General features: G+C 53.5%; 1 protein-coding gene across 1 annotated transcript; it reads right to left on the reverse strand.

Moving 5' to 3' along the window:
• Positions 1-899: 899 nt before the first annotated feature.
• PADI1 (peptidyl arginine deiminase 1) lies at positions 900-37,293 on the reverse strand. Its single transcript, XM_066270311.1, has 16 exons — positions 37,115-37,293; positions 21,738-21,918; positions 20,526-20,598; positions 19,843-19,904; positions 18,909-19,026; positions 18,656-18,781; positions 17,325-17,497; positions 17,056-17,159; positions 16,018-16,141; positions 15,503-15,610; positions 14,242-14,393; positions 8,457-8,601; positions 7,558-7,651; positions 6,370-6,449; positions 5,522-5,647; positions 900-2,813 (listed from the first exon to the last, which is right to left on the reverse strand). Exons 1-16 carry the CDS (start codon positions 37,204-37,206, stop codon positions 2,580-2,582), a joined length of 1,992 nt encoding a protein of 663 aa, XP_066126408.1. The 5' UTR covers positions 37,207-37,293; the 3' UTR covers positions 900-2,579.
• Between the last annotated feature and the right edge of the window lie 13,785 nt (positions 37,294-51,078).

Here is a 51,078-nt window from a genome sequence, read left to right on the forward strand (position 1 = left end):
GGCTTGGCTGACTCAGTTCCGGATAAGAGTTAGAGCTCAGGAGGAGTCCTAGACAGTCTCCTCAGCCCACTCATGAGCACAGTTGGAAAGTAGATACATAAAGTTGGGGGCTACCCCGGGCACTGGCCCACTGCGCCGGGAACAGGACCAGCCTCTCACTCGGAGCCCTGAATCTCCCTTTGGCAGCAGAACCATGGCCTTTACTTCTTCTCAATTAATACCAGCTTTTAGAAACAGACCTGTTGTTCAGTCAGACTAAAGTGTCAATGACTGATGGAAAAACCATTTTGCCTCCTAGTCCACAATGAAAGCTAAAATACAGTGAATATGTGTGCGCGAGAGAGTGAGTGAGTGCACGTCAAAGGGTGCAGCAAGTATGTAGGATGCGAGGGGAGATATTTTCAGACCCCTGAAATCAGACAACCAAGTAACTTAGTGGCTTTGGAGGTAGAAATGAAAGGAAATCATAGTGACATGTGGCCCTGGGCACCAGTCCTGCTGGGGACTCTTCCACCTCTGCCAATAGGGCCCAGTTGACCTGCCCTCTGGGAGATGGAAGAGATAGCCTAGGACAGGAGAAGAAATGAAGAGGGAGGGAGGGAGAGAGGGGAGGGGAGAGAAAGAGAAAGAGGGGAGGGGAGAGAGGGGAAAGAGGGGAGGAAAGAGGCTTCCCTGATAGCCATCTCTCAGCAGGGCAGCAGCTCCAGGGCAATAGGCATGTGCCGGCCATGCTGATGAACCAGCCTGCCTACCTGGCACTGCTTCTGTGGGCTCTCCCCCTTCGAGTAGGAGCTGCTCATGGCTAGCGGAAGTTGAGCCAAGGACCCAGCAGTTTGGTGGGTGGACCTTTCTTCCCTCCTCCTCACAGCCCAGCAAACAGAAGCTAAGGAGGCGACCACTTGAAGAAATGCATGCTGACATTTTTATTAATCAGAAAGGAGGTGACCAGTCACCCGGGACATTTTCAGAGGGGACATCCTCATCCCCCAACAGCCCCAGCAGCCATTCCGGCACCCCCACCCAACTCAGCGCCACTCAGGAAGACTCGCTCCCCACCCTCCCGTCTCTCTGCAGCGCTCCCTCCCCGCTCCGACCTTTCCCTGGGGAGACCCAGGGAGACCCAACCCGGCCCCACATCTCAGCCCCTGAAGACCTCCCTTCTCTTCTGGGCTCAATCTGGGTTTCCTCATGATTATGATCAGAGAGTGAGCAGGTTAGACCAGGGGCTTGCAAATGGGGTTGTACAGAGAGCCTTCTAGAAAGGGAGGATTTGGGTACACTGCCCTTGCCACCTTAAACCAGGGCAGTTCCGTTTTATCAGTTTCATACGTTGGGTTTCCATGGAAGCATCTGATTACTAACTGTGCCAAGGATAACAGAGTTTAACTCAATTGAGGTCTCCCTGGGGGCCACTGAAAACCCAGAAGGTGAAGGCCCAGGGGCTGAGGGTCCCTGAGATGGTCCCACAGGCACTGGGAGAAAGAACAAGTCTGCTCCCTGTTGCCCGTGCCCATCTGGGGCAAGGGCTGCCTCTCGCCCGACACTGGCAAAGCCTGTTGGCCTGTGTATATCCTGGTGACCTCACCTGGGGCTAGACTATTAACCTCTGTGGCAGCTCCGTCTTCCCTTCTATGGGAGGGGACACAGGGCTGTCACGGAGGTTTACTCACAGGTGAAACCCAAGCTGCGCTCCAGGTCTCAGGGTTGCTGAGACCGGGCGGGCCTTCCCTCCCACTGCCTGCAGAAGGAAGGGGAATAATTAGAGACTATTAAAGGAAATTAAACCCCACCTTCAGAGATAACCTAATGGCCCCTGCCCTCTTCTAACATCTGGGCCTCCTCTCCCTGCTACATCTGGAACAGCCAACTGCCTTTACATCTGGAGTCCAGAACCCAAGGCCCAGAAGCCCCAGGACACAGAAGCCAGGCCCCAGGTTTGGTCCTTGTGCCTCAGCCTTCTCTGCCTTCCTGGCATCCCTCCTCCTGCCAGCCCCCCCGCCTTTGGTGCCCTCCCAGGCCTTGCTCTGGCCTCACAGCATTTTTGAGCCAGAAGCAGCCAGCACTCATAATTAAAGGCTCTCCAAACAGATAACAAGCACCCTTCTGAGGACACAGTCAGGGGTTAAAGGGTTTCTGATGCCCTCCGAAGCTGGGTTTTCCTGCCCTTATTTGCCCCTGTGCACGTGGCTGAGGAAGCTGGGAGATCACAGCCTGGGAGTCCCCTGCAGGAAAAGAAAGCCCATGGAGGAAAGGTGTCTCAGGTCCCCCTTCCTGGTCTTACAGGAAGCACAGGTGGCCAAGACCCAGGCCTTCACCCCGGAACCCAGGGGGTTGTGGATGGAGAGGAGGGGAAAGAAGGAGGGTGGTCCTTCCTGCGCTGGGTAGGCCACGCCGGAGGTGAGGATGTGTGGTGCCCGTCCCTGGGTCCTGGTGCCCAAGGTGGCCAGCACGTCGGCAGGCACTTGGGGGGATGTGCCCAAGACTCCCCCAAGAGGATGGAGGCCAGGCGAGCGGCGGTTCCTCTCTCCCTCTGGCGTGGTTCCCGACAGATGGCAGAGAGGACGGTGGGTGGCGCAGGCTCAGGGCACCATGTGCCACCACTTGAAGGAGAAGGGCTGTCTGCGCACGTTGGTCCCGCAGTGGATCTCCCCGAGCAGCTTGTGGTAGGACAAGTAGTCATTGATGAAGACACAGTGGAGGCCCAGCGGCTCCAGCAGGGACCGCACCTTCTCCTCCAGGCAGCAGCGACCATTGATGACGGGCCCGAAGGGCTTGGGGATGCCCAGGTATTTGCCTAAGACCACCATGTTGACCTGCAGAAGAGAGAAGGCAAGAAGGAGGCCCAGCTGGCGGGGGATATTCTACACACAGGGACCCCCTTCTGGCTTGTGGCTCTGGCAGACCCATTCCCACGGCCTGTCTCATCCCGGCCAGCATCCCTGGGCCCGCAGGGCTGGGGCTCACTCATGATCAAAGGTCTATGGAAGCAGAGAAGAAACAGATCCATGGTTGGAAGAGAGGGTTAACAAAGGGCAGGCTGTCAGTCACGTACATGGGAAACGGATACAAATGAAAGACGGCCCTTCCTCTAACACAGGGGTCCCCAAACTTTTTACACAGGGGGCCAGTTCACTGTCCCTCAGACCGTTGGAGGGCTGGACTATAAAAAAAACTATGAACAAATCCCTATGCACACTGCACATATCTTATTTTAAAATAAAAAAACAAAACGGGAACAAATACAATATTTAAAATAAAGAACAAGTAAATTTAAATCAACAAACTGACCAGTATTTCAATGGGAACTATGCTCCTCTCACTGACCACCAATGAAAGAGGTGCCCCTTCCAGAAGTGCAGCGGGGGCCGGATAAATGGCCTCAGGAGGCCGCGTGCGGCCTGCGGGCCGTAGTTTGGGGACCCCTGCTCTAACACTTTCTTCCATATATCAGAACATTGTCGCAACAACTCGGCTAGAACAAGATTTTATCACCGTCTGTCAGAAACTTGTAGGATAAATATGCACATCTGCAAGGTCTACGGTGTGAATGTCCTTGTAGGGGTGGCGCACTTGGTCCGTACATAGCTGGCTCAACTGTCCTCAGAAGCCTCGCAGATTGTTACCATTTACACGTAGAGCATCCTCTACGTGCCGGGTATATCCTCGCTAAGCCCCCCAGCCTTCTCTGAGGCTGTGATTTGGGCAGGTTAAGTAACATGATCAAGGTTACACGTCAGAGACGGGGGAGACTAAAATTTGGTTTGGGTCTGACTCATGCCAAAACCCGTGCGTTTTATCCCCTGCAGAAGGTCGCACTTTGGCAGCCTGGGGGCTGAGGAGTTGGGGCAAGAAGCTGGGAGCCCTTGGGGGCACCTGGGTTTATCTCTGGTGGCATCTCTGCTTCCCTATTTGGGGGCCTTAAAGCTGGGAAAGGGAAGTCTCCCCAGTGCAGGGTGTGGAGGCTTCTTAGAGGAAATCTCAGGCCCAGATTGACGGCCAGAGGAGCTGCCCTTGGAACATTCTGGATTCGCTGTCTGGAGGATAGTGCTGGGTCATCTCAGTGCTGGGTGGGCCACCCTGGACTCTGACCTCACATTCTCCAAGCCCTAGCTCCTCACTGTCAGTTCAGCCCTGTAGCCATCGAGGCCGGGACCATCATTAAGCTGGAGGGTCTCAGGGGTCAGTCCCACGCCCTTGGCCTTGAGCTACCTAGTTGCTTACTAATGTGGCCAGATCGTGCTGTGGGAGGAGCGGGGCGACAGAAGGACCAAGGGTAAGGAGAAGAGCCCAGAGCTGGATGCAGGACCTGAGCCAGCCCAGGTGGACTTCCTCATGGACGAGGACTCAGGAGATTGGAGGCTGGCCCAGTCACTCACTGGGGACCTCAGGCAAGCCAACCACTGTCCTCTGAGGCCTCAGTTCCCCCCTCTGACAAATGAAGGGGTTCACTGGGCATTCCCTAAGGCCCCCTCCAGTGAAGACAGGCAGATCTGTTAGCAGGGCCTGGGCTGAAATGGGGAGGGTCCCATAGCGGGGGGGGGGGGGGGTTGTTGGGCAGCGGGCTTCCAGCACGTGTGGGCAAGGCCACAGCCAAAGTAGGGCTGACCAAGGCCATGGGCCTCACCAGCAACCCTCAGCCAGAACCAGAGCTGCTCACCCCTGAGAATTTCTCTGTCCTGTATGATAGCCACTAGCCACATGTGGCTGTTAAAATTAAAATTAAATAAAAGTAAAAATTCAGTTGCTCAGCCTCAGCAGCCACATCTCAAGTGTTCAGTAGCCATATACGGCTCAGTGTCTCCCATGTCATATTGTGCAAATACAAACCTTTGCTATCATCCCAGAGAATTCTAACAGCACTGCCTCAAATGGCAGTTCTCAACCAGAGCTGATTTTGCCTGCCAGGGCATTTTTGTTTGTCACAACAACGGGAGGGGGGTGCCACTGGCAGTTAGTGGGTAGGAGACAGGGATCTTTACATCCTTTCTCAAAGGAATAATAGGCACTTTGGCCAGGACTGTGCTGATAGCATCACTCGGGCCCCTCCCAGGGGCCATGCCAGTGAGCTCACAATCTGCTCATCTGCTTGTTAGCTGCCCGAGTTAATGACAGCCAGGGAGGTGGCCACCGCCAGCCCCACCTGTCCCACTCAGAGCCCCACTGGGGAGCAGAGCAGACAGCTGAGGCCCAGAAACAGAAGCCTGGGACATCTAGAATCCAACCACACATCCTTTTTGCATTTGGGGGAAAAGAACGTCCTCAGTTGTGGGACTGCCTTGTGTGCTGTGGGATATTTATAGCATCCTGCCCTCCACCCACTGGATGCCCACCCGCTCGTGCAACAATCCCAATGCCCTGGGGGCAAAATGGCCTGGGGTTAGGACCCACTGATGAAGACATTTGCACAGAAAGCGCACATAAGCGCTGGAGTGGTGCATGGGCTGCCCTGGCCTCGGTGTCATCTGTCCTTGGACGGGAAGAGCTTCTTCTTGGGGACTGGGAAGAGCCCCTGCGCTCTCACCATGTCGGGGAAGAAGGCCTCCGCGTGCTGGCCCCTCAGGTAGAAGAGCTGGGGGATGTCCACGATGTCCCGCTCTGTCAGGCCCAGCTCCCGCTTCAGCACCTCCCGGTTCCAGTCGATGCATTTCTAGGGGAGTGAGGGAGGACCCAAGGCGTGCTGAGTGCCTACCTTGTACAGCCTCTGCACCCTGTAACTCCTTTACCGTTGTGCCATTGCAACCCCCAGATGGGGAAACTGAGGCTCAAGTGCACTGAGCCAGGAAGTGGTGGAGCTGGGGTTCGGACCCAGGTAATTTCTGGTTCCGAAAGTCCTTGCCACCACATGACATAGCCCCAGCCACAGAGTGGCTCGTGTTCCAGCCCGTCTCAGAAGTTTGCGAGAAAGTGGGGAGATGCAAGGGGCTTCCTCCATTTTACTGAGCAGGGAGCCAGCTGGCATCGGGCATGTGACAGGCAGTAGCCCTGCCCCTTCCTGAGACCCTAGTCCACCCAGTGTCTTACCAGACCTCCTTCCTTCTCAACCGCTCAGCCCCCCTCCCTTTCCACCCCTCGGGGCCTTGTTTCTTCACCACCTCTCCCTTATTGCTCCAAGCTTTTCCAGTAAGACTTCAGTTTTTCTTCCAAGGAAAACTACCCTTTCCCCAGAGCAGAGCCAGGTCGCCCTCATCAGACTGGCATGGCTGTGTATCCTCCATCAGACCGTGGGTCCCCAAGGGCCCTACCCCACCTACAGGTCTCAGCAGCCCCCAGGACAATCAGAGGCTCAGGGTTAAACCTAAACCCCCAGCCCAGCTGCTCTCCATGAAGGGTGGGGCACCCCTAAGAGCAGGCAGCAGGTCTGTCCCTCACCTGGACATAGAGACTGTCGCTCTGGAGGTTTTTGTCTGCCAGCAGTTCATTGATGCTTCTCTTTACCTGGTGCTCTAACCCTGCAAGAGAAAGAGATAGCACACGGGCTCAGGGAGTACTGCTTGAGGGCCACCTCAGGCCTGGGGCTTCATAATCCGGGCCAGGATTTCACTCCCACCTCAGCACAGGGGTCGGGGTCTGAAGAAAGGATGGTGAAACCAGAGACTGGAAACCCTCCCTAATAGGACAAGGCTCTGGCTGTAGGTAAATCCTGGGGATGGATCATGGATGCCATGGGAAGGAACTCCTAGATTCAGGGTTGAATAATGTCAATACAGCTACCATTAAACACCCACTAAGCTCCAGGACCCCTCTGAATTTATTATTAACCTTTCAAATAATGCTAGGTAGGGTTAATTATCACCCCCAATTCAAAGAAGAGGAAACTGAAGCACCTAGAGGTTCAGAACACACCCATGATGTCACAGCCAGCAAGTGGCAAGACCAGGATTTGAACCCGTCTATCCAGGCCACAGGCTATTCCACATGCCTTCCAATGCTCCATTCCTCAGGTGAGAGTACTGAGGTCTGTGTTGAAGAAGAGGAAGGCACTCAAGGGGGCCAATCAGGCCCTTGGAGGGTCTGTCAGTTCCCAAAGGAGAGCCCACAGAGGGGCCCTGACTACCCACCTGCTTCTGGCTCCTCTCCCCTGGAGGCCCTAGTCCTGCTGCCCCTGTGGCATAGCCCTGGGAAACCCACTGCTCTTGGAGCCTCAATTTCCTCCTATGTGCAAAAGTATAAAAGGAGGGGTGGGGGAGACCCAAAGGGGTGAGAACAGGAAAGTGCCCGGCATGAACTGGCACATGGGGGTGCTCATTGCTTCCTGTACTTTTCCTCTCCTGGGGTGCGGCCAGGAACTACCCACTACATGAAGGTCACCCCCTGCGTGTACCTGGGGGCAGATCACCAGCCTCTTGGCTTCCCTCCCCTGGTCCAAGAAAGGGACAGCCCTCCTCCTTGGCTCCCACATGGGGAGTCAGGAGAGTTCTCGACTTGGGGTCCTGAGCTCAGAGATCTGCAGACAATGGGCCTGTGACCAGGGCACAGTCAGGAAAGGCATTAGCAGTGCCTGGGGCTGGCGATGAGAGGGCAGCAACCCCGCAGGCTGTCCGGGTCCCTGGCACTCACCATCAAACTGGGCCGCCTCCCCGTGTCCCTCCTCCTTCTTCTCTTGGAACAGTTTCAGGCAAGCGCTGGGGCTCGCCAGCAGCAGCCGGAAGCCCTGGCACAGAGGGAGGGAGGATGGCTCAGTACACGGGTTCTCCCTAGCTACAGAACACCCTAAACTCAGGAGGGGCCTGTGTCCAGAGGCCAGGCTATGCACAGGACTCTCCTGTCCACCTCAACTTCACCCACCAGCCACAAAGAACTATCGACAATCCTCCAGTCCCCCAAGCTGGCTCCCGCCTCCAGGCCTTTGTCCATGATATTCTCCCTGCCTGGAGGCCCCTCCCTACTTTGTCCACCTGGGAACTCAGCCCCCAGCCTAGGCTGCTTGCACCCTGAGGACTGTGCCCTCTCTGGCCATCTCCACAGGCGGTGAAGCTGAGTGTTTAATATATTGACCCAGAGTCCCGTGTCTGGGTATGAATCTTACCCCACTAGTTAATTGCCCTTCTGAGCCTCAGTTTCCTCATCTGTGAAATGGGTCATTGATAATAGTACCCACCTCATGGGGATTAAATGGATAAGAAGATGTACACACAGTAGGTGCTCAAGAAATATTACCAATTATTATCAGTGTCATTTCACCAGAGTCTGGGCCAAGAGGTGTGGATCAGAGGAAACACCCAGTAAGTGTAAGAATGAATGTATGAGTAGTGAGCAAATGACTGCCCTCCTGGCCTGAGCTCTGACCTCCTCCAGGAAGCCCTCTAAGACAAATACTTCTAGGCCCCAAGGGTGCCCTGACTCTGAGTTCACTATGAATTCAAGTGTTGAGTTGGTTCCAAGTAGCTTTGCCCTGTTCCATCCCGTCAGATCAGACAAGGGCAGAGGTGGCTCAGGCAGGAGGAGAGGGGACACACCTTTTGGTCGGAGGTGGGCACAAAACTCAGGAATTCATCCACATGGCCCACGGAGAGCCAGTCTGAGTAGAGCTCCACAGGCGCCTGCACCTGCTGGGCCTTCAGGAAGTCACGTACTACCTTGGTCATTCGTCGCCCACCTGACCTGTTGGGGGAGGGAGAGAGTGGCTGACACTTCATGGCAGCCTGTGAGTATGGGGATCAGGTTCAGGGCTTGATGTCTTCCATGTCTCAGAGTTTTGAGCACAACTGAGGATGTAGAAACTGCATTTTGACAAGCAGCTTAGCTGAGTCATGTACAAGAGAACCCCCCCCATTCATTCTGTGGTTCTTGAAATGAAGTCCGAACATTTTCAAATCACCCTTTATTAGCAGAGGGAGGAACCAAGGTGGCTTAAAACAGGGAACAGGGCAGCAGGAGCCGGAGTCCCAGAGCTGTGGGAAGAGACATTCCCCAAAGCTGCCTGTGTGTGCAGGGCTGCCTGCTGCCCCAGGCAAGGGCCATATTCCTATTTCACAGATGAGGCAGCTGAGGCCTAGAAAGTTCAAGGGGGTGACTTGTCCAAAGTCAGAACAATATGTTATACTTTGGGCACTTTCCACCTTTCTTTGGCACACATAACCATGGGCAAACACATGGATAGAGATTTTTTTCAATATGTTTACAGAAAAGGATCACCTTTCTTGCCCTTGTTTGTTGGTTTCAGGACATACGGATGTACACTCCCAGACCACATCCAATCTGGCAGTTCTCCCTTAAACAGAACACAATCCAGTCTTTCCCAGGCTCCTCCTCTGCCACCACCTGGCCAGTGACACCTCCCTTACTTAAACAATCCCAGTGGCTTTTCCCTTTCCCCATTCTCTCTGCTCTCACCATTGCTCCTCTGCAGTCTCACCAGAGGGAGGCTTTTAAGTATATCAGACCATGTCCTTCCAGACAAAACCCTCCCATCACTCCCAGCTCACCAACTGTAAATGCAAAGTCTTCACAACAACCTGCATGACCCCACCAATCCTGATGGGGCCCCTCCTGCCACTCTCTTTTTTATCCACTCAGTCCCAGCCATACTGGCCTCCTGCTGTCCCTCAAACATACCAGGTACATTCCTGCCTCAGGCCCTTTGCACACGCTATTCTTTCTACTAAGAATTGTTGCTCACTCCTCATATCCGCATGGCTCATTTCCTCACTTTCTTTCAAATTTTAACTCAAATGTCATCTTCTTTCACTTCTTTCTTCTCAACATCAAATGTTGAGGCCTTTGAAATTGCAACAATCCTTCAACTCCCTTACCAGCTCTCTTTTCCCCTACACCATATGGTACTATTTGGCACACTTGAGATGCCATTTATTGTCTGGCATCCCACTAGGATGCAAGCTCTAGGAGGGGTGGGAATGTTGTCTGCACCCACTCAGTACCTCATAAATAATAGATGCTCAAAAATATTTGTGAATGACATAAATTCTTTTGAACACCTGTGTTCAAAAGATTGACTGTGGTCTACATAACTCGAATATGTCATAGACCAAGACTAGAAGAAGGACCCAATGAGCAGTGACACATGACAACACCGCTTTGATTTGGGAGATGGGATCTTGGAAAATATTTTTCTTGTAGTTCTGCTAACAATTTTAAAAGACTACTTAAAAAGCAGATGAGTAGAGAAAAGCAGATGAGATGGTGGAGAAAAGTTAAACGTTAGAAATTGTTTAGGAGCAGAAAGTGGCAGGCATCAGAAACATGAGGCAGAGGAAGGACAAAGTCCCTCCTAGGGATGCTCTGCAGCTTGTTGCCTGGAGACAAGGTCATGGACCAGATGACATCATCCCTGGGTGGCACCAGACTTGGTCTCCAAGTTACAGCAAAGCCACCACCAGGAGGCAGAATTGCACAAAGATTGTTTTAAATGTGAGAGCAGAGCACGGAGAAACCAGAGTAGAGAATGGACAGGGGATTTGTTGAGCACTGTGTGCCTGACTAAGGTCCCTCGCACTAACGATCCATTTAATTCTCATGATAACCCTATGATATACATACAAAAACATGTTCCAGTCATGATCTAAACTCTGTCCTGCCAACCTCCTGGACCTCATCCCCCAGTATGCTTCCTTGCTCATTTTGCTCCAGCCCACAGGTCTCCTTGCTGTTCCTCTAATGCAGGGGTCTCAAACTCAGCTCAGCATGTGGGCCGCAGAGCAAGATCACAGCCGTTTGGCGGGCCGCACTAGGTCTACAAAAGGCAACTGTTACGCAACACTTTTCTCACTGCAGTTGAAAACAAAAAAAAAATCAGTACAACAAGCACAATCGTACATGCAGTTTACTCAGTGTCACAAAATGACCAGAAACTGTAGTTCGCATCACAGCTGCTGTTAATTAAGCTAATATCTAGCTAGGATGCTAGAGAAATGAAAAATACAAGTAGGCCCCTAGGCTTACTTAATTTTATCCAAAATATTTTGAACTTCGTGGATTAGTCTGCGGGCCGCACAAAATTGTTCGGCGGGCCACGAGTTTGAGACCCCTGCTCTAATGTCTCTGACATACTCCTGCCTCAGGGCCTTTGCACTGGCTGTTTCCACTCTGTTGCACATTCTCCTCCCAAATAGCCACATTGGTAACCCCTTCATTTCTTTTAGGGCTTTTTTTAGTTTATTGGGGTAACATTGACATTGGTTAACAAACCCATACAGGTTTCAAGTACACAACTCAACAAAACATCACCTGCACACTGCATCATGCACCCATCACCCAAAGTAAATTCTCTTTCCATCCCCGTTTATCCCCCCTTTGCCCTCTTCCACGTCCCTTCACCCACTTTCCCTCTGGCTATCACTACACTGTTGTCTGTGTGTGTATACACACACACACACACACAGTGTGTCCATAAAGTCATGGTGCACTTTTGACCAGTCACAGGAAAGCAACAAAAGATGAAAAACTATAGAAATGTGAAATCTTCACCAAATAAAAGGAAAACTCTCCCAGTTTCATATCTATCTATTCAGTGCAGTTCGATGTGGGCTCACGCACAGATTTTTTAGGGCTCCTTAGGTAGCTATCCCGTATAGCCTCTACAGACTCGTCACTGACTGATGGCCTACCAGAACGGGGTTTCTCCACCAAACTGCCGGTTTCCTTCAACTGCTTATCCCACCGAGTAATGTTATTCCTCTGTGGTGGCGCTTTGTTATAAACGCGCCAATATTCACATTGCACTTTGGTCACGGATTCGAATTTAGTGAGCTACAGAACACACTGAACTTCCTCTGTACCGTCCACATCTTGACTGGCATGGCCGTGGGCTGCTCCGTTGTATATATGGTGTTACGTCATCATCTGCGCATGCGCACATGCTGCCACATCATCCTACAGAAACTGGGAGGGTTTTCCTTTTATTTGGTGCAGATTTCACATTTCTATTGTCTTTTGTTGTTTTCCAGTCAAAAGTGCACCATGACTTTATGGACACACCATATATATATATATATATATGGTGTGTGTGCGTGTGTGTGCGTGTATGTATGTATGTGTGTGTGTGTTCTTCACGGCTTTGTCTGAATGTTAACTTCTCACCAAGGCTTCCTTTATCTAACATGCTAGGTTATTTACTTATGTATTATGTTTGCTTATCGTCTGTTCCTTTTTACTAGAATGTGTATACATTGTCTGTTTTGTTCACTGCCGAGGCCAGAAGCTGAGTCAGAAACACAGGACAGCGGACTGGGTGTTAAAGTTTAGTCTGGGGCCCGCAGAGGAGATCTGGAATCTGACTATACCACTAACAGCGGTGTGGTCTCAGGCAGTCCTGGTCCGTCTCTGAGCCTCAGGGCCCCATCTGTCCACCAAGGACTTTGTTCTTGGTTTTCAATACAATGGCCAATGGAGTGGGGTCACAGCTGCACTGGAGATCCCACACCTTCCTATCAAGGGTCCTCACGCTGAGTCTGAGAGCTTCCAGAACATTTCTTTTCTCCCCAGCTCTGGGTCCCAGACCTGGCATGTGGGAAGTCTCAGTAACTATTTATCAAAGTGGTAAATGAATGCATGACTGAGTACATTCACTTCACTTTTCTGAGCCTCAACTTCCTCATCTGTAAAATGGGGATAATAATCCTCCGAACCTCGTGGGGGTGTTGTAAGAATTAAATGAGGAAACCTGGGTGAAATATTATGTTCGTGGCAGGTAGGTGATCAATAACTTTTGTCCAGTGAGTTCTAACCTTTTTCAAAGCAGACCCTCTGCTAAGGGGCCAGCTAAACAATTTCTAAGTATTCAGAAATGGTTAACGGGAAAACTTTATCCCTAGTAATGCCAGTTATATACACTGCTCACAAAAATTAGGGGATCAGGGAACATGCAGATACTCCAGTACTTTCAGCCTTTTGTATCGTGCATTTTCACCCATGAAATAAAAGTTGGTTTTGCATCTCATTTGCATAATCAAACATTCTTTGACTTGTCGTTTGCTTTTCAAATGTTCTTATTTAATAGAAAAAGTCAAATGCTTCTTTGTTTTTGTTGCTTCATATTCATTTTGAAATATCCCCAAAGGGATTTTTTTTTTTTTTTTTTTTGCATTTTTCTGAAGCTGGAAACAGGGAGAGACAGTCAGACAGACTCCCACATGCGCCCGACCGGGATCCACCCGGCACACCCACCATGGGGCGACGCTCTGTCCACCAGGGGGCGATGCTCTGCCCATCCTGGTTGTCGCCATGTTGCGACCAGAGCCACTCTAGCGCTTGAGGCAGAGGCCACAGAGCCATCCCCAGCGTCCGGGCCATCTTTGCTCCAATGGAGCCTTGGCTGCGGGAGGGGAAGAGAGAGACAGAGAGGAAGGCGCGGCGGAGGGGTGGAGAAGCAAATGGGCGCTTCTCCTGTGTGCCCTGGCCGAGAATCGAACCCGGGTCCTCCGCACGCTAGGCCGACGCTCTACCGCTGAGCCAACCGGCCAGGGCCCCCAAAGGGATTTTTAATAGTTTTACAGATGAGGAAACTGAAGTATGGGGTTTAAAATAATTTGTTCATTTAATCATCTATTTGTTTTGTGCACTGATATATCCCAGATACTTTCGACAGTGCCTGACACAGAGTAGGCATGCATTAAATAGTTTCAAATGAATTAATTAAGCACCTACTATATGCTAGGCATTATGGTAAACACTGGTTAGGCAATGTACCCAAAATCACATTGTTAGTAAGTGGCAGAGTCCAGACTCGAACTTGAGTCCATCTGATTCCAAAGCCTGTGCTCCCTCTTTCCAAGTCCCCCCCCCCAAATCAGCATGACTGCCTGGAGGCCCTGAGGCCTTTCTGCCTTGGTATTCTAACCAGCCTCCCACTCACCTGCAGCCCATGCTGACCTCTAGGCCCTTTCAAGCTTTGCTAGGACACTGCTGTCCTAGCAGTGAGGACACTGCTCTCCTAGTAGTGTTGCCTAGGAGAGAGGGCAACAGATCTATCTCCTACCTTCGTACTAGATTGCATATCTCTATGTGAGGCCTCCTGAGATAGATAGATAGATATATACATAATTAAGCTCATAAACTACTAGAGAGGTCAATGGGACATGAACCCTAGTTTGTGAGTTTTCTCTTTAAGATCGTCGTCTAATTCAAAGATTCTAGGATTCTGAGTCTTTGATTCTGGGATTCTGTGCAGGAAGTTAAGGCCACTTCTCAGACAGGAGAGCTGTGTTCGTGGTGAGGGAGTTGGAGGCTAGACGCTGCAGTTGGTGTCCCGTGCCCTCCGCCACCCTCCCGCCCCTGGCTTCTCACTTGGGGAAGCTGCTGCCAATGAGGATCCGGCCCAGGGGGTACTCCTTTCCGCCCACGGTCACTGCTGGGCTGACGTCCAGGTTGCCGAAGGAGTCGAGGCCAGAGGCACCAGCCCACGGGATATCCCGAGTTACATATCCAAAGTCAGGACCCTAGGGGGAGGACCAGCAAGAACCCCCACCCCCCCACCCCGTAGAAGGAGAGGTCAGAGCAGAAAGAAATGGAAAAACAACCTCTATCCACTTTTCACAGATTGCCCGCATTCTCTGAGCACGGTGCCATTAAAGTCCAAGCCGATAACAGGGCAATAACTAGAACACCCCAAGTGTTTGGAAATTAGGCAACACACTTCTGGAGCACCCGTGGGTCACCGACTATATCTAAGTGGAAAGGGGACAATATTTTGAGCTGAAAGCTAATAAAAATACAGCACATTAACATTTGTGTGGGGCTAGGGAGCCTCACTAGAGGGGCAGTAGGCGTGCCCCGTGGGTTAAAGGAGTAACCCTGTACAGCAGGGGTCCCCAAACTTTTTACACAGGGGGCCAATTCACTGTCCCTCAGACCATTGGAGGGCCAGACTATAAAAAAAACTATGAACAAATCCCTATGCACACTGCACATATCTTATTTTAAAGTAAAAAAAAAAAACAAAACAGGAACAAATACAATATTTAAAATAAAGAACAAGTAAATTTAAATCAACAAACTGACCAGTATTTCAATGGGATCTATGCTCCTCTCACTGACCACCTATGAAAGAGGTGCCCCTTCCGGAAGTGCGGCGGGGGCCGGATAAATGGCCTCAGGGGGCCGCATGTGGCCTGCCTGGCGTAGTTTGGGGACCCCTGCTGTACAGCGGGGCGAGCGCCTGGGACTCGGGACACGCTTGCTAGAGCTGCCCTGTGCGTAGGAAACAGCACATGCCTGGCACACATGTTTGGAAAGCATTTTGTTACCTGGAGACCCCGGCTCACAAAGGCAAGAGCCTTGAGGACTCACTAAGGGTGCATTCCCCGTAAAAGGCAGTTTGGTCTTCCCAAGGCTGACCCCCAAGGAGGGCTGTACTAACCAGCCCGTCCCAGAACATGGAACAATTTGCACTCATTTGTATATTTGCCCAAACCTCCCACTGAACCCATTGGCCATAGCCCAGCACCTATGTCCTTTTGCCCCCAAACGGGTCAGGACCAGGCAAAACTGATCGGCGTCCTACAGGAGGATCCACCCAAGGGTTTCCCACTCTGCCCTTTGCACATACCAGGATCCTCTTATAGGCGAAATCCTTCAGGCCTCTGTCTCGGGGGGAGTCGAAGACCACTGGGAAGGATTTGTGGGGTGCCTCCACATAGCCAAATTCCATCTCGTCCTGAGAAGGGAGACAGAAAGACCACAGTGACCTCCTTGGCATGGATTTTCAGAACGGGGTGATCTCCCCAGGCCTGGGGCAGGGTGGATCAGCAGGTCCTCTCCAGGGTCTGGGGGATGTGGGAGACGGAGGAGGAGGCAAGGAGCTTTGGGACCCCGGCTAGGGGAGTACCCTGCCCGGGACCCGGGCACGTGGAGGGAAGCCAGAGGGACTGGGTGATGCGGGCAGTGGGGAAGCATTACCCTAACCTGCATACCCCTGCCTTAAGTCCTGGGGCCCAGCTGGTCTGGCTTCTCCGGAGGCAGTTAAGAACCTGTGTGGGCCTCCTTTCCCAAAGCCGGGTGAAGGGTGGGGCTCGGGCCTCCTGGGCCACCCCACTCCCTCCCAGGGTCTGCTCCTGCACCCACCTGGATCCAGCGGTCATTGCGATTTTCAATCCAAGGGCAGATGATCAGCTTGCAGTTGGCTTTCAATGCCAGGTCCGACATATCCTCCAGAAATTTCTCATTTGAGCCATGAGAGTCGAGAACGCTACAAAACAGAGGGAGAGGGAAGGGTAGCAATAGCCTCTGACTGTGGAGCCGGGAGATGGGAGGGTGGATGGAATGAAATTGATCTAATCTGTGCTGGGCCTCTGTGGCCACTGGATGCAGGGGGTCGAGTACAGTCCCTGCCTTAGAGAGGCTCCCAGGCTAATGACAGAAATGGATAATGCCCCCAGATCACATCAGGAGCACGGTGAGGGGCAAGTCCAGAGCTGTGGAGCCCAGAGGCGGGGCACCGAAGCCAGTAGGGGCAGCCATGGACTGCCTCTCACTGGTTAAAGTGGCAGTGAGGGGGCAGGTATTCCATCTCCTCCTGTTCCACGTATATGACCTAAACGAAGGAGTCAGGGTGGGGTTAGTGAGCAAAGGGAATTCTCTCCAAACACCTGCATGCACCTGGTCCCAGGTAAGCAAAGCGGACCTGTTTGGCCATACCCTTCCCTGCCTTTTGACTTATGTTCTAAGTCAACTAGGGCCCTTTCCTGTAGTCCAACTTCTGATTCAGGGGCCTGGAGTGGCCTTGACAATCAAGGCTCACCTCGCCGTCAAGGGGCCTGACGAGGATTCTGAAAGATGGCAGAAAGACCAGGGACCTGGGACGGGCCAGGGGACTCTGGCTAGACTGAACGCAGAATGCTCCGGGACTGCGGCAGGCAGGACAGGGTAGGGGCAGGAGCACTGGAGGTTGAGCCCGTGACCTCAGCCAGGGTCTCAGCTGCTCAGGGCAGGTGGGGCTGACAGGTCCAGTCTTTCCCTCTACTGTCCCATCCCCGGCCTGTACCTATGGGAGCCCTCACTGAATCCATCCAGTCTGAGTGAGGGAAGACCCGGAACAGCATTGTGTTTCTGTCTGCAGGGTTGCAGAGAAGGCAGGAGAGCTGCAGGGGGGGACGGTCTTACCTGCACACATACAGGTCCAGGGGGGGCTGGGTATTGGGGGTCATGATCCAGGGGGCCATGCGGAAGGCCACAGTGTCTGTGAAGACAGGCACCTCGAGCAGGATCTAGGGTAGACGTGAGAACTCAGTGGGCCCTGCAGGGACTCCCGCTGGTCCTCAAGATCCCCCGGCCCCCATCCTGCCTGCCCAGTCCCGGAGCCTCCAGACTGGTCTCCCAAGACCTTCAGCCCCTATCCCAATCCCTATGCCAGCCCCTAATTCCATAAGTACCGTCGTGTCCACCAGGCTGACGCTGAGGGAGACCAGCCCCAGGAAATCGGCGTCAGGGAAGGTGAGCCCTTCCACGTAGAATCTGATCTTCTGCTCCCCCGGCTGCCGCTCAACGTTGTAGGATAGATGCAGGGGCCCCAGCACCTGCTTGTAGTTCGAGAGGGAATTTCCACCTAGGAGGACCAGAGTCAGCACTGGGGGGCCAGCGCTGGGACAAGGGCATGGGGCTGTGAGGACAGGCTGTGAGGACAGCTCCTGTCACACACAGGAGCTGTGTGACCTGGGCTCAATGACTCAGACTCTCTGAGCCTCCGTTTCTCATCTGTAAAATGGGCTAACAACATATTTCTCATGGGGTGAATTTTTTTTTTTTTTAATGTGGTAGTTCTGCACACCTCCTTCTGTCTCCCCCTGATGGTTGGCTGGGAATGATCACCCTGGTCCAGCCAGGTCTCTGCCTAAACGTCCACCACGGATGCACTCGAAGGAACATCCTGCTTCCTGCCAGGTTCATTCAGCCAGAACAAATCCTAGGTCCGTTTGAACAGAAATGGGTGAAGAAGGAGAAGGAGGAGGAGGAAAGGACAGGAGAGGCCTCTTGCTGTTTATAAAAACGAGTAAGGGCAGCTCAGGGGTAAGGACTGGCATTTTATTTAAGCCACAGACTTTGATTAACTTAATCTCTGGTAGAACCGAGTTCCTAGGGTGGGCTTGGGCCTCGGCTCTGCTTGTTCTGTCCCCACCTCAGCCTGCCCGGACAGTGCTTGTCTGGACATCGAGGGGAAATTCCACATTGAGTGACCAGGGGAAGGAAGAGGGGAGAAGATGAGGACAGAGGAAGGAAAGGGACTTAAGGTCTTAGGAGACCTGGGTTGGAATGCCTGCTCCACCCCTAGATGGTTGTGTGACCTTTATAAAAAATTTTATTTATTGATTGATTTTAGAGAGAGAGGAAGAAAGAGATCGATCAATTTATTGCGCCACTTATTTATGCATTCATTGATTGATTCTTGTGTGTGACCTGACCGGGGATCGAACCTACAACCTTGGCATATCAGGATGATGCTCTAACCAGCTGAGCTATCCATCCAGGGCCAGTTGTGTGACCTTAAGACAGTGAATTCACACATCTGAGCCTCAGTTTATCCCTCTGTAAAATGGGACTAGTTATCAAACCTCCTCCTTGGGTAATCTGTTGTGTCTGGATGGAGTGGCTGTTTATAAGCTGTCATGAGATTTACAACAGGTGATGGAAGGAAGGGAGAGATGTGGACAAGAGAAGAAAGAAAGAGTTTGGGGAACAGGAGATGAAGCAGGGCGAGAACACTTACCTCGAGCACAGAAGACCCCCACTCTTTGCGCATCAGAAAACGGCACATTCAAAACCAGCTTGTGATTGTCGAAGACTTTGTCAGGGCCATCACAGGTCAGCACCATCGGGGACATGTCCTTCAGGTCTAAAGAGAGTGGCACTCTTGAGACAACTGTCCCTCCACCCCACCAACAGGTCCCCCCATCTGCCCGACTGTTTACCACCCCAAACCATCACCCTGGACAACACCATATGTCCCCTCTGTCACTCACCGTCCAGTGACACCAGCTGGTGGTTGGCGAGGTCACGCCCCCTGGACCGTAGACTATCCCGGTCACAGTTCACCAGCAGGACAGCCCCATAACCCTCAGGGCCCCAGCGCCAGGTTTTCTGTGGTAAGACAAGGGACTTGGGAGTCAGTGAGACCCAGGGGGCTCTGGGAAGGGATACTGGATACTGCTAATGCTGACTCTTTTGTTAACCTGGAGACTTTGTGTCCTGGGTTTGCTTAAAGATTTAGGGACAGCTCATTGATTTGGAGACTGCGCTCCAGGTTGCTAAACCCAGAGGCACCCCACCCTTGTGCAGTGAGCAACCTGCACAGCCCTGCCTGGTAGCCCTGCTGCATCTGGTCCACAAAGCCTTGTGATCCAACCTCCCTTTCTGGGGTCTTTCTCTGCAAACCATCTTCTACCCTCCAGGTTGGCTTCCAGGTCCTTTTGGGTGGGGGGGTTAACGCCTTGCACCCACGCCACCCTCCTTCTCACTCTTTAGGGTCTAACTGATGCTGTCTACCCAGTCTGCTCTCCTGGAAGTCGTGTCTCCCCCTTGCCTTCATTCAGTCACTCAGCAACCTTTTATGAAGCATCTACAATGTTTGGGGTTCCAAGTACAACCTGGGAAATAGAAAATGCATCAAGCAAAAGAGCTAGTCCCAATTCTAAGGTGGTAGAAGAGAGACTGAGAGAGGGGAAGCTGTCTTCCAGGAGTCACACACCATGTTCATCGCCCAGTGTAAGTTAACTCCCGGTGGTGTGAATTTGACAGTCCTCGTGTGGGTTCCCTACACTGTTGGATACCACAGACCCTAAGAATCCATCACTCATCTGGAAGGAGAGGAGGAGAGGCAGAGGGTCCACCCCACCCAGGACCATCCCCAGGTTTGCCTATCCACCTGCTGCCTTGGGGTCTCCGGGAAAGTCTCACCTTGCTGCCTTTGCTCCTCTTAGCCTTGCCCTTGCGCTCCGTGTCAACATCGAGGGAGATGTCTAGAAAGGGAAGGAGAGGAGTTGCCAAGGATTCACCCGGTCCCATCCTCACACCTACACCATCCAGGTCAAGGCAAGCTTTGCCCCCTCTCCAAGCCCAGGAGAACTAGGAAACTCAGTTCTGGGAGGTCCTTGTGGAAGCTCCTGTAGTTCTGGGTGTTGGAGGGACCCGTGTCTTTGGGTCTTGAATTTCTTGCTCATCTACGCTTGCTGAATAGCTAGGTCTTGGTGGTCCTGACTCTGGCTTTTGGGGACTAGGCCTGAGGCTCTGGGTGCTGGTCTCGTAGTTCTCAGAGCCAGCTGCCCAGGACTCAGGTTGAAGGGACTCGTGGCCGTCTATGGTTTCGTGCTGGATCTTGGCGTTCCGGTGGGTGTGACAGGTGGGACTCCAGATGAAGGAGGCCTGTCGTGTGTCCAGCTAGGATACAAGGGCAGTGCAGTTTCTCGATTCCTGTGGCCCTAAGTATTTCTGGCTCTCTACCTCTGAGGTTCTAGGGAGCCACTTTAGTCCATGGTGGAGGGAACGGGCCATGGGCTTGCCCTCGGGGCTCCCCTAAGACCCTCAACAGCCAACACGGAGGAGTACAGAGATTTCCGGAGTGCCAGGGAGGGGGTACCTACCAATGCCAGTGAGGTAGAGCACACTGTGGCCCAGGGCACTGTCTTCTGGTTGCCCGAAGTAGGAGACTTTCACCTGTGGGGACATGGTCAGCACTAAGCCAGCACGACCACCCATTCAGAGATGGCACTGACTGTGGCCGTGGGGATGGCCCACACCTCCCAACAGCCCTGCTTAGAGGCAGGGCAGGCGTGAGAGCCCCCAGGTCCTCCCTGCTGCTGAAGGCCCGGGACTCACAGGCTCCCGGCATGGAGTCCAAGCTGCCTTCTCCAGCTAGCAAGGCCAGGGGTGCCTCCCTGGCTTCCCGGGCTGGGCTGAGGAGCAAGGAGGGCTGAGCAGGGTGGGGGCAGATCCCAGAGGGAGCAGCTGGACCCTCCGGAATCCATGGGGGATGTCAGAGAGAAAGAATGAGAGAAGGAACATCTGCCACCACTGACTTAGGCAAGTTACTCAAGGCCTCTGTTTCTTCACCTACAAAATGGGAACAATGACCTCCACCCCATGATAACAGCCAGTAGTCATGAGCTTTGCCCATGGTCCAGAACCCATGCCAAGTGCCCTACCCAGGCCATTTCCATAGTGCCCCAGTATGGCCCCAGTAAAAAGGGCCAGTTCACAATGAGGCTGCTCAGGGCCCTGTCTGCAGGTACGTAGCTCGTAAGCAGAGGAGGTAAGATTTGAGCCCATGGCAGCCTCCGGGACCTCTGCTCTCAAAGGCTGCATAGTCTCTGCTTTGTTCCTGTCCAATCAGAGGTCACTGGTGGGTGGCTAAGGGCGAATGAGGAGGGTGTCACCTGTGTAAGAAAAGCTTCCTGACTTGGGGTGTGGGAGACACGTCACGTCAAGGTGTGCAGGTGTGTGCACAGGTCCTGCCTACACACGAGCTGGGGGCTTGTTTGCAGGTGTGTGTAGGTTGAGCACAGGATTAATGTGGGGGTGTTTGTGAATCTGAAGGAGTTGGGTGGCAGGCTGTGTTTTTATGGGAGAACTCATCATTTGTATATGTGCCGTGTTGGGCGTTGGGTGGGTTTGCGTGTTTGGGGTGTCTGTGGAGTTGCATCAGGATGTGTGGCGTGGACGCAGGTGTCAAAAGTCTTACAGGGTTTGGTGAGTGGAGCGATATGTGAATGAGGCGAGCTTTGGGGCTCTTACCTTGGATATGCTGGAGGGAGATGCAGCTATGCAGCTCCTCACTCTGGGTAAGGGCTTCTTACCTTGAGATCATTCAAGTCCTTGCTGGCTGTGCCCACAGATACAGTCACGTCCACGCTGGCGTCCAGGGGCCAGTGGGCCTTGTCTGGGGGCTCTGTCACCCGTGCTGGGTCATAGACCATGGAGAGCTCCACCCCGGAGCTCACAGAGACCCTGAAGGTCTTGGCACCCTTGGGCACATCACTGACAGAGAAAGTAGAGGGGACAAGGTGCAGTGCTCAGGAGAGTACCACCGCTGGGGAGTGGCTAGGCAGCCAGACCACCCAAAGAGCCCTCCCAACAACTGGGTTGGGGGGGGGGAAGTGCCACTGGTTAGGAGGTCAGCCTGGTCAGGCACTGGACAACCTAGGCTCCATCCAGCTGGGCACACTACCCCCTGGCCTCAGTCTCCCCATCTGTAACATGAGGAGGTTGGAGCAGAGCAATGGTGTTGAGCTTTGTTTTAAGTGGCAGAGCGCTTTTAGCAGACCTCCCCTGGAGCCTGTGATGGAAGACAAAAGGGAACTAGGCATAAGGCTGAGCCACAACGCTCAACTCCAGAGCACAGAGGTGGCAGGCCTCTGCACGCCCCAAGGCTTCCCACGCTTATGTTCCCAACAGGACATCTGCTTAGCCAACCACCTCCACTCTCACCCCACTCCTCTGGATTGCTGGGCAGCCTCTTCACTCGTTCCCCAATGCTTACTGAGCCCCTGCCAGTCTGTGCCTCACACAGTACATATAAGTCAGAGTGTTGCTCCTTTTTGCTCAACAGTGGGTCCCGTCACACTCAGCCAAGTCCCCACAAGAGCATACAAGGCCAATTCTGACCTGCCCGACATCTCTCCAACCTCCTCCTACCCGCTTCACTCTCCCTCACCCACTCTGCTTCAGCCACACTGACCTCCCTGCTCTCCCATGACACTGCTAGGCCAGGGGTCCCCAAACTTTTTACACAGGGGGCCAGTTCACTGTCCCTCAGACCACTGGAGGGCCGGACTATAAAAAAAACTATGAGCCTGACCTGTGGTGGCGCAGTGGATAAAGCGTCAACCTGGAAATGCTGAGGTCGCCGGTTCGAAACCCTGGGCTTGCCTGGTCAAGGCACATATGGGAGTTGATGCTTCCAGCTCCTCCCCCTTCTCTCTCTCTCTCTCTCTCTCTCTCCTCTCCCTCTCTCTCTCTCTGTCTTTCCCTCTCCTCTCTAAAATGAATAAATAAAAAAAAACTATGAACAAATCCCTATGCACACTGCACATATTTTATTTTAAAGTAAAAAAACAAAACGGGAACAAATACAATATTTAAAATAAAGAACAACTAAATTTAAATCAACAAACTGACCAGTATTTCAATGGGAACTATGCTCCTCTCACTGACCACCAATGAAAGAGGTGCCCCTTCCAGAAGTGCGGTGGGGGCCGGATAAATGGCCTCAGGGGGCCGGATGCGGGCCGTAGTTTGGGGACCCCTGTGCTAGGCTGTCCTGCCTCAGGGCCTTGCACTGACTGTTGCCTCTGTATAGAATGGTCTTCCCCTGAGCAATCCACAAGGCTCACTCCCTATCCTCTTCAGGGCTTGGCTTAAATGTCACCTTCTCAGGGAGCCCTCCCATCACTCCAGTTAACCTGCCCTTTGCCCACCTTCTCCCCCCCTCCTGATCCCTGTTACTCTGCTCTGATTCTAAATCATTCTGTTGTTTATTCTCTGTCTCTCCTGCTAGAAGCTCAGCTCCATGAGGGCAGGCAGTTTGGTCTGTTTTGCTCGGTGCTATATCCCAGCGCCTGTAATGTGTCTGGCACGTGGTCAGTGCTCATAAACACTTGTTAGATGAATGAACAGATTCAGGCTCCTCAACTCTGCATGGGAACTCAGGCCCATTTGTACCCAGTGGGGATACAGAATTTGACCAGTGCCAGTTCTCAATGCAACTTTTCCCCATCCACCTGGTACACCACATCCATCTGAATCCCCAGGGCTCAGGGCTCCAGAAAGAAGGATTCAGAAGCCCTCAGTCTGCCAGCCCCCAGCCTGCGGCACTCGTCTGCACAGCCTCCATACCACTCCTCTCACCACTGGCTGCTCCCAGCCACAACACGTAGGGGACAGCCTTCCTGGGCCATAGAGGAGGGGGTGCTGTGCAAACCGGGCCACGGGCACCCAGAGCTAAGCCAACCGGGCCTCAGCAGGTGCATCTTGTCCTTCCTCATTCCCTGAATAAACCTGGACTGCACTAAGCCCCAGGGTTCCATGCGGCCCTGGGACATGTGGAGCTCAGGGCCTACCAAGGAAGTCAGATAAGGGAACCACAAGCTGGTATTTCTCCCTCCCGACATGTGAGGGCTCTCCACTGCTGTCTGCCAGGGAAGAACCATCAGCCTCAAGGTCACCACTGAGATCAAATCCACTTACAAACACCCACCTGACAGCAAAGATGCCAGGGCCAGAGGGGTGCTTTGATGTGTCCTCCTGCCTCATTCCTTTCCTGGATCCCTGAGAGAGCAGACACCCCTCCCTAATCCCCACCATGGTCATGCTGTCTCCATCAAACAACTGCCTCCACTGACAGTGGTGATGATGGTCATAGTCACAGCAATGCCACTCCTACTCAGTGCCTGGCTCTCTGACACTCACCCCGGCCCCCCAAGTCAGTTGTCTTTTCCCTCCAATTACAGATGAGGCTGGGGAGGACAGGAGCCCCCAAGCCCTGCAGGGCCAGACCCACCTCCCTCACCGCACACTCATGGCCTCACCATCCCCATGAGCCATGATACCTTCAGGAACCTCCCACCTTACATGACCTTCATTACTGTTTAATCAGTTGCCATAAAACCCCAACTCTCCTAAACTCTGCCAATCTGTGTTGCATGCAGTTCAAGCACCATTCCTCAAATACAGTTGCCTCCCAATCTGTTTATTCTTTCCCCCACAGATGGACTGTTATTAAATATGATATGTGATGTGAATGCTGATCCTGTTTTCCTTTGTGTTCAAGAGCAAGTTGCAAGTGAAACAATGATGATGGCGAACTTCACTCCATCAACCACGTGAGCAGCTTCTTTGCTGAGTCAGTTAATACTGGAAGAAAGTTCCTTACTTTCCTGTGCTAATCACAATGTAATGACCACAGACACAACACACTTCTAAATTTAATCTGCATTAGTAACCTTTCGTCCATCACTTTCTTAAATCTAGACAATCAATAAAACGATAAATGGAGTCTTGATTCGTAGCCCTTGCCAATTTCCATGGTGTAAATACTTCCACTATGACCAATCTCAAATTACCAACACAATGTCACTGAACTCAAAATTGCACAGAGATGTACAGTAGCACCCCATATGTAACTATTTCTATCACACAAAGGTAAATGACCTCCAGAGCATAGACAAGGGCAGAATGTAGCAAAATAGTAAGGAAACAATGCTTTGTGAGCCTTTTTTACCTTTGCTTTGGAGGGCTTCCCTGACTGCCTATTAAGATTAAGTTAATGTGACATGAATGACACTGTGAACTCCACGCTCCCTAACCCCATGACCCAGCTTCATTTTAACCCATGGCACCTGCCACTTGACATGTTTATTTGATGCCTTTTCTATCACCTGTGCCTAGCTCAGTGTCTGGTGTGGACCAGGATACCACAAACCCTTGTTTTATGGGTGAGGACAGGGCAGTCCAGAAATATGGAGGGGCTTCCCAGGACTGCCCGGCCAGGAGGCAGTGGAGCGGGGATTGGACTCCAATCTGCCTGGCCCCAGAGCCCTTGCCCACACACCGCAAGAGCAAGCAGGTATGAGCCCGGGGCAACCAGTTGGTGGCAGGAGGGTTTCCAGCCCGTGGGAGACCAATGCCCCACCCACCCAGGGATGCCATCACCTGGCACAGCCTTTTTGAGGGTGGGGATTTGGGGGAGCCAATCCTCAGCTTTGGGCAACAGTTGACATTTCCATGTCACAGTCCTGGCCACTGGCCACATAACCCCTTATTTGGAATCCTAGTAGAAGATAGTAATAGTAATAACACCACCTACAAAGATGACGACGACGATGACAATGATGATGATGATGATGATGATGATGATGATGAAAGAAGAGGGTGAACACCCCAGGGGCTCTTGGGTCCTTAAAGCCCAGCCTGCCCTCCTGCCCCCCACCTTGCTCAGCAGCTCACACCTCAGCTCACCCCTCTCTGGGGTGCTGGGATTCCGGTCTTAGCTCCTTTCTCCCCTGCAGGTGCCAGGTGAGTCCCTGCAAGGACCAGACTGGCCTTGGGGAAAGGTGGCTCCCTGCAGGAGGCACCAGAGGGCGGGGCTAAGGCCCAGGTCTCACCTGCCCTCGGGAGGGGCCTGTCTGAGTCCTGGCCCCACTGCCTTCCAGGCCCCTGTCATCTCCCTCCAGGTCACTGCCTCACAGGGTGGAAGGGATGCAAGAGCACTGAGGCCCCCGGGCAGGGGCTTGAAGGACCACAGGGAAGGGGCTGCAGTATCCCACCGGGGCCTACACATGGCAAGCGGTGTGCCAGGTAGGTGCAGGGTGTCACGCTGCCTGTCCCCATCTCCCACACTCCCAGGTCTGTAGGAGAGGCCATGGATTCAGGGCTGTTCTTGAGGGGGGAACAGGCAGGCATGGCAGTTTGGGGGGAGCCTTAGGGTGCCCCCCAGGGGTGTTTGCCTCACCAGTGCTCTGACCTCCTCACCAGTGCTCTGCGGGAGCCTCCTAATCCACACCTGACCTGCTGCTTCGCTTTGGTGTAGCCCCCAGACCCAACCAAGCCCCCAAGTGCGGCCCTGGTGTGTCCCCAAACTCACAGCAGGTGAAGAAATAAATTTGAAATACCCCAGCAAACGACAGTCATTACCGCATAGGAGACGCCCTGGCAATGTCATCATCTTTATCTTTATCGCCATTTCCAGGGTTATGCTGATAAGCCTGTGCCTTCACGCTGTCCTCTGCCTCACAGTGCCCTTCCCCCATCTGTGTGTGTGTGTGGGGGGGGGGGTACGGGTGAGGAAGAAATGTGGAGCGGGTCATCTTTTGCATTCTTGAAGACCTACTTCAAATGCCACCTTCTCCATGGAGCAGGGTGTGGACTCTGTGTGGAGTATGGCCTCAAATCCTGTCACCCAGCCACTCTGCGCCTTGCTTTTCCTCCTCTGTCATGTGGCTATAATCCAAAGAGCCACTTTTTATTTATTTATTTATTTATTTGCATTTTTCTGAAGCTGGAAACAGGGAGAGACAGTCAGACAGACTCTCGCATGCGCCCGACCGGGATCCACCCGGCACGCCCACCATGGGGCGATGCTCTGCCCACCAGGGGGCGATGTTCTGCCCATCCTGGGCGTCGCCATGTTGCGACCAGAGCCACTCTAGCGCCTGAGGCAGAGGCCACAGAGCCATCCCCAGCGCCCGGGCCATTTTTGCTCCAATGGAGCCTTGGCTGCGGGAGGGGAAGAGAGAGACAGAGAGGAAGGCGCGGCGGAGGGGTGGAGAAGCAAATGGGCACTTCTCCTGTGTGCCCTGGTCAGGATTCGAACCCGGGTCCTCCGCACGCTAGGCCGACGCTCTACCGCTGAGCCAACCGGCCAGGGCAAGAGCCACTTTTTAGAGCTGTTGGGGGACTCTATGAATTGATGTATTTAAAGTGTTTGGCACACAGTAGGTGCTTAATAAGTGTTAGGTGACATCATGGCCATTTCTATTACTATTCCTCCAACAGCCCAGCCCACTCAAGCCAGAGCCCTGTGTCCTTTCCTCTGTCCCCACAGCACTGGCTCAGACCTTCTTTGGGGCCTTTCTTTTTTTTTTAATTAAGTGAAAGATGGGAGGCAGACAGACAGACTCCCACATGCACCTCATCCGGGATCTACCCAGCAAGCCCTCTACAGGGCGATGCTCTGCCAATCTGAGGCCACTGCTCCACTGCTCAGCAACTGAGCTATTTTAGCGCCGAAGGCAAGGCCTTGGAGTCACCCTTAGTGCCCAGGGCCAACTTGCTCAAACTTTTTAAGCCATGGCTGCAGGAAGGGAAGAGAGAGAGAGAGAAGGGGGATGGTTGCTTCTCCTGTGTGCCCTGGCCAGGAATTGAACCCAGGGCTTCCACATGCTGGGCCAATGCTCTACCACTGAGCCAACCAGCCAGGGCCCCTTGGGGCCTATCACAGTCTGTCTGTCTGGCGCACCAGCCAAAGCAGCTTCTTACGTGACACATCCTGCCGCGTCCCTGCTCCCTACGCTCACTGCAGGCCTGGTGCACCCACTCAGTAAAGAGATACAAGAAGAATGGAGTCAGCTTTCAGAGAATCTCACAAAAGAGGTCACAGAGGATGGCATGGGCAGCTGTCAATCAACAGGTTATTCTCAGCCATGCCCACTTGCTCTGGCAAGGTAGGTGCCCACCCACCTGTGAAGGCAGAGGGATAACATGTTTCACTGGTAACCTCGGGGTGGGGTGTATTGGGTCGCATTAACAAGCACTGTCTATATATGCCAGGCGCATGTCCAATTTTTTACACCCGTGCTCATCCACACTTCACAACCTCCCAGGCATGTGCTACTGTCCTCGTTTGGCAGGTAAAGAAATATTCTCAGGAAAGTGAAGTAACTTCCTTGGATCACAGACTTGGCACAGGGAGGAGGAAATAGCAGGTCTATCTCCTACTGTACACTGTTCTGGCTGGCACCAAATGGGCAAGTGTGTCCTGAGCATGCCCCCGGTGGGACCAAAAGATGGAGATAGGACAAAGGGAATGTTGAAAGTATACAGCGCACATTCATCCATGTGGTTCCTTGGGAGCTGGGAGGGAGGGCCTGGGGCGGGACATAGGGCACTGAGGCAGAAAAGCCACGTTCTCTCCTCCCCATGCACGCTCCATTGCGGGGTGAGCCCCAAAGAACAGCTCCCGTGACCTCCGGGCCCCTGCCTGCCCTAACACTGAGACTGTAGGGTATCTGCATAGGCCTTGGATTGGAGGGGAGTCTCAAAGGTCATTCTGGTCAGCCCCCTACCCAGCACAGAACTCCATACTTGAATACTCCTGTGACACACAGCTCACTACCTCACTACCACTCTGTGCTTTGATAATGCAGGTAATTAGAAAACTTTTTCTTTTGCTTGGCTGGAACCTGCCTCCTAGAAACGTCCACCCACGGGGGCTCCAAAGGCCACACTTTATTTCAAGTTTACCACCTGGTTTCTAGGGAGAGGAGAGATATAGCTGTCGTGGCCAAGTTCCTCTAAGGCCATCCATCCCGCCTGCCACTTGGACTTCATCAGCCTCTGGGTCCAGAGCTCAGGGTATGGCAGGGCCCAGAGCCCTGAACCAGGGTCTGGGTAGGGAGGGCAGAATGGCACTGACCCAGCCTCCAGATTGGTGGGTGGGTATGGGGGTGGCCAAGGAGCAGTGTGCCTAGAGTGTTGTCCAGGACACTGTGCCCAGCAGAGGCAAGGGCAGGAGGGGAGAATAATGCAGAATTGAACAGGAAGGCTGAGCAGCAAGCAGGTGGGCGGCCACGGCTTCCCTTCACACCTGGCCGCCGCCTGCAGGCCAGGAGCCCCCAAGGTGCCGCCCTCCAGGTGTCCTGGGCTTGAAGATCCCTGAGCTAAAGACACAAGAGATACCATGGGACCAGAATGCAGGACCCAGAAAGTCCTACCTGGTGCGGCCAGCTCTGTGGGCATGTCTCCCTGAAGCTGAGACCTGCCGTGGCTGACAGTGCCACAGAGCTGGCCGCCTCCCGCCACGGGCTCCAGCCCTGAGGGATGGCAGTTCTGCAGGAACACACGAGGCTCCCGTTCGTGCCGCCGGCTGCTCTGCCTCAACACTCATTTTCTGAGCACCCACTGTGCAACAGACATTGAACTGGGCACCAGCAAGGGGGACGAACCACCCCAGGGGGACAGGGGGAGGGTTCACACAGGGCAGGTGCATCACAGTCTACCACACACTTTTACTCCATTCCAATTCCATCCCCACGGCCCCTGTAGGCTGAGCAGGGGCATTATTATTCCTCTCCCCCTTTTACAGAAGACAGACTGAAATTCAGAGGGTGGTCACACACGGGGCAACAGCCACAGAGCAGGGATTTAACCCCACTTGGGTCTGACTCCAAAGTTCCCCCTCCGCCCTGCCCCCCACTCTGCACTGAGCCGACAACATGGAAGATTCCCAGATCAGTCTCCCAACCTCTCTGTGCCTCAGTTTCTTTATCTGCAAAATGAGGATCAAGGAGCCCCTACCTTTTAGGCTTGTTGGGAGATTGAGTTAACACAGTGAGCACCCTGAGTAAGACAGTGTTCCACCATTGTCGTTACCATCACAAAGGGCACGGGGGAGTGGGCAGACCCTGGGGAAGAGGGTGGGTGAGGAGAGGGTCCTTGCACCTGCCTTCACTCTCCGACCTCACCAAGAAAGCTGTTATTAGGCAGCTGTCAGCATCTCCATCCTGAAGGATTTGAGGTCCAGACTAAGATGGGACCCCTTCGTGGGTGATATCATCTCCCTGTGTGGAGTTCACTGGACCGAAAGCAAGTGGCCAGTCACATTTGTTAAGTAGCCACAGGGGGGTAAAGGCCACAGAAGGTTCAGATCTGCGGCCTGATCTGGCTTTCTCCCCGGTCCTCCCAGATGCCCATGATGGCTGACAGCTGTCCGAGGAGGCGAAGGCTGGTGCCCCACAGAGCCTGCATCACGGGCTGGCATTTTCTTTGAAGTCCAGAATCACATAGATTGTGGCTGTCCTTTCCCTCTCCACCTCCTTCTTAGAGACAATAATTATGGGTGCCTTATGCCTCTCATTGCTCGGGGAGGGACACACCCAGTGCCTGGAAGGAAGACCCAGGATGACCAGGCCTTCTTTTGAGTGGACCCCTGCCTGCCTAGGGATGGGGACTGCAGAGGAGGGAGCAGCAGCTTCCACTCATGGGCCTTCCCAGCAGAGGCAGACAGGGGTTGGGACCGGAACATCACTCAGAGAAGGCCCTGAATGGGGAGTCAGAGTCTCGAGTGCCGTCTCCCCTCTCAGCCACAATTTCCCCATCTGCCAAGTGAAGATAGGTGGAGTGAACAGGTGGAGGCCATGTGTTCTTGAAACGTGAACTATTGTTCATCAGGGTGGGTCTCAGAGGCCAGCCACCCCTCAGTTCAGATGTCCCTGTGCTCTGTGGACTATGAAATTCCTCATCTGTAAAGAGGGGGCCAAGTGCACAGGTACAAACGACAGGCAATACTTATTCGCCATCTAGCATGGGAAAAACTCGGCTCAGAGAAGCTGAGAGATGGCCAAGTTCACACAATCAGCAAGGACCTGATTGTGTGAGCCGACAACATGGAAGATTCCCAGATCAGTCTCCCAACCTCTCTGTGCCTCAGTTCCTTTGTCTGCAAAATGAGGATCAAGGAGCCCCTATCTCTTAGGCTTGTTGGGAGATTGAGTTAACACAGTGAGCACCGTGAGTAAGGGCTGGTGGCTAGGACGAAGGGCTGTCCCATTCTCAGTCGTCACTGCATTGACTCTCACATCCTCCCAGCCCCACGTCACACCCCCACATCCCTGAGCATCCGGACCACTTGGCAGAGCTGAGCAGCTGCTTGGAAGCCACAGAGAAGGGGCTAGAAGCCGCTCTGGACAGAGCAAAGGAGAGAAGAACACATCACAGGGAAAGCATTCTGGGATCCGGGAGGAATCTCCATCACAAGTGAGCGGCAACTCCCCATTCCTTACATCTGGAATCTTCTCTCAGTGTCCACCAGGGTGGGGTCTGGGGCTGGAAGGGGTGGGGGTGGAGAGGGAAAAGGACAAGGTAAAGAACCAGGGCCAAAGCCAAGACTTGAGACGGTAAGAAGGAGAGGAGGCCCCCAGGGGCGGGGCGGTGGGGCCAGGAGAGGGCAGAAAGGAGTGGCTGATAGAAGAGGTTTTCCAGGTGACAGCAGGGACTTCTGAACTGAGGGGTGGCTGGCCTCTGAGGCCCACCCTGATGAACAATATAGTTCACGTTTCAAGAACACATGGACTCCACCTGTTCACGTCAGAGTCTACAGCTCAGTACCTGTCATGGCCCTGTGGAAGTTATGGGGGAGTCCCAGCCCCCTAATCTCCAAGAACCCTCAAATTTATACTCTAACATGACATGTGACTGAGGAATGTGATGTGGCAACAGGATGGAGTGAGGAGGAGAGAATGTCTGCGCGGGGTGTTAGACCTGTGTCCCAGCTCGGCTGTCAGAACCTGTCGCTCACTGTGATTAGTGCTGGTATCCATCCGATAATTACCACGTGAGCAGCACAATCATGCAGCATTGTACTTTTGTGCAAGTTAAAAGCATTAATTTACTCCTCTTAACATTAAGAACATATTCACCAAAAGGTTTATAACTCTGTATTGGTACTTTTTTAATACAGGGAGCCCCAGAAAAAGGAAGCGACCTGGGTCCTCTCTCTGGCTTGTCCGAGATGTCCTGCAGAGACTTTCTCCCTGTCCTCAGATTCTAGCACTCTCTGAGCCAGAGGGTCTCTTCTGCTTTGACGCTTTGGCGAGGCTGAGGGAGGCTTGGGAAGAATCCAGGAGAATATGCCATCCCCATCCAACTAGCATCCTCCTCCAGTCCTAAGAATAAACGTTCATTGTGGCCCCCAGCCTGGGGCTCTGATTCTTGGCTTCTGTGCAGACAAGGAAGGCCAGGTTGGACCACTAATGGATTCCCCACGCTGCCCAATCCCCTTTTTTGGCATTATTTCTCTGGGGACCACTTCCAAGCAAGGACAGGAACAGCTCAGACAGTCTGGCCAGATCTGGGGGGATGTCAGGGTGGTGAGCTAGCCCACTGAGGTGGGGGTCAGGGTGGTGAGCTAGCCCGCTGGGGTGGGGGTCAGGGTGGTGACGTAGCCCACTGAGGTGGGGGTCAGGGTGGTGAGCTAGCCCACTGGGGTGGGGGGTCAGGGTGGTGACGTAGCCCACTGGGGTGGGGGTCAGGGTGGTAAGTTAGCCCACTGGGGTGGGGGTCAGGGTGGTGAGCTAGCCCGCTGGGGTGGGGGTCAGGGTGGTGAGCTAGCCCACTGGGGTGGGGGTCAGGGTGGTGAACTAGCCCGCTGAGGTGAGAATTTGCAGCATATGCTGAGTCAGGGATTCTAAGGGTTCCTTGGGCTGAGACATCCTGGGGCACACAATTACCCCAAACACAAATATTTCTCTAAATCGCAGGTCCATCCAGCACCTGGGGGAATTAATCACTTCCCGTGATGTCACCCCCACACACCCATCTCTACAGGCTCTCCTGGAGGGTTCAGGCTCCGGGCAGCTCAGGTGACGGGCACACCTCCTGCCTCCCTCCTTCTGCCAGGGAGGCTAAACAGCAACCCCCTGCTGGGCCTCAGCTGGCAAACCACCTCGCAGTGGGGGTGGGGGAGCCCCAAGTTCATTATCAAGTAGCCTCTTCCTCCTTCCAGCCAAAGCCTTGGAGGGAGCTTCAGGTTCCTCTTAAAACTTTTCTAGCTTGACGATACCCCCTCCTCTGCTTCTTCCAGCTCTCGTGACAATTCCACGGGCCCCTTTCTGCACTTACGGCAGACCTCACCCGCAGGAAGTTCTTTAGGGCTACTTTTAAAGCAGTCCACTGCAGAATAAACTGTTCTCTAGCTTCGAGACTCTCAGTGGCTGTGAGCCCAGTCACCACCAACACCCAGGGGGGAGGTTCCTGAAGGACTCCTGAGTGGAGGTCTCTCAAAGTGCTCACTCAGGACCCAGAGCAGCAACCAGAGTCGAGCAGAGCACAGCAGCTACAAGCAACCCAGGCAACTTCCTCTTGCCCCTCTGCTGGGCAGGGGCCCGCACTTGAGGACGCTAAGATGCTTGGTAATCCCAAAGGAGGTTTACGGTCAGCATTGTCCCACCTTCCCACCACACACATCTGGATCTGTCCTCTGCTCCTCTCACCTCCGAGGCACGAGGGGAAGAACAGGTGCTGGGGAAAAGGGACCCCACAGAGCTGTCATCGCTGGGAGCACCTCCCACTCCCAGAGCACCCACCACGCAAGGGGCCCTGCACATGCATGTCTCATGTATCTATTGTTGTACTATATCATGTATCATGGTGTGTACTATTGTTCCTCCATTGTCAGATGAGGAAACTGAGGCTCCGAGAAGTGCAGCAGCTTGCCCACGGTCACACTGCCATGAATGGTGGGAGCGAGGATGAGAACTCAACTCTGTCCATCTCCAGAGTCTGGGCACTGCACCTTCACACTGAAGAGTGGACTCGGCTCATCTTGTCCAGGCCGAGAGAGGGCCAGTGACTTGGCCCAGGCCAGACAGCAAGCCAGGGATAGAAGGAAGGGCCCCCAGAGGTCCCCACCAGAGACCTCCCAGCTCCCAAATGCCCTAGTTAGGAGCGCCGCGAAGGGCCTGAGGTTCTGACATTGCCTTTCACAAACAGCCACGCCCGGGATGAGAACAGGGGGCTGGGATCCAGAAGATGGGGGCCCACTAGACACCTCTTTCTTTCTCTTGGTGTTAAAACAGGGTTGCCAGATAAAGCCCAGGATGCTTAGCTCAATTTGAATTTCAGCCAAACAGCAGATTTTTAAACACTACAAATATGTCCCATGTAATATATTTATTAGTCCCCCTTTATCCACAGGGATACATCCCAAGACCCCCAAGTAGATGCCTGAACCCATGGATAGTAGTTATATATACCATATTTTTTTCCTACACATACACACCTATGATAAAGTTTAATTTATAAATTCAGCACAGTGGCCCTGGCCGGTTGGCTCAGTGGTAGAGCATCGGCCTGGCGTGCGGGGGACCCGGGTTCGATTACCGGCCAGGGCACATAGGAGAGGCGCCCATTTGCTTCTCCACCCCCCCCCTTCCTCTCTGTCTCTCTCTTCCCCTCCCGCAGCCAGGGCTCCATTGGAGCAGGGATGGCCCGGGCGCTGGGGATGGCTCCTTGGCCTCTGCCCCAGGCGCTGGAGTGGCTCTGGTCACGGCAGAGCGACGCCCCAGAGGGGCGGAACGTCGCCCCCTGGTGGGCAGAGCGTCGCCCCCTGGTGGGCGTGCCGGGTGGATCCCGGTCGGGCTCATGTGGGAGTCTGTCTGACTGTCTCTCCCCGTTTCCAGCAGAAAAATTTTATTTCTATTAAATAAAAAAAAAAGAAAGAAAAAAAAATTAAGCACAGTAAGAGATTAACAACAATAACTGATAATAAGATGGAATGATTATAACAAGACACTGTCATAGAAGTTATGTGACTGTGGCCTCTCTCTCTCTCTCTCTCTCAAAATATCTTATTGTGCTGCACTCACCCTTCCATGTCTTATGATAATCTGACGTGACACAGTGCCTACGTGATCAGATGAAGTGAGGTGGATACCTTAGACAAAGCGATGAGTCACGTCCCAGGCAGGATGGAACAGAACAACATGAGATTTCATCACTCGACTCAGAACGGTGCATGATTTAAAATGTATGAATTATTTATTTCTGGAGTTTTCTGTTTAGTATTTTTAGACCACGGTTGACCACTGGTAACTGAAATTGTGGAAAGCAAAACCGCCAATAAGGGGGTGGGGGTGGGACTACTGTATGAAAAAAAGAAAGGATTTGCTGTTTATCTGAAATGCAAACCTAACTGGGCATCCTGTATTTTCATTTGCTAAGTCTGGCAACCCTGTGTGAAGAGGGCAGGAGATGGGGATGTGAAGTATCACACAGGGAACACAGTCAACAATATTGTATAATAACTAGGTATCGTGTCAGGTGGGTACTAGGTTTATCGGGGCAATCACTTCGTAAGTTATATAAATGTCTAATCACTATGTTGTACACTTCAAACTATACACTATTGTATGTCACCTGTAATTGGGAAGATTGTTTTTAAAAAGGGGGCAGAAGAAAACGGGATCTCTACTGGCCACTTAGTTCAGAGAGAACCAACCCCACAGCTGGGCCCCCAGTAGGACTTAGAGCAGGGGTCCCCAAACTTTTTACACAGGGGGCCAGTTCACTGGTCCTCAGACCATTGGAAGGCCGGACTATAAAAAAAAACTATAAACAAATCCCTATGCACACTGCACATATCTTATTTTAAAGTAAAAAAAACAAAACGGGAACAAATATAACATTTAAAATAAAGAACAAGTAAATTTAAATCAACAAACTGACCAGTATTTCAATGGGAACTATGCTCCTCTCACTGACCACCAATGAAAGAGGTGCCCCTTCCGGAAGTGCGGTGGGGGCTGGATAAATGGCCTCAGGGGGCCGCATGTGGCCCACGGGCCGTAGTTTGGGGACCCCTGACTTAGAGCCAAAGTCTGACCTCCAGGACTCTGGCTCTCCTTCCCCAGCCCTGTGACTGGGGAGACAGGGGAAGGGAGAGCTTCTGGGGCCAAGGCTCACCTGAGGCCAGGTGGGAATCCAGGCCCAGCATTCATTAATCAGACTGGGAGAGCAAAGCTACTGAGACCCACCCATGAGGGCCGTAGGAGCTCGGACATCCACCTCCTAACAGACCCCAGCCCTCTTCCAAGAGGGAACTCCCTCCCTGAGCCCCCATGTGCTGAGCTCCAGCCCTATCTGACCCAGCAAGATGGAGCCCATAGCAAATCTGTCAGAGCTGGAGAGGCCCCCAGAGATCTGCAAGGCTAACTGCATCAGTGGCCAGGTGCGGAAACTGAGGGTGGGTCAGGTCCCTATGCCTGCTGCCATCTACGCAGAGCCAGGACAGGGAGGATTTGGGCCAACAGGAAAAGCTGATGCCTCTGCTGCTCATCAAATTTCATCGTTGGCACCATTACCATCATCATCATCATCACCATCACCACCACCACCATTATCATCATCATCACCATCATCACCACCACCACCACCACCATCATCATCCTCATGGAGAGCACAGCCCCGGTCTTATTGCAAGTTCTTTTCCTTTTTGACACATTGCATTGTCCCCTTGCCACCCCCTCCCAATGCCTATCCCCCTGATTAGCCTCCAAGGATCCAGTTGCTACACAACTCTCCCTTTCTACTTCAAGGAGATGGGTTGGTGGCCAGAAATGAAGGGACACCCAGTCTTGTTCCCCAACGCGAGCAACAGTCGGTTCTGCTGTCCCTCATAAGTTCCACGCGGACTCCATAAGAACACAGAGCCCAGACCTCAAAGCCTGTCCCCAGGGCTCAGACTTAGAGCCTTTATCCAAGGGCTCAAAGCCAGGGTCCTGACCCTGGTGCCCAGGAGCCGGGGCCCCAAGGTAGACGGACACCCTAGTCCATCCCGCCCAGACTCTACAGCCTACTCCACCTGCTCTGCTGTCCAAACAGGTGCCAGGCGCCCACCTCGTTGCCTCGGGTCCTTCCTTCCAGCCCAGCCCTCTGCAGCCAGGTGGGTCCTCTCGGTTCTCACCTGCGAACATCCACATATGTCTGGACTCCCACCACACACACTGCATAGGCGGGCTTCTTCGGGGACAGCCGCACAGCTCTGTGCGGGGCCATCCTGCGCCCCGGCGGCCGACCTCCTCGTGCCCTGCCACCCAGCTCCTCTCCTGGACACCTTGGAGCCAGGAAGGAGCGTGAGTTCTAATGGGTCGGTGCTTTCCTCCTCCCTTTTAATTTCACCCTGTGACCTGATTAGCCTGCTTGAGCTAAGTCCCCACCTCCTGTCTCCACGCCCAGCCCTTCTCACTCAGGCCTGTCAATCCGGGAGGCCAAGGGAGGGGGCGTTGAGGCTTTTCTGGGCTTAGAGAAAGGGGTTTCAGCTGATGCCCCTGGCGGAGAGCTCAGCGGCCAACAGAAGACTACCAAGTACCCCATCAGCCCCCGCCCCCCTTCCCTGGCTCTGCCTCCACCCTCAGGCTCTTAGTGCCTGATCCCCATGTCATAACAATGTCAGCATCCCCTGGGGGCTGACTATGTGCCAGGTGCCAGCTAAGTAGCTTATAGATCTTATCCCATATGCTAGAGAATCAGAAATATGAGATAAGATCATATGTAGAGCACAGCAGAGTTTGTACCTAGGTCCACCTGACTCGTGGCGCTATATACCAACCCCCCACACAAGGAGAGCTTATGCCCTTGTGCTTTGACTCCAGAGATGCTGGAATCTACCCCAGGTGGGCATCCTTGGCCATCCGGTGTGGAGGGCACTTGAGGAGCTTGGGGCCATAGGCTGGGGAGGGGTTATTCGTTTCTGGAAATCCTCTCCGTTTAGCTCTGGCAAGTGTTAGCTCCTGCCTGTTCTTGAGGTATTTATGGGAATTCATTCATTCATTTGACGGACATTTATGGAGTGCCTGCTCTGTGTGAGGCACTCTTTTAGGCGATGGGGACCCAGGTGATGGGGATGAACAAAACCGACCATAACCCCTGCTCTGACGGCATTTGTATTCTGCGGAGACAGACAGTAAGTCACATAAGTAAAGTGCGGGTAATATCCAACGGTGCAGTGACCCTCTTCCCTGTCATCGCGCGAGAGATGCTGGTGGTCCTGGGAGGGTAACAGTGAAGGTGGCGAGCAGTGGTCGGATTCTGCATGCATCTTGAAGATGGAACAAAGAAGGTTTGCTGATGGGTTGAATGCAGGCATGAGAGAGAGGGGTCGAGCATGACTGGGGCGTGTGGACCCCAGCAGCTGGAAGGGTCTTGCTGTCATCAGAGAGATGGGAAGGCTGGGTGGACACATTGGGCAGGGGGTGGGCTGTTCCATGTTGGACTTAGTAGACAAGAAGTGTCTGTTAGCCCTCTGAGTGGAGATGGTGAGTTACAAGGGGCATGTTCCCTCCAGACGGGGCATTGGGATGAGGAGGAAGTTCCCCAAGAACCACAGGATGCTCCTTCTCAGCCATGGGTCTCTCATTCTGGGCAGCCATTGCACGGAACAGAACACAGGATGAACAACCAGAACTCCTCCGGTGCAAGGCCAAGGGGGCGTGGCCTTGAGAGGGATGGAGAAAGGAAGAACAGCCCCTGTCTGGGGAACTACCAGTCTGATGGGGCAAGAGGGAGGGGAGAGGGACACAATCTCTGCCTCCAGGAACCCGAAACATAAAAATGTCATAAACATTTATTTGGTTACTTTTCATTTTGAAGATCTTCCTGGAATCATCTTGTTGCCAACATATCTGATTACAAATATTCTTGATCCCCAAAGTTTATTACACCCAAAGGCGCCTAGGCAATGTCTAGGTTTGCCTGTGGATACAGAACCCAACAAAACAGCACTTCAGGGGTGTGAGGTTTCCACCCAGCCCCACCCCCATTGGGTAGTATCAGAGCCATTTTTTTCATATGTAATGTAATGTGGGACGTAAAATACAGGTTCCCTAAGTGCATGTGGGCATATGGGTAGATGATGGATAGTGGATGGGTGGATGGTGGATGGTGGATGGGTGGATGGGTGGACAGATGGATAGATGGATGGTGGATGGGTGGATGGATGGGTAGATGGTGGATGGTAGATGGATGGATGGATGGGTGGATGGGTGGACGAGTGGATAGATGGATGGTGGATGGGTGGATGGGTGGATGGATGGGTGGATGGTGGATGGCGGATGGGTGGATGGTGGTTGGGTGGATGGATGGGTGGATGGGTGGATAGGTGGATGGGTGGATGGTGGTTGGGTGGATGGTGGATGGTGGATGGATGGATGGATGGACAGATTGAAATGACAGAGAAAGGCAAGTTGGTGAATAAAGAACTGTCTGCAAAGATGATGACAATGGTAATGATGATGGCAACAATGACAGCAATGATGGTGATGATGACAAAATGCTAACAAACACGTATTTAGCCCTTAACACATGACAGGCAGTGTTCTAAGCCCCTTCTATGTATTGACTTATCTAATCCTCACAATAATACTAGATGGCAAGTACCAATTAAGCCTGAAATCCCGAGTTCAAACAGACCACAGCATGGGTGTACAGAAGGTGCCTTTGCAGGTTGTGGGCAGGGCAGAGGCCAGAGCAGGTCACGATGTCTTAAAAGAAATGTTCTCAGAGCTAGAGGAAAGGGGGGGGGGTGGAAATAGCAGAGAACGGGCAGAGAGGCTGAGAGGAACATCAACCGCACCCTCATTTTACAAATGAAAACCCCAAGGCACAGAGACGATAAGAGGCCCTTTCAAGCTCTGAAGCTAGAACGTGGTCGAGCCGGCGTTTGAGCCCAGGTCGTCTGACCCTAGATGGGCTCATAATTTTTGGCTAGATCCCCGGGAGGTAGAATATTGTGTCCTTTAACCTTCTTCCTCATACTTTGGTGAATTGTTTGAACAGCGTTGGTGAGCAAATATCTTTACTATTAGAAAAATAATAGCCTCCCTTTAAGGAAAAATAAGAAGTTTCCTGTTCTGGCCTCCCTAGCCACCCTCTGCTATTTGCTCCCTGCCTTCTTCTTCTAAAAGAACATTTCTGTTAAGACATCATGCCCTGCCCAGGGCCCCTGCCCTGCTCAAAACCCGCAAAAAGTCACCTACTGCACACCCATGCTGTGGTCTATTTGAACTTGGAATTCCAGTGGACTTAATAAGCCAGATTTGGGAGGAGCGGGGGCGGGGGAGCAGGATGACATCATTGCCCCCTCTCCCCTCTGGATAGAACATACCGCCGGGAGGGCCTGCCCGGGCTAGCCTCCCGGGGGGAGGGGGAGGCCGGCCAGCTGCTGGGTGACCGTGGGACTCTATCTAGCATGATCCCAGGATGTCCCTGGAATAATCCAGGGAAACCGTAGCAGGGAGGGTGTCTGATGCTGGGGCTACCGTGTCTGACGCCTCATTTTCTCCATTCTTCAACAATTTCTTTTGAGCAACTTTCATGTGACAGGCGTTATTCTTGGCCCTGGGGATACAACAGTGAATTAGAGAAACGGAGACCCTGCCCTCAGGGGGTACACCGATGGCAGAAACCGCAGGACAGAGACTAGGATGTCAGGGGGGATGAGACACAGAGAAGCGGGGTAGAGGGGCAGACAGGATGGGTGCTGTGTTGAGTGGGCTGATCGAGTAGGCTCACTTGGGGAAGTGCTAATGGAGCAGGAGATCTGAAAATGAGACTTGTCGATCTCCAGGTCTCCTCCAACCTCAGATAACCTAGGATCTCATCAAGCCATTTGTAAGACAGTCCTGACCCTTGGGAGGTTAATTTCAGACCCCAGCATTGACTAGGTATAAACTGGTAGGGAAGGAGGGTGGTGGAGGGAGTAACTCTGGTTGGGGAAGTTATCTGATACTGATAAGGATAAGTCACCTGGATCCAGGTGAGCCCTGACAGCATCAGGCATGGAACCCGCCTGCCTCAGGACTTGTGACCAGTCAGAGTGGGTTCTGGGCTGCTCCCATGATTGCTGACACCAGCTTTTCCACTCTGGGGGACCCCCTCCCAACACACACAGACAGTCCGGGCCTGAGCTTGCTGGAGACAGCCAGGGAGGGAGGAGGGATCAGCAGAGCCAGCCCCGTGGCCCTTCTCCACTCCCAGTGCCCCAGACTCCACAGGGACAGTGCTCTTCAGGATCCTCAACGCCAAGCTGGAAGGGCCCCTAGAGACCCTCAACCTGCCCTTAATTTTTCCAGCTGGGAAAACCAAGGCTCAGAGAAGGGCAATGACATCCTGTGATGACACAGTAATGCCATAGGAAGCCAAGTCTGGACCCAAGGCTTTCATTCATTCCCTCGTTGACAAAATATCTATTAGGTACTTTTTATATACAGGTGTTGTTCTAGAAGTCAGAGTTCTCAACACCTGTTGAGTTCCTCTCAGCTTCTTATATTGACTCACCCTTCTGGGACCTCTCAGGTCACCCCCAACCCCTTCCTGTGCCTCTGGAACCCAGGGCAGAATCCTGGACACCCCCCCCCCAGTGGGTGGAAAAGGCTGACTCAGTCGTCCTGAGAAGGAGGGTACTTACTGCTTCCCGCAGGGCCAGAAAGCCCGGCGGCGCCAGTGGCTCTAATAGCAGGAAGTGGTGAGGGTCATGAGTCAGCCAGCTCAATCCACCTGGTCCCCTCAGAGCCCGAAACCCAAGTCCAGGTCTCTGCTGGGCACCATGGACCTTCAGGAGCCACCGACTCCTTCTTTGGCTCTGGAACATTAAAGCTCGGTGTGGCAGGATCAGCAGCAGAAATGAGTTCACATGTGGGGTTGGCTGGGCATGATTCAGGCCTGGGGGGCTGGTGGTCAGGGGAGTCAGCCCCGCCCCCACAAGTGCTGACTCAGCAGCCTCCCCAGCACATCACCTCTTTCCCTGCCCCCAACTGGCTCGCTGCCTCTACTGCAGGTACCCAAACCAGAAACCCAGGCAACCCTTTGATCTTCCCCCTCCTGGACCCCCAACATCAGAAGTCACCCCACCTGACCTGTCAGCTCTACCTTCTACATCTTCCTTAGCCTCCTCCCTTCCTCTCCACCCAGTCTCGCACCCCAAACACCCACCCTGGTCCCAGCCACCGCCTCCTCTCGGCTGAGCCCCGAGCTGTGCCTGGTCTCCGGTCCCAGGCTCACTGTACCCAGAGGCGAATTAAGGTCGGTGGAGGCCCCAGGCGCAGGAGAAAATATTGGGCCCCTTAAATTAAAGAGAGAGACAGGGGAAATAAAAATACACGTTCACCATATTTTTAAATAAATAAAAAATATTATATACTATTAATGTTAAAATTGCTCATAGGAAACCAGACTTGGTGTCATTAGAAAAAAGCATCAAGTTGGAGTTTTGCGGGACCCCTTCAGAAGATGGGGCCCAGGGTGAGCACCCGGTGCAGCTGCCGTTAAATCCTCCTCTGACTGTACCCCATGCCACAGGCAGTAGTGATCTGGCAGAAGCATGTGTCTGATCACATCACTGCCCTCAAAGGCCTTTGGCAGCCCCCATGGCCTCCAGGATAAAGGAGGGAGACCATGGGGACAAAGCCTAGACTTTGGGGCCCTACTGTCTGGGTCCCAACCTGGGCGTGGCCATGTCTTCGATTTCAGGACCCCAGGCAAATGATTTCACTTCTTTGAGGCTTGGTCTCCTAATTCGTAGAATCTGGAATAGTGTAGAAGTCATCAATGACAATATTAAAGTGCCTGGGATATAGTTGATCTGCAAGAAGTAGACATTTAGCCTTGCATTCAAGGCCCCCAGGCCAGACCCCTGATGACGCCCCCCACCACCCAGTGCCCCACCTCTGTTCTGATGGAATGGCTCTGCTTCTCCTACCCCCACTGCCCCCACTGGGGGCTGGCTCCCTGACTGGGCTTTTCCAGAAACCTCTGCCCACCCCCCGCCTTTCTGCCCACCTCTTTCTTCCCTTTCTTCCTTAGACATGCCTTCCTCCAACACCCACTCTACGGGAAGTCTCAACACTTCCACTTCTTTCATGAATTTATAAATCACACATCCAGATAAAAAAGGATTTGATACAGCTTACAAAATACACCCTGGATAAGATTTTATTTTTTTAAGTGAGAAAATTAAGTAAAAGAATGGGCAGAAAAAGACAAAGACAGGGGTAGACAACCTGTCTGGTTGGTAAATTTAGCTCTGAGTTTCCTGGTGGCCCAGGAGAAAAGAGGCAATAGAATCAAGTCTCTGAGTCACAGTGCTCACAGTATAAAACTGTTGAGCCCAGCTAACTTCAGGCCCTGAGAACAAAAAGAAATCCCCCGACCCCTGGGTGGGTTTAATAAAAGGGGCAAGTGTGGGATATTGAACTAAGTGATTCACAACATCCTTATGATTGAGTCTGGCTTCATCCACAGGTATATTGGGGGTAGGGTGTCCACAGGAATATATGCTGGGTATCCTTCAGAGCCTCCTCCATGAGCATTCTTTGTTTTATCCAAAACTTTGATTAAATAGGGAACGGCAGGGAATATGGGGGTTTTCTCTCTGATGTTGGCTGTTCCTTGTAGCTGCTAGAGCAGAGATCCACTGTTTTCCAATGTCAGCCCACCTGGCTACAGTTGAGACTCCTCTGTGAGAATTGGCCCAGGTCCAGCACCTTCTACTGGGCTCACTCAGAGTTGGGGACTCATTCCCAGAAAGGGGGTGAGGACAGAACCCCTGCTGGGCATCACCTAACACAAAGCTTTGTATCTCGGCAGGCCCTTCCAGAAATCCTGGATCACCTGCCTCATTTAACACTCAGAGACAAAGAGGCCCAAGAGAGGGAGAGTGACTTGACTCAAGACACACAGCGTTGGGGAGGCAAAGTGGAATAAAGGTTAGGAAATCAACTCCAGAGTTAGAAGCTTGGATTCTCAGGCCACTGGCCATGGTTTCCTGGAAAACTCCTTTTTCTTTCCACTGGGACAGTTCTGTCCAGTGGAGACACTCTATCTAGCCTGTCCAGATGCTGTTCTCACCACCTATGTTGCTGACAAGATATCATCTGCCAAGACCCCCCCCCAAAGGAAAAAGCATTATACAGAAGGGTTCAGCAACTTTCCCCAAATCAGTCACTTATTCGACAAACACTTCTTGGGTACTACCATGGGCTGGGCCAGGACTGGATGAACAAGACCTGGTCCCAGGCTGCCTCAGAGGAAAATGTGGTTGATGGAGAATGTGGACGTTGTTATGAGGAAGTTTTGCAAGAACCACAATAAGGGGGTGTGCGGAGGACCGGGACGGGGGCACGGAGCACATCCCGTCTGCCTGCTCTGCTGAGCCCTTGTCAGCACCGCCTCTCATTTTCGCATCAAACCTAGGAGGTGAGCACAGCTATTACTGCTGCTTTGAAAAGGAGGAGGGCCCGTCTCGGGGAGTTTAAGCAACATGCCCAAGGTCTCCTGCTAATGAGGATGGAAGCAGAGCCGTAGCCGCATCCACGGAAATGGTGGGTTAATTGCTACGTTCTAACGCTGGTGGAGCCAGGGCGGCTCTCACCTCGTGTGTTGCTCGTGCTTACACGCTGCAGGGGCCACCTGGCCTCAGCCCCTCCTGCTGCATCACACACACCTCCAACCTCCACCCTGGGAAGGGCAGAACTGTCCTGTGTCGGGCCTGATGGCGGGAGGACTCACGAGACACCCATACCCAGCTGCCTCACTCTAATGAAGTCCTGGAGCTCTGGTGGCCCAACTCGGTCACTCTGGCACCCCGTCAAGTCCTGGAGCATCCCAGGACATGGGCCCAGACCACCCCGCCCCTGCTGGCCTTGGTCCGTCTGAGTTCTGGGCCCGGACTGAGAGCAGAGGCCTACCTCAGAGAAGGCCCCAATGGCTGGGTTGGAGACATGAGGTCACATGCATCCTTAGAAAATCAAGGAAAGAGGAGGCTTTAGAGCTAAACCTGGAAGTCTGTAGGTTCACATTTAAAACAGACAAAAGAGTAAATACTCAGGACCAAGCCGAATGGGGGCTCAAAGCCCAACCCTCCGCCTCCCTCTCCAGCCATCCCTGCAGCCCTTGTGCGGTGCCCGGGGCTCCACAGATCCCCTCAGAAAGCCTGGTTTGTCACCAATAACAAGCCCAGAGAGGACCTGCACTTGATCCAAGACCACCCAGCCCATTCTCTGGGGAGAAAAGAAGGGGAGTGGGGTAACATCCGGAAGCAGAGCTCAACCTTCCTCCCCACCCCTGCCTGGCCCTTTGGGTCAGTGACACCAGATGGGCCTCCAGAGAGGAGAGGGAGCCGGAGAAGGGGACAGAGACAGAGAGTCAGAAGGAAACAGACTGAAAGACAGAGAGAGACAGAGACAAAGAAAGCCCAAAACAGGGAACAAAGAGAGTGAGAAAGGAAGAGAGACAGAAAAGTAGGGACAGGGAGACAGAGCAAAGTGCAGGGAGTCACACTGAAGGACAGAGGGAGTGACCAGGGCAAAGAGAGAAGGAAAAAGACAGACACGCCGTGAGGGAAGAGCAGGTAGCACCGTGAGTCCCCAGAGCCAACACGGACCCCTCTCAACTTCATGCTTCCCACAGTCTCCCTTTCCCCAGGCTCCCTGCCTCCTGCGCTCAGACCCGTGCTGATCACCCACTTTTCCCCTAGCCCGGGTGCTGGGGACACACCCCCTGGACACCTCCAGGTGGTGGCTATGTTTATCCTCACTGTGCAGATGAAGAAACTGAGACTGGGAGCCACCAGGTAACTCAGCCCATTAAACTGGATCCAGCACTGCTAAGGTACAGGCGGGAAGGCCCCAGACAGGGAGACGGAGGCTCAGAGAGGAGTGGCGGCCGGCTCCGGGTCACACAGCAGTCAGCTGCAGTGCGGAGGCTGGAAGCCAGCTCCCAGCATCTTGCCTGGCTCCAAAGAAAACAAAGTAAATCTTATTAAGTCTTTGGCAAGGAGGCTCCAGGTCTTACCAGATGGGCGGTGGCCAACACCCACACCACATCCTTCTTTCCTTCCCCCTCCCGCTGTCTTTTCTGGAAAGAGAAGCTCTGTTACCACCCAAACTTGTCCTCCCCAAGAAACCAGGCCCCCTCAGGTGGTGTCTCCACCTCCCTACCCCCGGCCCTCCAACCTGGACTCCCATGCAGAACTGGCAAGAGGCAGGCTAGCTGTTGCTGCACCCCTAGCTTTTGCTGACATCAGAAAAGTGGTCTTCAGGCCCCCCAAAAGTGCTCTGTCCCCCTGGAGGAAGAAGGGGGCACAGGCCCTGGGTACCTGCTCTAAGTGCTCTCTGGAGCTCATGCGATCTCTTGCATCCCAGCTAGGCAGGTACAGGTGAATGCAGCATGGCTCAGAGGGGCTGATGCTGCCCAGGACACACAGGACATTCAGGACAGTCGTCCGACCCTGAGCCCATGCTCCTGCCATTACCCAGGCTCCCCAGACTGTCGCTCTCGAGTGCTCTGTATCCATCCATGTCCTGGTTCAGAGGGTAGGCCACCTAGCCCTGCACCCCTTCTCCCTCTGCACAAATGCCTCGTGCCCTGGGAAACGCTGGGCTGGGAAGAGGGGGACATGCCCTGATTATGGGACCTCAGACAAGCCAGAGCCCCTCCTGGGCCATGGTTTTCCTATCTGTATATGTCAGGGGGCAAGAGATAGTTTGATGGTCTCTGAGGGTCCGTAGGCCCGCCTCTCCTGACCCTCACCTTACCCGCGTGCCCTCTGGGGCCTGGGGTCCTCACTTCCACTGTCCAAGGTGGCTGTGATGCTTCACAGGCCTTCAGGGAACAGCACCCATGGATCCTGGGGAGCAGGGGGTGGTGAGAGCATGGGTGTGATGACCTGCTTGGTCCCCCGTCCCCACTGCCTCACTCAGGAAGGCAGAGGGCGGAGGTGAGAGCTCGGGGTGCGGTGCAGAGTCAGCGGAGGCTGCTCGTGGGTCCTCCACCCATCTCCATGGTGATGCCTGCTGCGCTGTGGGTCCAGCAGCTATGGGGGAGGTGGGGGGTGGGGGACACTGTCCATGACCTCATGGAGCCCTAGGAATGGGGACATCTCACACAGATGCAGAGATGACAATATAGCACATTGCCACAAGCATAGAGAAAGGCCCCCAAATTCTATAGGCTCCTGGGTCAGCCTGGCTTGGGAGCCTTCCTGCGGGAGGTGACACTGGAGAAATAGCACAAAGCCAGGACTGGGTTTTCCATCCCTGGGTCACACGTGCCCCTTGCTTCTCTGTCAGTCCCCTGGGGAACTTGCTCCAGGGTGCTCACGCTGCCTCCTTCCTAGGCCAGCTTCAGAGATTGCCAGAACTGGCAGCCACTTCAGTGGTCACAGAACTGAGGCCCTGAGAGGGGACTTCGCTGGCACACGGCGAGCCAGGAACAGAGCTAGAATGCAGAATTCTCGTTCCCTGCTCAGCATGCTTTGCCTCTGCCTATGTCACTCTCCTGGACACACTGCCACCAAGCCTGCAAGGTCCTGTCATCTGTGCGCTGACCGGCCATGGACTTCCTGAGGCCTGGGCCCCACTGCCAGGCACGTCCATCCACTTGGCCTCTGCCTGGCTCCTTCGCTCCAAGTCATGGCCTCCAATCCCTGTTCTGCTCACAGCCTCTGAGTCCCCTTCAAGACTGGCAGCCTCAGGGGAGGGACGGGGAGTCTGGCTTTGCCTGACATGGCACATCCTGACCCCATGACAGGTGAGGACTTCAAAATGACCCAGTTTTGCAGCCAATTCCCCAGACCTGACCCCACACCTCACCTCCCTGGCTATATGACTCACCTCCACCGAGCACTGAGAACTAGCTTCTGGGGCCAGGAATTCGACAATATCCTCCTGGTGGGAACACACAAACCAGGGTAGAAACCGGGGGAAAGGTCTGCAAGCAGCACGTTGTCAGCCAAGGGTTCATGGAATCAAGGAAACTTCTAGAAACAGTGCTCACTGCAAAGGATTTCAAGACCCAGCCCAGAAACAAACATGAGGAAACCTTTCTTTTCACCCTACCTGAGTTCTGAAGAAATTCTTAATAAACCTTTTGTAAAGAAAATCATGTTAGCTTGGTAAGCGGAACCGGCTCCTGAACAAATAGCCTTTATTTCCTTCTTATGCCTAATGTCTGTCTCCTCCATCAGATGTGAGTTCTCTTTGCAAGCAGGGGCCCCATCCCATGTCCCTCGGGACCGTGCACGCTGCACAGACAGGGCCTGGCCCATCCATTACTGATGCTCCTGGAATGAGCTGATGACTAAACAAGTTAAATTTCCACATAGAGAAGAATTATGAGCTCATAATTATCATAGAGGACAAAAGACTGACACCCAGAACGTGATAAGAAATGCCTACAAATCAATGTGAGAAGACAAACCACCAGCCCTATAAGTAGAGTAGAACTCAAAATTCACCTGTGCAGAGGGGAAGCAAGGCCTCCGGGCAGCGTCTGTGCTCACAGCTTCCCGGCTGCGACCCTGGGCCCACATGTGCGCACATGTGCCTTTACTGGGGGTGAATTTTGGAAAGTCTTATGTGGAATGCCCAGGAGGATGGTAAAGGGGAGGGGGATGAAGGATGAAGCCGGAAGAAAGGATGAGAGGCGCAGGAAGGCTTCCCAGACAGGCCCTGGGCTCTCCGCCTGGGTCATCTGGGCTCAGACGGCAATGGGATGGGAATAGGGGTTCTCTCCACCCTCAGATGGGAGGGGAGGTTTCCTAACAGCACAGGTTGGGTCTCCCCAAGAAGTAGACAAGAAGAATTGACAGAGGAGAAACCAGAAGAAAGCAGAAGGGGAGGGGGGGCCCGCAAAGTCTGAGATCCTACGCATGAGCCAGTGACCTCAGTGTTTCGGACTGAAGGAGCAAGGGCAGACTGAGATAAGTTTGAAAAATAACAAACCACAGTTGGTCCTTGCTTGTTATCAGTTCCTTGAAATGGACTTGCAGCACCAGCAAGAAGAATGAGTAATAGGATTGTCAAGGGCAGACCCTCAGGGCTCCTCTCTTACCCCCTCCCCTCCCCGAAACACAAAAGTCATGTAGGTCTGCAAACAAAGAAGTCATAGAAATCAGGCACTTGTCGTGTGAAAGCTAAAGCTGTAAAGGTATATAAGATGTAAGAAATCTAACTTCGGGGAGCTTGTGTCTTTGGTGCTACCAGGCCCATGTGCTCCACCGGCTACAAATATTCTTTCTTCCTCCATCAAGTTGTCTGGGTGTCTTATCCTCCATTTGAGGCTAATTCCTACAACAGAATAAAAGGGGCACCAGGCCAGGAGTCAGAATCCCCGGGTTCCAACCCTAACACCCGGCAGACTGGCTGGGCAACCTTAGGCACCTTCTCTGTGACCTCAGTCTTTCTACCTGTACAAGGAGAGGATTGGGCAGCTGATCCTCAGAGAGCTGTCCAGCTCTGACTCAGTGAAACCAGGCAAGGCACACACCTCCTGCTACCCTCCCCCACCCTCTCCCCAGCATCAGCCCAGCACCCCCAGCCTCAGGGACACCCAAATCCCAAGTGACCCATGGTGAGGCCAGTCAGGGTTGGGCTGGGTCTGAGAGCCAACCAGCTCCAACCCAGGCCTGAATCATCCAGCCTGACCCTGGCCCTCTGCCTTGGGAGCTCACAGATGTCAACGTGACCGGGCAGGGCGGGCACCTCGTTCCGTACCATGGCTTTTCTTAATACCTGCTTCTTCCTCCACTCCCCCTGAGTCCATGTGCAGCCTCCTTCCTTCCTGATGTCCAACACTGGTCCCCAAGTGCCAGTCACACACAACACCCGCCCCCTGGGTGCTGGCTGTAAAGGAGAAAGACAGAGGAGGATGGGTGGGGGCAGGGACGTGAGTCTGAAGAGGGAAGCAGAGCCCGTGCTCTCTGTGGGATCCCCAGGCTAAGTGTAAACACAACTGCCTGTCCCCAGAAGCTTCCTCTCTGATGGGGGAGACGCAGTCTGTACCCTTGGGAAGCTTCCCACCTGATGGGGAGACAGCCCCTGACCACACAGATTATCTACTCTGATGGGACAAGCACAGCTCCGACCTTATAGGAGTTAAGGGTTAGGCGGAGCCCTCTCTCCCTTCTGCAAATCTTCTGAGCTGCTGGGGAAGGCACAGCCCCTGTTCTGGAGGAATCTCCAGTCTGATGGAGGGGACTGCAAGAAACGCTCTTCCTGTCAGTGGAAGGGACCCGCTCTCTCTGAAATGCACACTTGCTTACTTCTGGCCAAGAGCGTTCCCACGCTGTCTCCCTGGAGACATCACCATCCAGAAGTGAGGCCAGCAGGGTATTGGCCGGTCTGTTTGACAGTTGCGGAAACTGAGACTCAGAAAGGGAAGTGGGAGAGGTGAGGTCGTGCTGCAAAGCAGGGCTAGAGCTCAAGTTCATTCCAGAGGGAAGAAGGTGAGCAGAGGAGACAGGTGGATGACTAAGGGAGCTGGTTCCCCAGGCCCTTGGCCCTGAAAGGCTGGGCAGCCGGGTGCCCTCTGCCCCAGTGCCCCTGTGACGACCTGACTCAGGACTGCCCAGAGCAGGCCTTTCTCAATCAAAATAAAAAGCATTTTATTTGAGGGAGGCCTGCTGCCTGCCATGCATTTATGAGCCCAGTTTATTGACTTGGCCCGGAGAGCCTGCGGCATAGCTTTTGCACGAGCCAAAGCCAGTGCCCTGCTGGAGTCCCGCCCTGGCCCAGCTTCTCTGAAAGCCATGGCGGGGTGGAGGCTGGGCCTCTCCAATGGTCAGAGCCAGAGGAACCCCAGGGCTGAGTTGGCCAACCCTGCCTTTTACAGAAGAGAATAGCGAGGACCAGAGAAGGGCAATAACTTGCCCAAGGTCACACAGCCCCCCAGCAGCAGAACTTGGACCTGCCACTAGTCCCCTGACCCTTGGCTGCGGGTCTCACTGGCACTGGGCCAGGTAGAGCTGCTCTTCACTTCACTCCCTGTGGGGACAACTCAGGATGTCAGGAAGATCTGCATTTGGGATATTTGGAGGTTTTCCTTAAGGCTGCATCCTCCACCCCTGGCTCGGCACCCCCTCTTCCCCAGAGCCGC

The sequence above is a fragment of the Saccopteryx bilineata genome, chromosome 3 (assembly GCF_036850765.1).
Source record: "Saccopteryx bilineata isolate mSacBil1 chromosome 3, mSacBil1_pri_phased_curated, whole genome shotgun sequence".
NCBI lineage: Eukaryota > Metazoa > Chordata > Mammalia > Chiroptera > Emballonuridae > Saccopteryx > Saccopteryx bilineata.

Excerpts from the sequence above, each read along its gene's own strand:
- PADI1 (XM_066270311.1), bottom strand. The coding sequence starts at position 37,206 with ATGGCCCCGCACAGAGCTGTGCGGCTGTCCCCGAAGAAGCCCGCCTAT. Across the intron at positions 17,160-17,324 it reads TCAGCCTGGTGGACACGACG|ATCCTGCTCGAGGTGCCTGT; the intron begins GTACTTATGGAA and ends CGTCTACCCTAG. Across the intron at positions 2,814-5,521 it reads AGGCCTTCTTCCCCGACATG|GTCAACATGGTGGTCTTAGG; the intron begins GTGAGAGCGCAG and ends TCTCTTCTGCAG.